The sequence below is a fragment of the Canis lupus genome, chromosome 33 (assembly GCF_003254725.2).
Source record: "Canis lupus dingo isolate Sandy chromosome 33, ASM325472v2, whole genome shotgun sequence".
In the NCBI taxonomy this organism is placed as follows: Eukaryota; Metazoa; Chordata; class Mammalia; order Carnivora; family Canidae; genus Canis; species Canis lupus.
In genome coordinates, this window is record NC_064275.1 from 2884602 (window position 1) to 2956690 (window position 72089).

The 72089-nt window shown below is 34.5% G+C and overlaps 2 pseudogenes; one reads left to right on the forward strand and one right to left on the reverse strand.

Moving 5' to 3' along the window:
• Positions 1 to 7679: 7679 nt before the first annotated feature.
• LOC125754227 (60S ribosomal protein L34-like) lies at positions 7680 to 11648 on the reverse strand (annotated as a pseudogene).
• A 14344-nt stretch (positions 11649 to 25992) lies between these two features.
• Positions 25993 to 50546, forward strand: LOC112641067 (eukaryotic initiation factor 4A-I-like; annotated as a pseudogene).
• Positions 50547 to 72089: the final 21543 nt, after the last annotated feature.

Below are 72089 nucleotides of genomic sequence, written 5' to 3' on the forward strand. Positions count from 1 at the left end.
AAGAGAAAAATCAGTCATTACAAACAGACACAGAAATGATAGATATGGTGGATTGCAAACATGATTTTGAAACACTTATAAGTATTATCAACCTAAAAGTTCCCAGGTGGCTCAGTCAGTTAAGTGACTGACTCTTGATTTCTGCTCTGTCATGATCTCAGGGCAGTGAGATTGAGCCCTGCATCAGGCTCCATGCCCAGCTTAGGATTCTCTCTCTTCCTTTCCCACTGCCTCTCCCCCTACTGCCTGTGCACACACACACTCTCTCTGTCTCTTAAAAAAAAAAAAAATGTGTTATTGACTTGCTCAAATATTCAAAGAAAAACACAAAGTATGTGGACAGAAATAGAAGATATAAAAAGGAAGTAAAGAAAATTCTTAAGTAGAGAACTATGCGATAGGGAATCTAAAAGTTACTGAATAAAAATAGCAACTAGATCCTGTTGAAAAAAAACTTTGGTGAACTTAATGACTTGGTGATCAAAAATAACTATGCAGAAACTCAAAACCTGGCAAAAGAAAAAAAAAGAACAATATTTCAGTGAATTATGAATCAATATAAAGCAGTCAAATACATATTCAATTTGTATTGACCTTGGGTAGGCTAAAAACACATTTAAGAAAATGTTTAAAAATTTCCCAATTTGACAAAACTTCTAAAAATCTTAAACTCTTAGCAGGAAAATCACATATAAAATGATATGGCATGTAATAATTTAGTCTTTGGAAAAAGTAGAGAAATAAGTCTCAAAGGCATCTGATAGAAATGCTACATAAATGAGAATAATAATAAAATGATTGGTCTTCTTATCAGAAACAATGGAAGCCCAAAAAGGGGAGAAAAATTAAGGTCTTAATGGAAAAAAAGTCAACTAAAAATTCTTTATCAAGCACAAATATTTTAAAAATACATTAAACAATGTCAAATTTGGAAAATAGTAGGGAATATTTAATAGCATTATACATTGTTGATGAGAGTATAAAATTGTATCATCGCTTAATTGTAAACTGTCTGAGGTTTACTACAACTTGCAAACTAACATTTTAATTTAATTTCCTGCCTGCTAGCAGAAAATGCAAGATTTCTGGGTCATATATAAATGACTTTATTACTAATGGCAAGCTAGGCAGCATAGGCTTCATGTTTACATGTTTCCTCTGCCTGCCATGTCCCATAAGAGTAATGCAGAGTGATCCCAATAGATGGGTCTAGTAGGTCACATCATAACTGAAGGATCACAAACTTTAGGAATTTAATTATTTTATAATGTGCACGAAATCTGTCTGACCTCCACCTTTTAGGAAGACATATTTTCACATTGGATCCTTAAGGAATCTGGACAGAGAGTGAACTCTATCTTCTAAATCTGTTCTCTCTCCCTTTATATACGTGTGTGTGTGTGTGTGTGTGTGTGTGTGTGTGTACACAGGCAAAATAGCCTGGAACAAAGACTGTCAGTGTCTTTGCTGGAAAGAAATATAGAAATTTGAGAAACCCATAAAGAATGATCTTGAATAACACTTTGGAAACTACTTGTCAGTTTCTTATAAATCTAAATGTAGGAGCACCTGGGTGGCTCAGTTGGTTAAGCATCTGCCTTTGGCTCAGGTCATGATCCTGGGGTCCTGGGATTGAGCCCCATATCAGGCTCCCTGCTCAACGGGGAGCCTGCTTCTCCCTCTGACTCTGCTGCTCCCCCTGCTTGTGCTCCCTCTCTCTCTCTCTGTCAAATAAATAAATAAAATCTTTAATCAATCTAAATTTATATTTACTCTGTGACCCAGAAATTCCCATTCTACGTATTTCTTCAAAAGAAATGAATGTATATGTATATATATTCATCAAGACTTGCACAAGAATGTTCACAGTTAAATGTATAAATAACATTTACCTCTCAGTAATAATTCACACAACTCAAAAAGTGGGTAAAAGAATTAAAGACACGTGAAAGGCTAATAAGCAGATAAAAAGATGCTCTAAATTATTACTTGTTAGGGGATTAAAAAATAAAACCACTGTGAGTTACTACCAAATATCCAATAGAATAATTTAAAAAAGAGAATTTTAAAAATACTGAAAAATACCAAGTGTTTGTAGAATGGTAAACAGCTATAATTCTTAATGCATTTCTAGCAGATATGAAATGGTACAACTCCTATTAGAAATAGTGTAGCAGTTTCTAATACATTAAATATACACTTACTATACCTATTTCCTTGTGCATGTTGCTGCATCATACTCAGGTTGAAGGCAGGAAAAAGGGAAAAACAAAACAAAACAATAAGACAATTTTTAACCATAAAATAATCCCTGGAAGGATTATTATACTTTATTATTCAGCATTGTGTCACATGGTTTGCCTTTATCAATAAGAAATTTTAAGAACCAGTATTTTACTACTAAAATGGGGAGAAAAATGAAGTTTGGCAATTTGTGATGAAGCATCAAAATAGTGAGATTGAGAGGAAAATATTTTTTTACATCCAAGAGCATAGAGAACATCATTCAAAACTTGTTTCTAGAACATTAAATAGAATCCCTAAGGGACATCTCTCTGGCTAGATGAGATTTCTATTTATGTATATGTTAGCAAATGTTTGCTATGCATTATTTCTTTTTCATCTTTTCACAGAATAAAAGACAAACTCCTACTCATGATTCTGTTGACAAGTTTTTAACACTGATTTTATTTAAAAATAACCATAAATATGTAGTTCTACAAATATATTTCAACTTAATCATGTTAAATGAACCAGTTTACATTCCTAGAGCTCATAGGGTTTTGAACTACACATGGTAAGAGACAAATGAATTATATATAACAAAAACACAAATTTTGTTCTAACCACCTACCATTCAGCACTTTTTATAGAGCATACAATGTTAAAATCATTTTTCAAAGTTGTTATAATGAGTTTACATGATAATTTATAGATACTTACATAGTGAGTGTGGCTATAAAGCAAAGCAGACTTTTCTTATGAAATTTAAAAAATAATTAACTTGACTATGTAGTTTCTGATCATTCTTTTAATTACAGCACCTGTTTTCATATCCATAAGCCCCCCTCCCTAAGAGGAAACAATCTTTTTTTTTTTTTTTTTAAGATGTTATTTATTTGAGAGAGAAAGAGAGATCATGGAAGAGACAAGCAGTGGAGAGGGAGAAGCAGGCTGCCCACTGAGCAGGCTGATGTGGGGCTCGACCCCAGGACCCTGGGGTCATGACCTGAGTTGAAGGCAGATGCTTAACCGACTGAGCCACCCAGGTGCCCCAGGAAACCTTAAAAGTATTTTTACACCATCCTGGAAGGAACCCTCCACCCTTTCTCATGTGATAGGTAGATGACAAAAACCAGATTGGGTGACAGGCAAATAGAGGGTTAATCAGACTAAAACAGCCCACCAGTAAGCTCCTAAGTCCCCTAAACTTAGAAACTGTAAGTGACAACCTTCTCAGGTCCCCTCCCTCTTAGGGAGCTTCGTACTAAACCTTAACAAACTTTATTATTGCTCAATTATTATTATTATTATTGCTGCCCACCCCTCCTCATCCCATTTGCCTCTTCATTCTTCCAAGTGGCATCTGAGGACCAAGCTCCTCAGACACTGAGGGAAAAGAAATCCTGCAAAAACCATCTGAAGGAAATAGTATATTTTATTATTTGTTTTATCCTGTGAGGTTGTTTTCCCAACTCAGCAGAGAAATGATTTGTTTCCCTTCCATTTTATAGCATAAATGTGGAATTACCTGTTCTTTTCAAAATACACCACATTTTTTTCCTTTTAAACATTCTTATAGTGTCAATTTTCTTTTCCTCTTTCTTTACCAATATCAATCCTAGCTAGCTGAATAAATTGATTTCTCCAGAAATTGCTCTCTCTAGAAATTGCTCTCTCTAGAGAACCTTTACCAAGCCAATAACTGGGAATGTGTGCCCATCTCCTAGGCCCTGTGGCCCCTGCATTGACCCCCTTCTCCTGTTTTATTGTCTTACTTACTCTGAACTTACTCAGCCATTAGACTGTGATGTCTCTGTAGGCACGCACCCTTCCCTTGTTTCCCAGCACTTAATGTAGCGCTGAAAATACCATACCCACGCAACACTTATTGAAGAAATGGCCATTTAATTCTCTGTCTGCATCTATGAATTTAATAAATTCAGTCACAATTTGTGGTACTTTAGCTACCACCTCATGCATATTATTGGTTGGTCACCCACCAGACCCATGATTTTGATTAAAACTTGGCAAAATCACGATGAGAATATGAGAAGGAATTTTATTACAGAACCAAATATTATTGAAACTATGGATTCTCTTATCATTCTAGAGATTGGAAAAAAAGCTGTCCACTTAGTTAGATTCTTTTAGATTGTCGAATTGAAAATGTAAGAAACCACACATGCATTCCAGCTGATTCTTTTGTCGGGTCATTGAGCACCAGAGTCAATTAAAAAGAATTCTTAAAACTTTTTATGGTGTAACTTAGTTTAAGTTTGTCTGAGGAGCACGGGGACAGGAACCATGGGTAGAAAGAGCTATCTTTCTTGCTGGATGAAGCTGGTGGTTATATGCTTAATGCTCAAGGGGGAGCGGACATGCCAAACGTACTAGATCATACAAGTTTTCTTCCGATTTCTAGGCATAAAACTACTTTCACAAGGCTTCCTTGGTGCCTGTCATTCGGCTTAATATTAACTATCAGTGAGATATACAGGCAGTCGTGAGACCCTTTAAAGATGTAGCAATGAGCTTGTAAAACATCACTTCTGGGTGTGTCCATTGGGTGTTTCCAGAAGAGATTAGCATTTTAATCATTAGCCTCAGTAAAGAAGATCCTCCTCAACAGGTGAGCAGACATTATCTAATCTGTTGAGGGCCCAAATATTACAAAAGGCCAGAGGAAGTGTGAATTAGCTGTCTTTGCATGAGGACGTCCATATGGCATCCCTGGTTCTGGGGCTTTTGGACTCAGTCTGGCATTATTTGGCTCTCCTAGTTCTCAGGCCTTTGGGATTGGACTGGAACTATAACAGTGGCTTTCCTGGGCCTTCAGCTTGCAGATGGCAGCTTGTGGGACTTAGGCTTCATAATTGTGTGAGTCAGTTCCTCACAATAAATCTGTATCCATCTACCATCTATCTTCATCATTCTATTTTCTATTGGTTCTGTTTTTCTGGGGAACCCTAGTATAAGTAGATTCCCTTAGCTTTTAGCATAACAATTTCCCAATGTTTCTTACCATGCTCATTTTTATTCTCTAGCTTGTCCTCCGTTCTAATTTTCTTCTTGCATTAGGGTCTTCACGTATACTTTCCCAACCTGTGTAATTGTTTCCAGGCCCAACGTCAATTTGCAATGTTTTGTTTAAAATTGTAAATATGTTATACTGCCCTTATTGTTCTTGAATTATATATATGTGTATGTTTCCTGATCTTCCTTGAATCATGTCATAAATATCACAATTGTGTCTTAGAGGTTAAGAATATTTTTATGGTGAGGAAAATATAGAGGGGTCTTCTCCTACCCTAGAAGAGAAGTGTGAGACACATGGTAGAAAACAAAAAAACTCATAAGTAGCTTGAATGAACTGTCTTATATTCCTCATCCTACATCAGTCTCATTCTTCATAGGATCAAAAGAGAAGATCACAAGATTAGTGTAGGAGATAAAAATAGCACCTACATTTCATTAAAAAAATTATCTTAATTTGTACTTTTTTTCTCTTCATCTTCTTTTTCCCATGTGCTCACTTTATTTTGTGCTTTATACTATGTTAAAATATGTTAAGTTATGCTCAGTACAGGAGACAATTATGCTCAATACAAGCATGGTTTTTTTCCAGCTTACTCTTAGAATTAAGCAAAAAAGATTACTGATATCTGGCTTCAAGTTAAGGTTAAAGAGAGATCACATTTATATATTCTCTCTTGACACACACACATATATACACCCACATAGATATCTGTATGTATGCAGGTGCACCTCAGAGAGATTGTGGGCTTGCTTCCACATCCCTGTAATAAAGTAAATATTGCAATAAAGTGAGTCAGATCATTTACTTTTGGTTTCTTAGTGCCTATAAAAGTTATGTTTGCACTATACTGTAGTGTATTAAGTGTGCAGTCAAATTTTATTTAAAAAACAATATATATACCTTAACTAACAATACTTTACTGCTAAAGAATGCTAACCATCATCTGAGATTCCCACAAGTCATAATCTTTTTTGTTGCTTTGATGTTGATGCTTGCTATTTAATCAGGGAAGTAGTTGCTGAGAGCTGGGGTGGCTGTGGCAATTTATTAACATGAGACCATGTTTGCTGCGTTGATTCCTTTCATGAATGATTTCTCTATACAACGTAATGCTGTTTGATAGTATATTACCCACAGCAGAACTTCTTTCAAAATTGGTGTCAATCCTCTCAAACCCTACTACTGCTTTATCAACTAAGTTTATGTGATAGTCTAAATCCTTTGCTGTCATTTCAATGATCTTCATATCATCTTTACCAAAGGTGGATTCTCAAGAAATCACTTCCTTTGCTCATCCATAAAAAGCAATTTCTCATCTGTTAAAGTTTTATTATTAGATTGTATCAATTCAGTCACATCTTTAGAATCTACTGCTGATTCTAGCTCTCTTGGCTAACTCCACCACAACTATAGTCAGAACACACATGTTTGTCAGTTAAGTCTGGTGTGAACACCATCTGTGGTGTCCCCCGCCCCCCTCCAAATTATTATGATGGTAACATCAAAGATGACTTACCATAGATCACCATAAAATATAATTAAAAATTGAGGTATTATAATTACCAAAAACATTACATAAGGACATGAAGTGAGCCAATGTTAGAAAAATGGTGCTGATAGACTTATTTGTCAAAGGGTTGCCACAAGCCTTCAAATGCATAAAGTGTAGTATCTGTGTTTTTTTTTTTTTAATTTATGATAGTCACACAGAGAGAGAGAGAGAGAGAGAGAGAGGCAGAGACACAGGCAGAGGGAGAAGCAGGCTCCATGCACTGGGAGCCTGACGTGGGATTCGATCCTGGGTCTCCAGGATCGCACCCTGGGCCAAAGGCAGGCGCCAAACCGCTGCGTCACCCAGGGATCCCATATCTGTGTGTTCTAAAGAAAAGGCTTACAGAAGCCATACTCTCAGTTTTGAAAGGGGGAAAACACATTATTCGTATTTGAAAAATCTAATAGAAACAGAAAGAAGAGTAGGAAAATCTATGCATAGATGAGGGCAACAGTAAGCAGCAAGGGAGATGAAGACAGAGGTACATAAATTGGGTGCTTAGAACATTTAACCTCATTAGCTGGGGAACCCCAGTGGAGAAGGCCAGGTTGGAGTCCCCGTAGAGAGACCTAGGCAGAGTGTCCTCCCCTCAGGTGAGATTTCCAACTGACCATCCCACAAGGGCCATTTAGATAGGGCAAATGATGGGGTCTGAAGTTAAACATGTGTTTGCCTACATGCAGTTGGAAGTGAGCGGCATTCCTATGTTACCATGTCTCTATAGCCTCAAGGAGCCCGGCTGGGTGTGTTTGCCTCCCCTCTCGGATTCCATTCCAGGGGGACCACCCAGCCTGGAACAGGAGGGGATGGATGTAGGCAAAATGTATAGCTGTAGGCGTCCAGAGCAGAAGTAGGGCCATTTCTGACCTAGAGGCCAGTGAATGTCAAGTAACCAGGCCCTGGGGTTACTCGTGCAGCTCTTGTCTCACACGCAACATTCTTTGGCCTGAGTACCTGCAGGTTGGGGTGGTCGGTTATGCGGGATAAATTGCAGAACCTCCATCCCTACAATACACCGTGAAATACAGCAAAGTGCAATAAAACAAGGTATGCCCATAATACTTATAAGAGCTTCTAAATATGCATGTGTGCGTGTATATGGGCACGTGTGTGTATTAGGTCATGAACCCAGCAGCCATACATGATTCCTGTGCTAGCATCCAGCTGTTTATCACTTTCATCTTACATACCTCTGTCAATTTACACTTTGCAAATGGAAATTGGTTAGGAGAGAACAAGAAAGATATCTCAAGACATTAAACTTGCTGATTATTTTAGAAAATAAGGACTCATAGATCGGAGGGAGGACTAAGAAGTTTAAAATAATGATTGGTAGAGACATGTCTTTAAGGTATAAAATGAGCAGAGTTGACATAACAGGATGAACTACATGATATGTTCTAAAACCCATTAGGGTGTAAGGTCAGAAAATAGTAATGAAGAAATTTGTCTATAGTGATACATGTTTTATTTATGTAAGAAGTGAAATTTTTATAGGGATGCTTACATGGGCATGATACGTAACATAGAATTATTTTGAATAATAATTAAAAACAAAAAATTGTTATAAGAATAGACCAACTAAAGTCTCTCAACTTTAAAAACATGAAGACATAATGTAATTGTGAATAGGAAAAATAAATATTTGAGATCTTTATCTTCAAAATTAAATTGGAAGTAGAAATCTAAAATGGAAATTAATTTTTATTTTTAAATTAACAATTGCATGTCATAACTGCAATGGTGCACTGATTTTATATGCTATTTTGAAAACATTATAAAAACATGTTTATAACCTTATTTTCATAAATTTCAAGTCAATATTATAATTTTTACAATTCAGGAGTGAATTATATCTCTTGTTTTAACTCTGCTAATTTATTTTCCAAATTTCCTTGGCAAATATTTGGGAGCACTAGAAATAATCCTTCACTTCATATGAGATTTTTGTAGCATCATTGAGCAGATGATTTTTGCTATAGGCACATTATGTCAATTTCTTAATTCCATCCTCCTGAACATCTGCCTTGGACAGAGATGTCTCTGTGGTGAGGAGCAGAGAATCTTCCTCTCCCTACTGGATATCAGATCCAGTGAGGATGGGAATTTTTGCCTGTTTTATTACAGTTTTAGTCTCAGAAACTAGAATATTTGGAAAATAATGGAAACTGGAGTAGTATTTGTTACCTAAACCAATTAGCTAATCAACCGATTAGTTAATTAGCTAATGAATTATCCGTGCCTATTTATTCTTATATAAATCAATCTCGGACAGCTTCCCATTTACAAAGGACTTGCAGATGGTTTCAAACCAGTAGCTGCTTAGAATTTTCATGACATTTCAAATATTCTGCAGTCTCATTTTGAAATTAATTTGTATTATATTATCTTACATGAACAAATTTTTAAAAAGTGTTTGATAGATGGCAAACAGAGCCATTGTCATGATGGAGCTTGTTGGCTTCTAAAGTTGAGTGACAGAGATGTGCCTTTGTGTAAAATGAGGAGGGATGTTTGAGAGAAGACTGTTGAGTGGCTGCTTCTTTGGTGAACATTTTTGTGATATGAGAACTTTTGCCTCCATATACAGACCTGTACCTGAATATTTTGATTTATGAATACTCCATTAATGTGTTAATGCCTCTGCACAAATCCTGCCTTTCCTGTGGCCCATGATTTATGTATCTACTGCGTATCCATTGTATTTACACATGTAGTTACATATACACCCGTGCTATATGTCTAACATCTATATATGCAATAAATGTGTGTATGTGTATGTACCTATGTACATAACATAGCACTCTGGGACAAAAAGAATCTGCCTCCACTTGGTGTATCCAGACAGAAAGCTTCTGAAAATACACAATACTGAAATTCTGTTGGCCTCATATTTGGATCATTGTGCAACAGCACTCTTCACAATGGGCCCAGAGCTAGTGGATTAAATACATAAGAGCCGTGCTATTCCACCTAGTAACTGAGATTTAAAAGAAGTATCATGGGAACATTGATTTTTACTTTTTTTGTGTCCTTATTTATTAGCTTTAAAGAATACATCTTTGAAAAAGAACTAATTTGCCACAAAATTCAGATGTCTTTTACAAATGTTTGTTTATTTTGTGTTTTTTTTTCTTTTTAAGATTCTCCAATGGTAGCCTTTCTTTTAAAAATATTACTATAATTTTAGGTATTCAGCCTATTTTTTAACACTGTCACCAACCATACTTCTGCTAAGCGCCTTACCTTGAAATCCAAACTTTCTTAAGTCACTCAAGTGTTGTAAAGCTCCATTAAAAAGAAATTATGTCCATAGGACACCATTCCTTGACATTTGATCTCTAAACAAGTGTCTTCCAATAGAATTTTCTGCAATGGAGGGATATTCTATGATCCGAGCATCCAGTATGATAGCTACTAGCCAGCTACATGTGGCTTTTGTACACTTGAAATGTGGCTAGTGAGGCTGAAAAAGCTAATGTTTTAAATTTCATTTAACTTTAATGACATACATTTAAATCTATGTAGCTGCCTGTAGCTACTATATTGGACAGCACAGTCTATTCCAAAACTTGAAAAAAAAAAAAAAAAAAGATTGTTGCAAGACCGAGAGCAGAAAGGATGGCTTGATTTAAATCAGATTTTATTCCTTCATTCAACTTATCACTCAACATCAATATTTATCGTTTGCTCCCTATTTTCTAGGCATTGGAGTAATTACTAATTGGAGAGCATTCAAGCATAAAGACATGTCTTATAAGAGAAAGGGTCTAAGGTAGAGAGTAATCCTCTTCATTCCCAAACATTCCCAAACCTCAGCATAAATAAAAATACTCATAGGAGAAAGGCAAGTAAGGAAATAAGCGTGTGTGTGTGGGATGGTGTTTAGAACATGGGTATATTTATATACGTGTGCATGTTGTTGATTAAATTCCTGGGACAAAGATTTCAAGAGGGAAGATATGGGTAAGGAAATTTATCAGGGAATGTCTTGAGATTGGAGAGAGAAAAAAACTAATTTGATGGAAATGTCGTTATGAAATACATCTGAGTTGATCCTCTGGAAAGCTCTGGAGCCCAGTTATCAGACCGTGGCTGGGATGGAACAGCATCCACTAGTTACTGGATTGGTATAATTCCCTAAGAGGGATTCCTCAGACAAGCCTTGTTGCCACAGTCTGAACAGCTGAGAAAAGGAGTGTGTTGGCCTGTGAAACAGAGAGAGGGCAGAGGGAGAAGACCAAGGGGAGGGGAAGAGGACGAGTGGAAGATCAATGGGAGAAAGAATTGCCGACTCACTTCTTTTTTTCTTGACACTCTTCATTATCTTAATCTTCTGGTACCGAAGAATTTGAGGTAGTAGACAATACAGTATTCTTTAGTTTTTTTGCATTATGAGTTCTTTAGTTGAGTCTTCATTTTAATGATTCTGAGGATCATAGTCCATTTATTTATTTACTTATATTTTTTATTACTCAATCCCCCCCCCTTTTTTTGTTTAGCTTTCTGATGCTGTGTTTGTGCCTTCAACACTTTCACCATGATTTTCTGCTCATCAATAAGGAAAGCACAGTTGATCCTGTCAGGAACACACTTAGCACCCATGAATCTACTTCAGACCCCACAGACATGTTGTTGTTTGAGACAACCTCATGCAAACTCCAGGTCTCACACCATGAACTCCTCGAAATACGCCCAGGCCCAGGCCACATGCAAATTTTGGTGCTTCTTGGTATAAAGGTAAGCAACTCTATTACCAGGGATTTGGAACAGCCTAGTTTTGTTAGAGGCTGTCTTACAGGTCAGCCTATGACAACACTTCAAATGCTGGACCATTCTGAATGTTTGTGGACACCAATACCCAGAAGAAGAAAAAGGCTCACAGTCCTCTTTTAAGGAATATTATATTTTTTCACAGAAAATGAGTATGTACCAAATGCTCCATCTATGATTTTAAAAGACCCATGAAAACCTTAAAGTCTACATCATCTGATACATTAGCTTATTTCAGCCTTGGGCAATTTTTAGGCTTAACTCCCTGGATAGGAATCTGATTTGTCTCTAAATCCTCAGTAGATCTAAACAAAAAAATAGTCAAGTGAATTAATTAGTATACAAAACCCTCATCTGTCTCGATGTAGAAATTGCCATGATCTCCAAACATAAGGGGATGTTGGTATATATTAGAATTGGATTTCCTTTTCTTTGTTTGTATCCCATTTCCTGCCCCTTCTGTCCACCTTTGGTAAAGCACAAACTAATCCTGGCCCTTGCTCTAATGGCCTCAGTTGTGGTTGAGATAAAGTTAAAATTCCATTGCAGGGGCGCCTTGGGGTTCAGTCGGTTAAAGGGCTGCCATTAGCTCAGGTCATGATCTCAGGGTCCTGGGATCCAGCTCCTCATTGGGCTTCCTGCTCAGTGGGGAGTCTGCTTCTCCCTCTCCCTCTGCTGCTCCCCCTGCTGGTGCACTCACACTCTTTCTCAAATAAATCTTTTTAAAAAAGAAACAAAAAATCAAAACAAAAATAAACCAAAAAAAACCTTCCTTTGCAATTTGTTATATCTCCTTGTCAACTTTCCTGAGGATTTCCCAACTTCAGTTACTACCATTACCCTTTTCCTTGCTCCTGACATGCAGCTTACTCTCCAACTACATTAACCTAACTATACATTTTCTGGCCTCTATAGTCCTGAACATTCATTCTCCTCAGCTTGTAGTGATCTTTCCAAATGCCTCACCTAGTAAATTCTTACCCCTTAGGAAAAAGTACTAACCAATCTCACTGTTGGTTGTTTTTCTAAACTCTTACAATTAAAGAGAAGCAATCATTCCTTTTATTTATTATTTCTTTACATTTTTCTATTTCTTGTTGATGACTTCTCTCCTCTGTGCTCTGCTGGCCAACACGTTTGCCAGGCTGTCTTGTCACTGGGTTCCTGCATGTGCGTCAGGTCTTACCCATGAGATGCACTCAGGAGAGCTCTGGGGACTGGAAGAGGGGCAGAGTTTTTCTTCTTGCAGCGGGAGTGGCTCCCATGTAAAGCTTGGCTGACTTGAGTTTGCTGTGGCCAGATTTCTGTCTTCCACCCTTTGGTTGCTTTGAGGTTCTGGGATAGCGAGAGGTCAGCAGCAGGCCCTAGACACTTCTTAACCTCTGAGTGGCAAGTGCAGTAGCTTGGTTTCCAAATCTACAGGCCACTCCCTGAGTTCCACCTTCTAACAATGCTATATAAGCAACTGGTTCCTGTGTTAGGCTCTTTTCTGCTTGAAATAACTATAATAGGTCTAGTGTCTCAACTTTACCCTAAATAAGGCTGTTTAGCCTGCTTGATGAATTTAGGGATCAAGAATTAATAAACACACTGAAAGGATAAATATTATACATATTTATTTAGGTATAATGTATTATTATGTGTCTATATATCTAATAGTAATATTATAATTACATGTAAATACATACAAAATAAACATAAATATAAACATATAGAGACATATGAAAGTATTCATCCTTTAGTGTCATTCTAAACTATCACCCTGAAATGCTATTATACATCACTTCTATATTAAAATAGATATGTATTTGTATGTAAAATTTATATATAATATATATTATACATATAAATTTCTATTTATATGTAAAATAGATATGTATCTATATATAGATATATAAAAATAAAAGATATTCATCTATAAATATTTATATATAAAAAAGATATAGATAGACCTTGATTTCTTTTCAACATGGCAAAACATAGAATTTAGCTATCCCTTCCATTTAACAAGCTGTTTGATTATAAAGTCAGCCTACAATAGTACATATAATAATTTTAAAACACTTAATAGTTAATTAACTATTTTGATGTAAATTGTACATAAAAAAGGATAGGTCTACAATCCCATGATAAATATATAACTGTAGATGTATAATATTATTAACATTAAACAGTGTTTATTTTCATGAAAAATATAAATTTACTTTCACAATAATAGCAGCAGTAGTTTGTTTTGTATTTGCCTGGTGTGTTTGAAAGAAAATTGAATAATCCAAATAAGTTTCACACAACTCTTGGAGCACAGCTAAAAGGTAGGCTAAGCGTCACTGGAACTGTACTCATTCTAGAAATAATATATGATTAATAATCATAATAAAGTGTCATTGGTAAAAACCAGATGTGAGGATTTTATGTTCTTCAACTTCATTTTTTCATTTTTAAAAAGCAATGTTTCTATCACTTGTTGGATAAATACATATATATAACATCAGATACCCTACAGTTTGCTTTAATGAACCTTTTACCAAAATATCAGTAATCATTATAAGATTCATGCATCTGTTCTGACCTATCATACAGCCAGCTGAATTATTCAGAAACAAACAGCAAGTCATTCCTCTTTGCCTAAATAGAGTACTCCTCATTTTTCAGAATCATATTCCAGCACACGGTAATGCAATCATCGTGCTGAGACTGTCAGTAATAACCCTTACTACTCAAGTGGCTTCTTTGAACAGCTGCTCTGACACAATTTAAAATCCCATATTCCTCTGAAGGATAACAAATAATGACTACGGCCACGGAAACATTTGAAATCTTAATGAGATACTGTAGGAAGACATTTACCTGGTATCAGCAGGGTGTCAACAGAGTGCCCATTTCCTTCTATTAGCTATTTATTGCCTGTGAACCTTTTAAGAACAGTAAAGACATCATGTGTTCTCTACATGTGACATTCAGAAACATCTGAAATTTGAGCATACAGATCGAGAAATATCCAGCACAGTTTCCTACTCCATCGGTCCATTCTTTATGCCTCAGTATTTCTGACATAAAGTGTATTAAAAAAGGATGTGAATCATGAAAATCTTAATTACAAATTGTGATTTTAAGAAATTCTTTTGGAACTACTTAATATTTCATATGGCTATTCAAGTCCCAGACTGTTAGATCAATTTATTTTTGCAAAAGAAAAAAAAGGAATACATAACTCATAGATTGAAGAACCTGATCAAAACAAACAGAAAAATAAAGAAAGAGAGAGAATCATTAAGGAATATGAATTGTTGTACAGGACTCTATACCAGAAGATAAATATGATAGAAAGCCATATTTTCAGCATTCCACTATAATTATAAATTATTGCAAATGCACACAAAGAAAGAGGAGAGAATTGTTTCGTTGTTAAACAAGTAACCTGGCATCCTCTTCTAACTTTATTGTTGGCAAGATTCATTTTCCATCAACTGGTTAAGAGAGAAAGTCTCAGAAAAGAGAGTGTCTGACTTCTGTCCCTTACCCCAAAGGCTTCTTCTGGAGCCTCGCCTGATTCGGTCAGGCTCGCACAAGATAGACAGACTTCTTTGGTTAACCTCCACTGAGCTGATCATAGAGCTTGTTTTCATCTGCAAAGTTCCTTCACTTTGGCCATGGAACCATATAGAAACCCAGAGTAATATTCCTAAAATGTGTCATATTTTATTAGTAGAAGGAAGTTTCGGATCTGTCTACACTGAAGGGAGGATATTTAAACAAGAGTACGGAGCATGGCAGTGGTGTTAGTATCCTGCCTATCATAACACTTAACAGTATTTTTTCAATACCACTGCAGATGTCTCCACAGTTGTCTCATTATTGTTTATTTGTTGGAAGTTCATCTTTTAGTAGTTTCTTCAAGGATCGTCAGAAAGGCTTTCTTTGAGCCAATAAATGTTTGGCAATATTGATTTGTTACTTTTGTCTTTAATAATGTGTGTGCTCATAGAATTATTGGTTTATGGGTTTTGTTTTGTTTTTTTTTTTTTTTTGAGGGATTTGCAGACATTGCTACAGTCCCTTTCAGAATTTATTATTGATGTTGAACACTCTTAGGTCTGCCTATTGTTTTGTATTTATAGATAAAATGGTGTTGTACTTTACTACCATCTGGTTCTTTGATAAGCTTTGAAATAAATTAGCTTTATTAACATCTTTCTAAACTGATCACTGTGTTTTTCCCTAAGATCCAATATATCCTTCAAATTGGTAATTTTAATACTTTTCCATTAGTTTTCTTGAATTTCATTCTTTCACCTCTTTAAAAATTTTTTTTTAATTTTGTGGATTTTTTGACTTCTCTCTTTCCTGTCCTGTCTTCCATCCTTTGTTCTCCCTCAAAGTAATTTTTCTTTTTCCTCTAAGTTCATTTTCCTCTTGAGATTCTTTTCAGAGGTCAACCAGTACCTAGTTTATTTCTATCTTTTGATGTTGTTCCTGAAATTTTGTATACTCTAATATTACAAAAGTAAAATGATATACTGATTTACCATATATTTTTAAAAAATGCAATGACAACATTTTGGTCATGTTTACATTTCTCTGTACAGTAATCCCTCCTGTACCCACCATAGTCTGGAAGCAGATAATACTCCTGATGTATTTGTCTGAAGGTCAGTACAGTAGTAAGCTAGTGCTAGGTCAGGATACCTATCTCACTCACTTTGTCTCATCATGCAGGCATTTTATCATCCCACCTCATACAAGTAGACCGGTGAGTACAGCACAAGATATTTTGCAAAAGATTATACTAACGTAACTTTTATTAGAGTGTATTGTTAATTTGTTCCATTAGTTATTATTAATTTCTTACTGTGCCTAATTTATAAATTAAACTTTATCATAAGTACGAATGTAAAGGGGGAAAACTGATTTCAGAGATCTACTGGGGGTCTTGGAACAAATCTGCAAATAAAGCACAGGGGTAGAGGTTACTCTGGTAAAAAAAAATTCTGATAACTGTAACCATCTAGGTTCTCTCTCTCTTTTTTCTTTTCTCCTTACACTTGGTAGATCCAGTGCTTGATATTTTACATTTTACTTCGATTTGAATGTTGTAATTACTTCCTGAACTTGATTTTTATCAAGAGACCAGCATCATGTTGGAGGATAGCAAAGCATTTCTTGCGTAACAAGAATATCTATTTGAGTACAGTGCCTTGATCTATACTTCTGCCAAACAACAATCATCCGCTGCTTATGGTCTCCTCACAGTACAGCGTGGCTCTCCTTCACTGGCCTATCTACTTGAAAAAACCCCTTTCTGCAAATAGCTTCGCTGTATAATTGCTCATACATAGCTAACTTCCAGCTTCTTCTTCGTACCAAATGAGGCTGGAAAGAGGAAACTTCTGCCACTAGCCATAATATATGTCCCCTGTTCCAATTTTGTCTTTGAACCTTAGGCTGCATCACTTAATTTTGGAAAATATGCCTCTATTATAGTGGTATAACATCTTCAACCATGGGCATCTTCTCCTGACCTTTTTCCAAACCATTACCTCCATTTGCCTCCATTATATATACTTACTTCACATGATGCAGCACAAGAATGCATAAATTTTCCATTGTTGTTGCAAATAGAGATTGAATTTCAATTATTTATCCTTCTTGATTTCAAAAGATTTCTGAAAAGACAATGAGAAAGGCACATGCTCCTTGACATTTTTAAGTTATAGTTCTACTCTTGAATTCCATGTAAGATTTTTAAAAATTTTTCAGTATTTCTATCTTATCTTATTATCTTATCTTATTCTTATCTTATTATTATCTTATCTTATTCTTTCTTTTATCTTGCTAAAGAAAATCTGATATGATAGTTTTGTTTTACGTTGTATTTAGTGATGATTGTTAGGTAGCTACCCTGGTCATTGCATACCTCGAAATAAAGTCTTAATGTTGCCTTCTTCGGAATTACATTTTAGCTAACATTCTAGATTGTTAGTTGTTTTTCTTCAGCATTTTTTCAGATATTCTTTACAACGGGTTAAAAACAGTCTGATATTTTAATTTAGCTGAAAATTAATTTTGTTTCTTCTGCAAATGATGTTATTTTACTCTTGTAACTTAAAAAAAGAAAAAAACTGATTATTTTATCTTCCAAAGTTTTTCGTATGCTGGATATAGGTACAGATATATTTTATTTACCCTTCTTAGCATAAATGTAATATAAAAATGGAACTAATTTTTTTCGATTATCAAAAATTCACATTGATTATATCTTCAAATATTACCATTCTATTGTTTCTTCCATTTTTTTTCTTCTGAAACCTAAATGTTTATTTCACAGTCTCTACATGTCTACTACTGATCATTCTTAACATTACATCAGTGCAAACATCTTAACATTCTGGTGCATTAGTGGCAAATTCCTCAGTAGCGTCTGACAAGTTGCAAAGCTTTTCTTCATTAATGTCTTAACCTATTTTGTACTATCTATTGTGTTTCTATCTCAAGGACAATATAAATATAAATGCCTTTCAGTATCTCCAAATTTTTAAATTATTTCCATAGCCATAAATTCTTATTTTATTCTTTTATTTACTAATCCTAAATTTCTTTTAATTTTTTCATATAACGCTTGAGCAACACAAACATGAATTTAATCTCTTCATTAGACTACTCTGTAAAAATTTAATCTAAATTTATGTACTAGTTAATTTGTTTTTGCTTATTATTTTTTCTGTAAAAATTTAATCTAAATTTATGTACTAGTTGTTAATTTGTTTTTGCTTGTTATTATTTTTTCTTTTTTGAAATTTGATATGTATCATTTGAAAAGTTTTCTTTTTTAATATATTCATATTTTTCTTTGTTTTTATTTATTTATTTTTTTGTTATCTCCTAGCCAACCGTTTGCTGGTGTCCTTTGGACTTGGGCTTACTGTGAAATTTTATAGCCTTTTAAAATTAATAAAATATCGGGCTTTTTATAGGGTGAGTGGTATTGGAGAGACAATAAACATGAAGTTTCCATCACCTTTTTTCAGATCTGAAGCTGTTCATATTCCTTTAATTTGCACCCTCAAGAGTATAGTTACCAGATAAAATAGAGGCTGCCTAGTTTAATTTGAATTTAAAGTAAATTGGGTAATATTTTTGTAGAAGTGTGCCCATTTTATTTGGTATTTCTATTTGCTAAATGTGGCAATCCTATTGAAAAGGTGGTCCTTCAGTAATATTGCTAGCATCATTTGCTGAAGATAGGGAGCTTGACAAATAATGCTTGTATTCAAGTAGGGAGCCTGACTCTTGTTCCCCTATCACATGGTTCACATATCCCTTTATCATGCCAAAGCCAAATCCTTGGGAATTTCTGTATATTTATGGGTCAAGAACCCATGGTTTCAACACTGTATGCATTCTGTCCAACTCTATTTTTTCTACTTAGCTATGCCTTTTCAATTATCTACATTTATAATGTTTTATTTGTATTTAGTAAAGAAAGTATATTGTAACCTGAATGTACTGTGTCATCTTGAGCAGAAATTCATCATTTTTTTAAGAATAAAAATACATTGAAAAGAAGTAAAGTATCACCATACTTTTCGGAGTATCCAGTTATCTACACACATATTTAAATAGAGGTAGCCATAATTCCACAATTAAATCTAAAGCCAGTGCAATATATTATTGAAATTCAAGTGTTAACATTTTCAATGGAATCACAAGGCCAGTAAATATTTGGGAGAACTTGACATTTGTATTCTGCATTGTGTATAACACTGAACTTTTATGAAGTATTTTATTATTAGGGATTAACTATAACATTACCTTTTAATGGAATCATAAATCTTTAATTACAGTTCAATATGTTGCTGACTTAAATTGCTTTTGGACTGAAAATTCTATTATAGTATACCGTATGAAGAAGCAATTACTTTTCCCTAAAATAAATATCCTAATTTATAAACACAGAAAAGATGCATTTTTCAGTACATATCTTTCGGTGAGGGGGAGAGGAGAGACTGTAAGACATCTTTCCTTGCAAAGAGATGTGACATTTTTACATCTTTACTAAACAAGAGAATATCAGAATGGGAGGACGTACTTTAAAGATTAGTTTAAAGCACAAATGGAATCAGGATTTACTTTTATTGCCCTCATGGTAATATTAACACAACAATAACAAAGACAATAATAGTAAGAGGAGCAAACTCTTGCTTGAACATGGTCTATTAAAATAACATCTAAAAATTGTGTTTAAAATTATATTTTTATATGCATGTGTTTAATCAGTTTATATGAAATCTCATATGCACATGTATTTTTTATGTGATTTAACATGTAAAATAAAAAAAAGATATGGCAGTTAAGGGCAAATATACCAGACGAATTTAATCAATATTTTTAATTTCACACAGACAAGAAAATATTGTGTAATAAGATAACATTGGGCTTTATATACCAGCTTTACATTAATTTTTTTAGTTTAATATTTTTAAAATAAAATTCTTTCAGTTTTATTGTTATCCTATATAAAATTGAAAATACTTAATAATAAGTATTATTAGACTAATAATAATAATTTTTAAAAATATGGATGCACCATATTTAATAGCATAATGCCTGGGTCATAGTAAATGTACAAATAATAGCTCTTGTACCATTTACATTCCAAATAATCAAATGCTATCCAAAATACACAAAGAATTCTTAAAACTCAGAAATAAGGAAACAGCCCAATTGAAAAATGGGCCAGAAACCTTAACACTTTACCAATAAAGATACACAGCCAGCAAATAGTCACATAAAAAGATGTTCCACATTGTATGTTATCAAGAAAACGCAAATTGAAACAGAAATTAGATACCACTATATAACCGTTAAAAAGCCCAAACTCTGGAACATTGACAACACCAAATGCTCAAAATGATGCAGAAAAACAGGAATTCTCATTCATTGCTGGTGGAAATGGAAAATAGTACAGCCACTTTGGGAGCTAGGTTGGCAGTTTCTTTGAAAGCTAAACATATTTTATGATATCTGATCAGTGATTGCACACCTTGGTATTTGCTCAAAGAAGTGGAAACTTATGTCCACACAAAAACCTGCTCAGGAATATGTTTATACCAACTTCATTAATAATTGCCCAAACTTGCAAGCAATCAAGATGTTCTATAGTAGGTGAATGGATAAATAAACTATGGTATATCCAGACAATGGGATATTATTTACTGGTCAAAATATATGAGCTATGAAGCCATGAAAAAAAAAAACACGAAAGAATCTTGACTGATTATTACTGAATAAAGGAAAAACAATCTGAAAAGACAACATACTGTATGAGTTCAACTATTTGTCACTTTAAGAAAGGGAAAACTATGGAAACAATAAATGATCCATGTTTGCCAGAGGTTGGTGGAACTGGGCTGCGGGAAGTGGGATGAAGAGGTAAACACAAGGGATTTTTCTCAGGCAATGAAAATACTCTCATGGTGGATACATGTCATTATACATTTGTCCAAACCCAAACCCATAGAATGTACAACACTAAGAACAAAGCCTAATATAAAAGATGGACTTTGCAAAAAAAAAAAAAAAAAAGGACTTTGCATGATAATTAAGTATCCGTGTAGGTTCATCAAAGTGTAATGAAGGTACCTTCCTGGTACATGATTTGATAAGGAGGGCAGAGAGTTGCGAATGTGTGTAGGAGTGATTATATAGGGAAAAAAATCTAGTTCTGTGAAAAATGCTACCAATATTTTGATAGAGCTTGTGTTGAATCTGTAAATTGTTACAGATAGTATGGATAATTTAAAAAGGTTTATTCTTCCAACCCATACACATGGTATATCTTCTCATTTATTTGTGATGTCTTCAATTTTCTTTTTTTTATCAACCTCTCAGCATTTTAAGAGTATGTTTTTATCTTCTTAGTTAAATTTGTTCCCAGGTATTATATTCTTTTTGGTAGAGTTGTCAATGAAATTATTTTTCTTAATTTCATTCTGTGCTAGTTTGGTTTTTAGCATAGAGAAATGCAACAAATTTGTATGTTAATTTTGCATCCTTCAACTTCACTGAATTCTTTTGTTAATCCTGATCATTTTTGGGGGGAGTCTGTAGGGTTTGCTACATATAGTAACATGTCATCTGCAAGTAGTGAGAGTTCACTTCTTCTTTACCAATTAATTTGAATGCCTTTATTTTTGTCCTTGTCTGACTGCAGTGGCTAGGACATCCAGCACTGTGTTAAATACAAGTGGCAATAGTGGGTAGCCTTGTCCTCTTACTGACCTTAAAGGGAAAGCTTTCAGCTTTTCACCATTTAGTATGATATTAGCTGTGGATTAACAAAGATAAAGGTATTACAATCCCAGACTTCAATAAATAAATGCTTTTTATTACGTTGAGGTATGTTTTCTCTAAACCCACTTTATTGGGTCTTTATCGTGAACATATGTTGAGTTTGTCAAATGTTTTTCTTCATCTAATGAAATGATCATCTGGTTTTTATTTTTCATTTTGTTAATGTGAGGTATTGCATTGATTGATCTGTGGATATTGAACTATCTTTGCATCCCTGAAGTAAATCCTACTAGATCATGGTGAATAATCTTTTTAATGTACTGCTAAATTTTCTAATATTATGCTAATATTTTGCTAAAATTTGTTAGACTTTTGCATCTATGTTCATTAGGGAGGATATTGGTCTAAATTTTTCTTCTTTTTATCTTTTTTTTATGGTGTCTTTGTCTTGCTTTGATATCAAGGTAATACTGGCCTCATAGAATGATTTGGAAGCATTTGTTTCTATTTGGGAGAATACTTTAGGAAGGATAGGTACTAATTCTTCTTTAAATGTTTGGTAGAATTCACCTATGAAGCCACCTGGTCATGGACATTTGCTTTGGGGAGTTCTTTCATTACTGATTCAGTATTGTTCCTTGTGATTGGTCTGTTCAAATTTTCTATTTCTTTCCAATTCAGTCTTGGAAGATTGTGTTTATAAGAATGTTTCCACTTTTCTAGTGGAAATTTTGTCCAATTTGTTGGCATATAATTTTGTCCAAATTTTGTCCAATTTGTTGGCATATAATTTTTCATAGTAGGCTCTTATAATTCTTTGTGGTTTTATAGTATCTGTTACTTTTAATTTGATTTTATTTGAGTCTTTTTATCCTTTGTGAGTCTGCCAAAATCATTATTTTAATAATTTTGTAAATCTTTTCAAAGAACCAGCTCTTGATCTCATTAATCTGTTCTATTTTTTATATCTGTTTCAGTTTTCACCATGATCTTTATTGTCTTCCTTCTACTAACTTTAAGATTTGCTTGATTTTTTTTCTAGTTCTTGTAAGTTTACTAGGTTTATTTGATGTTCTTCCAGTTTATTGAAGTAAACCTGTACCACTATATACCTTTATATTAGAACTATTTATGCTGCATCCCACAGGTTTTGGAGCATGATGTTTCCAGTTTTTATTTATCTCAATGTACTTTTTTTGATTTCCTCTTTAATTTATTCATCAGCCATTGATTGTTACTAGCATTTTGTTTAGCCTCTACATGTTTGTATTTCTCCAGTTTTCTCTTTGTAATTAATTTCTAGTTGTGTAGCATTGTGGTTGAAAAAAATGCTTGATATGATTCTAGTCTTCTTAATTTATTGAGATTTATTTTGTGGCTTAATGTATGATGTCTTGGAGACATGGCTTAATGGCTTGGAGAATGTGTTATGTATACCTGAAAAGAATGTGTATCCTGTTGTTTTTGAATGGAGTGTTCTATGTATAGCTATTAAGTCCATCTGTGTCACTCAAAGCCACAGTTTCCATTATTTTCTTTAGGTTCACCTATCCATTGATGTAAGCGGGGTGTTAAAATCCCCTACTATTATTGTATCAGTATTTCTCCCTTTGTTAATATTTGTTTTGTATGTTTAGATATTCTATGTTGGGAGCATAATTACTTATATTTGTTATATCTTCCTATTGGATTGATCCATTTATCATTATCTAATGCCTTTTTCTTTTCTTTTTTTTTTTTAATTTCTAAGCTGCTTTTTATTTTATTTTTATTTATTTATGATAGTCACACAGAGAGAGAGAGAGAGAGAGGCAGAGACATAGGCAGAGGGAGAAGCAGGCTCCATGCACCGGGAGCCCGACGTGGGATTCGATCCCGGGTCTCCAGGATCTCGCCATGGGCCAAAGGCAGGCGCTAAACTGCTGCGCCACCCAGGGATCCCCTAATGCCTTTTTCTTTTCTTTCTTTCTTTTTTTTTTTTTTTTTTACAAAAAAAGCAGTGTTTATTTTACAGTTTTTTAATGTAAATATTGCTACCTCAACTTATTTTTCTTTTTTAAAGATTTTTTTTAAATTTATTTACTCATGACAGACACAGAGAGATACAGAGAGAGAGAGGCAGAGACACAGGCAGAGGGAGAAGCAGGCCCCACGCTGGGAGCCCGACTCGATCCCGGGACCCCAGGACCATGCTCCAGGCCGAAGGCAGGTGCTAAACCACTGAGTCACCCAAGGATCCCCCTCAACTTATTTTTCACTTCCATTTGGATGGAATATCTTTTCCCATCTCTTCACTTTTAGTCAGCATATGTCTTGATGTCTAACAGGAATCTTCCTAGGCAGGATATAGATGTTTGTTTGTTTGTTTGTTTTTTCTTTTTTTTTTTATCCATTCAGTTATCCTTGTCTTTTGATTAGATGTAGTTCATTTTATTTAAAGTAATTATTAAGAAATGTGTAATTATTGCCACTTTTCAAAATTGTTTCTAGTTGTTTTTGTATTTCTTTTCTTTTTTTTCTTCTCTATTTTCTTACCCATATGTTTTGATGACAGTCTTGAGTGTTGTGCTTGGATTTTCTATTCCTTTTTTTTTTTTCCTGTACCTACTATAGATTTTTGATTTGTGCTAACCATAAGTAGGTAGGTAGGTAGATATATACATACCAGTCTGTATTAAGCTGATAGTATCTTAAGTTTGAACATATTCTAAAAGCACTACATTTTTAATCCTCCCTCCACATTTTGTGTATTTAAGTCATATTTTACATCTTTTTATTTTGTATCCTTTAACTATTATAGATATAATTGATTTTACTACTTTTTTCTTTTAAGCTTCATAATAATTCTATAAGTGATTAATCTACTCTCTTTACTATATATTTGCTTTTATCTGTGAAATAATTTCCTTTCATAATTTTCTTCTAGTTAACGGCTTTTTCTTTTCCTACTTACAGAAGTCCCTTTAACATTTCATATGGCTGGTTTAGCAGTGATTAATGTCTTTAACTTGTCTTGGAAATGATTTATCTTTTGTTCAATTCTGAATGATAACCTTGCCAGGTAGAGGGTATTTTTGGTTTAGTTTTGTTTATGTTTTTGGGTTTTGTTTTTTTTTCCTTTCAGCACTTAGAATGTATCATGCCACTTTCTACCTGGCCTGCAAAGTTTCTTCTGAACAGTCAGCTGAGAGCTTTAGGGAGTTTCCCTTATGTAAATAACACATTGGTTTTTTTCTCTTACTGCTTTTAAAATTCTTTTTTAACTTTTTTTTATTTTAAACTTTGACATTTTAACTATTGTGTATCTGGGTGTGGACCTCCTTGCATATATCTCATTTTGAGCTCACTGTGCTCCTGTTAAATGCCAGTTTCCTTCCCCAAATTAGGAAAGTTTTCAGCTATTCTATCTTCAAACAAGTTTTCTGCCTTTCTCTCTCTTTTTTTCTTCTGGGATGCCTTAAATGTGAATGTTAGTATGCTGATGTTGTCCTAGAAATCCCTTAGTTTATCTTCATTTTTAAAATTATTTTTTCATTTTTGCTATTCAGTTTGGTTGCTTTCCAGGTCTTCCAGATCACAAATCCATTTTTCTGCATCCTCTAATCTAGTGTTGAATCCATCCAGTGTGTTTTCATTTTAGTTATTGTATTTTTCAACTCCGATTAGTTATTTTTTATATATTTTTGTTTTCTTTGTTGAAGTTCATACCGAGTTTACCCACTCTTCTTTCAAATCCACATCCACTCTTGACCTTTTTTATGACACTTACTTTGAACTCTTTATCAAATATTTTGGTTATCGCTATTTTATTTAGTTTTCCTGAGATTTTTTTTTCTGTTCTTTTGTTTGAAACATATTTTTCTGTCTCCTTATTTTGTCTCTCTGTATTTGTTTCTATGTATTATATAGGTCAGCTATTTTCTCCTGATCTTGAAGATAGTGCCCTTATGTATAAAGCATCCTATGGGGCCTGGTAGTACCATTTTCCCTGGTTACCAGAATCAGGTGCTCTAGGAATGCCTTGTGTGTAGGCTTGAATACCTCCTGTTATAACTGGGCTGTGACTGTTGCACATGTATGCTGCTGTGTAGGTCTGGGCCCAGCCTCATGGGCTGCAATGGCTGGTTGTGACTATTGCATGCACACTGGTTGGCACCACTGGCACAGCTGGCTAAGAGGCCCAGAGGTAACTGTAGCAGGCATGCTGGTGTGTGGGGTTGGCCTCCAGCCTGACCAGGTATAATGATGAGTGGTGACAACTTTGGGAAAACTGGTGGGCAGGACTGGTGACCAGCATAGCTCCTAGAGGCCCACCTGTAGCTGGTGTCAGGCATGTTGATGGGTAGGATCATCTCCTGAAACAGCTAGCTGAAAGGCCTGGCTGCAGCTGTTGGCAGATGTGTAGGTTGGTAGAACTGTAACCCCCTTCCTAATGTGGAATGTGCTTTGTAGTGGCACTGGTTCTGGCCAGAGCTTTCCACTGGGTATAGTGGGGGTAGTAGTCACTGGCAGGGGGATGCTGGTTCTAACTGTTGCTGCCCACTGGGTGTGTTGCACTTTGCAAAGATATGTTTGCCTATATGGGCTGGTTTGCACAGTAGTACTAGGATGGGCAAGTAGCATGTAAATGGAAGTGTGAGAATGGGTTCCACCATCCCTGGGCCAATTAAGCAGCTGAAAGGAAGGCAAGAAAATGGTGTCCAACTTCCATTCCTGGAGAAAATTCTTACAGTTCCTTGCCCATCCAGCACATCTTAAAATTAGTCAACAAATGGCCTTCACCTACAACCCAGGCTCTGAAATGTCTGCCTCTGTGCTGGGTCTCAGATCAAGTGATATAGTGTGCTGGCCCATTAAGAGCAGAGTATGAGTTTCTTATAAACCTCAGTTTCATGAAGTTAAGCCCCATTGATTTTCAAAGCCAGACATTATGGGACTTGTAGGCTTATCTTCCTGGTGCAGATCCCCAAGGTGGAGTGTCCAGCCCTGATGTAGGTCTGGATACTCTTGCTCCTCAAGGAGAATCTCCGTGTTTGCGATATATCTCCTGCTGTGGGTCACTGCACAGGGGGTTGGTTTCCCAATCATGTCTGTGCCCCTCCTAGCCTTCTCACTGTTGCTTTTTGTTTATGTCTTTAGAGGTGGAAGTGCTGTTCTGCTAATCTTCAGGTCATTTTCAGAGTGAGTTACATTATATGCAGTTGTAACTTCAGTATGCCTGTGGGAGGAAGTAAGCTCAAGATCCCCCGACTCCACCATCTTCCTTGACTTCTAATGCTATCTTACTTTTAGTAAATTAGTGTCCTTTGATTTTTATCAATAACAACTAAACAGCAAATATCCACTATTTAAAAATACTGTTAAAAGTAACAATTATTCACTATTTAAAAACAGACATAGTAGGATTAGCAAAATAGTATAAACAGAGACAATTCTGTTAGTTCCACAATAAAAACAAACAGATGTGGTGCCAAAAACAGGTACTCATGGATATACTTGAAATAATAAGAGAAATAGAATGTATCCCACTCTCATCTGCACATAAATCCAATGGCTAGATCAGAGTAGTATTCTTTAATTCAATAAAAATTTCACCAACTTATATACACTTTACAAAGAAATGCAAAGATGAATGAGACATAATTTATTTCTCATCTGAAAGAATATATACTTCATTGGAGAAGAATGGCACATACTTAAAATATGAAAATAATCGGATGCCTGTGTGACTCAGCGGTTTAGCGCCGGCTTCAGCCCAGGGCATGATCCTGGAGACCCGGGATGGAGTCCCGCGTCAGGCTCCCTGCATGGAGCCTGCTTCTCCCTCTGCCTGTGTCTCTGCCTTTCTCTCTGTGTCTCTCATGAATAAATAAATAAAACCTTTAAAGAAAATGCAGATAATTGGTAAAGGGAGGAAAGTGTTTTCTAAATTGAAATATATATATTATGTGAAAAGTCCATTTTACTTTGACATTATAAGTTCTGCCTCCATTATTCCTGTAACTAATATGCAAAGTACTTAAAAATATTTTTAAATGTTCTATGGCTACCTACAAATATTAAGTTGTATATTTCCCTTTATAGGTGGAAAAAAAACATGTTTCCAAAGAAATTACTACTCCAAAATAACCTTAAAATCGTAAGTAAAAAAGTAAATTCTGCTGAAACTAATACTATAAGTTAATGAAGTTAAAAACTTGGAAGAAATCTGAAATTCTGAAATTCAATTTTGGCTAGAATTTTGAAAGTTCAAAATTGAAATACATGATCGGATGTGCACATGTGCATATATATGCAAACAAAACCTTGTTTGAGTGTATATTTACAGAAATTTAATTGTGGTTATTTCTCATATTTGTTGCTGCTAGCTTATAGTTTCTTGATTCTCTTTAATTTCTCAGAATTTTGATAGTGATTTTACACACACATTTATTATATATATATTTGGTATATATACAATATAACTATTATGCATGTAATATATATTACACGAAATACATGTCATATATGTAACATATACATATCATAAATGTATGCATGTAACATTTTACATACATAAATGTATATATAATATATATTATTTTAAAATTAGATGTATTAAATCATAGAAATAAAAGGTCTTTTTTAGAATACAAAAGAATATATATTTTAAGATACATTAAGTTTAAATTCTCTGTTTAGTGGGATAGTAATCAGTCATTGAAACTGTATAACTCTTTTAACACCAAGGTGGCCACTAATGCATATGGGTCAAGCTAAAAGCACAAAGTGAAGAGGAATTAAATGTGCATAGAATACAATTATAGAAAACCAGCTGTCCATTTTTTAAGAAATCATATGTGCAAAATAACAAGGGAAAAATCTCAAACCTGGCAAACATTAAGTATTTTAAAAGCTTTTATAAAATCCTATACTATATGCATCACTAGATTTTAAAATATGACTGTAAAGCTATTTTTTTAATGTTAAGAATCTTTGACACATTTATATGCTATGGAGATCTATGACAAGTTCGAAATTTTAGTCAATCAACCAGATGGTTTATCTTCACGATGCCAAATTGCCACCTGCTTAATAACAGTTGCATGATTAACTGTACTTTTAAAATTTTTATCCACGTGTTTGGCAAAGGATAGGAACAATCATTATATGTTATTTTTAAGCATTTAATGGTACCACATGTTCAACAACATACAAAATCTTTATATTTCATGAAAATAACACTGTTAAGGACATGGCACAAAAACACAAAATGTACTGGATGGTATAAGTGTTCATATCATTGCGAGTCTCGAAATAATAATTTCTAGAAAATATATTTTGTAGACTCAATCTTTGAACTGTCTGTTACTCTGTTTCTTTGATTACAAAAGGCCTGAAGGAGAGCATTTATATTCAATTTTCTAAGTACCAAAGCTGATTTGCAATGCTACCTCAGAAATTTGATTGGTAAAATAACTTAGGGATATGATATTTTGTGTCTTTGTATAACTCATATAATAGACTTACCTTACACAAATATTAGAAAATTTAATGAGTACTTTGTGTATCAACATATTTTAATAGCACTATTGCTATCATACAACTAGCTATTTAACATTAGCTGTGTTAATGTAGATCATAAGCACAACTTGCATGCTTTATGAAATAACAAATTACTTTCTGATAATAAGTTAATAACATTTTGAGAGTAAGTTGTGTATAGGCCATTTAAATAGACAACACATAAAAATGGAATTCGGAAAGTAGCAAAGTTAGTTTAAAAGAATCTCAGTATTTTCATTATGAATGGATATTTTAAAAATATAGGTTTTCTGCACTTCTCTTTTACTGAACATCATACTATTCAAATTGCTCTGCACATAATTACTTAGTTGTTTTACTGCTTGGCATTTATTATGCATGCATTTGTGAGTGCTGCATGAATGATACTACCTGTCAATTTTTTCTAAATATTTCAATTATCCAGAATGTTTTATCATTAAAACAAGTGTAGCCAAGGTTTTCCTTTTTTCCCCCATTAGTCTCATGAGTAAATTTGGCTTTAATGTGTGGCTGTGCATATACAGGTTTATTATATATTCTGGGCAAATCACCTCCATACGTTTTTTTTAATTTGATTTTATAAGAAATTAATGTCTAATCTCTATCACAGTTCATAATTTTATTTTTTGCAGGTAGGGTCCTTTGACAATTTATAGAATATCTATAGTTTTATATTTTTTCAAATAAGCAATTCTTTCTACATATTAGTCCTTTATTTTTGTATAATTTTTGGTTCAGTGCATTTTTTAAACTAATTGTTAAACTTTTCTGACTACTTTTTCTGCCCCAGAGTTGGATTTAAAATGACACAAACTTTCTTCTAAACTACAAGTAGAATAATCTTTATTATCTTCTAGGAGAAAAAAAAAAAACGATTGATAGAATTTTAATTTGCTATGATATTTAAAATTAGATAGTATATTTTGGCTTACTATATAAGAAAAACAAGAGGTGTTACATGCAAGTATTACTATCATCCTTAGCAAAAAGCAAGTCTGTATTAACATTCAAGATTTATAGAATTAAAATAGTTTGGTATTTTCCTTAAAGATTTTATTTATTTATTCATGAGAGACAGAGAGAGAGAGAGAGGCAGAGACACAGATAGAGGGAGAAGCAGGCTCCCTGTGAGGAGTCCCATGCAGGACTCGATCCTAGGACCCTGGGATACGCCCTGAGCTGAAGGCAGACACTCAACTGCTGAGCCACCCAGGCATCCCAAAATAGTTTATTTTAAATGGTAAAATTAAATCTGTACTTTGTGACATAATCTAATTAAACAAGTTTTTAATTTCTGATAGTTTTACATTTGTTTAATTGAGGGAAAAAATCTCATCCTTGAGACAAATTACCTGGGAGGAAGTAGGTCACTGGGAGCATAACCTGAATTTGATAAAAAGGACTTGGAAGAAGTGAACAGGAACATGCATTTTGCTTATTCAGCTATTTTGGAGACTCCACACTAACCCACAAGGTTTCCTAGGAAGAACAGAACAATTTGCAGTGTAGGCCCAACTGCAGCAAGGTCTTTGGCCTAGTAGATACAGTAATCAATACCTCGATGGTTTGTTTGAGTTACCTTTTTGTTCTTTATCTGAAAAATAATGCAAAACTTTTGCTGAGGAAGAATCCCCAGGTTCTGAGAATCTTTAAACTTTGTGTCTAGCTTGGAAGTTTAGAATGTTGAACACTGACAACATTTTTTTAATTATCATCTGCATACCCAGCATTCCTTGTCCTTCATGTCATTGAACTATGCGAGGAGAATAGAATGATCTCTCTAAAGATTTAATGAACTCTTAGAAGCCAGCCCAAAAAGTAACAGACATTTTACATATTTCATGGGAAATTCGGTCTTCTAATGCATATTTGTGTCTCATGCTAGTTTAGTTGTGCATTTATCTTGCAAAGTAGCCATTCATGAGGCTTTTTATCACTTTTCAATTTGCATTACTTTCCTGGTACCACTTACTTCAAGTTTGACTTAATTTTCAAATACTTTCCCTGTAATGCCACCTCAGGATATGCCCTTTATTCCCTGAGTGTGTATTGGCACATGTTGTCTATACTCCCAAGAAATTAACTTGCTGATTATCAATGTCAAAAGCAATAACAAGCATTATACAGACTGCTAAGGGTGAAGTCATATACTGTCTATGTGTGAGACTAATGAGAAAAGAGCTACCAAATCCAATGTTCATGGCAGATAATATAGTTCTTTCAAAAAATGTGTGCAAAATTACGTGAGATTTTTTTTAATTTTATTGAAGTAAAATGTAGTTTATTATAGAAAGAAAATTGATTAATTCAATGTCTATATAATGCACATATTTATGCATATGGATAAAAATATATAAGGCTATCTAACTAAATGTATGCATATTATATATAGATACAGATATATATATTGATATTTATCACAAGACACATTTTAGAACTAGAATCTTAATTATTAAATACATTGTCTTATTCCTTACTTAAAAAAACCCTCATATCCTCATATACAAAGAAATCAAGAAAAGTACTGAGTGAAATTAAAGGTAATTTTCTAAATCCTTAAGGATGAATAAAGTAGCTACTAAAATGTTCCACTAATTTTAATAAAATTAATAAAGAAATATTTTTTCTTTTCTTCCCCCCACACCTAGTTTCTACATCCTCTTTCACCACATTTCCTACATTTTCTCTTCATCCTCCCTTCCCCACTTCATTCTTCACTGCTACCTTTTCCTTCCCTACTTTTTCCCTCATTGGCTATTATCATTATTGTCATGAACAGCATCTTCATAATTATATGCCTCCAAGACATCACATAGTTCAACATCACATTAGGTCATTCAGGGATTATTTCACAATATTGATAATTATTTTTTGTGGTTATGGATTTTGATGCCATTACAGAAAACCTCATAAGCATCTGGTGTATATTTCTAATCATAATCCCAGTAGTGGAGAAGAAAATTTATAGTCAGTATTACTTTAAAGAGATAGCTCTACTGTTTATAATTTCTTCTAAATAGAGGTATTTCAACATTTTCCCTTTTTTCCGTTGTTCAGTTGATTACCCTCTTAATAGAAAATAATTATTTAAAAACCTTATGAAACATTTACTAATAAAAATATGAATGTGATAGACAAAAATTTCAACAGATATACATTTTATATAATACAGATGTGTCATGCTTTTTTAAAAAATATATTTTATTTATTTATTCATGAGAAACACAAAGAAAGGCAGAGACACAGGCAGAGTGAGAAGCAGGCTCCCTGCAGGGAGCCTGATGTGGGATTTGATCCCAGGAACCTGGGATCACGACCTGAGCCAAAGGCAGATGCTCAACCACTAAGCCACCCAGGTAACCCTGTTTCATGCTTTTTAACCCCAAAAGTCTCTACAATATTCTATGTTGATAGTCTGCCCCATAATAAGTTGAAGTAAAAACACTCAAATACACTGTTTTTGTACAAAATGAAATCAAACAACCAAGTAAAAATCAACTCGTTGTTGCTTTCTTGCTATTCTCTTCTCAATGAAGATCAGTGCCTACACATGGATTAGAAAAACTTGGATTCTACAACCTAAGAATCATGTAAAATGCATTTTTTAAAGATTTTATTTATTTATTCATGAGAGACACACAGAGAGAGAGGCAGAGACACAGGCAAAGGGAGAAGCAGGCTCCATGCAGGGAGCCCGACATGGGACTCGACCGGGTCTCCAGGGTCAGGCCTTGGGCTGAAGGTGCCGCTAAACCGCTGAGCCCCCCAGGGCTGCCTGCATTTGTTTCTAAACACTACGGACATCTTTTCACTTAACAGATTTCTACTAAAGGATTTTCATTTTTTTTTCTTTTAAACTACTTTTTACCATAATTCAACAAGAAATTATCAAATATTTAATAAATGCCTGCCATACACAATGCAGCATGTTCCCTGTCTTTCAAAGAAGCCAGTAGCTGAAGTGTATCTCAATATGTATTTTTCTATTGAAATACATTAGAAAGAGAAAGCAATATTTAAAACAAACACAGAAACATTAACTTTAGCTCCCTAAAATACAGCAGCTGAGTAATAAAGTCCTTCACTGTCACGTTCGAACTTGCAAACAGAGTTGGTTTCAGATATTCCCTGGTGGTGATGCATTTGCTTCTCCTTCCCTATCTCCCCATATATTGTGTAGAAGAAGTTTTTCTTCTGCAATAGAAGAAAATACAGGATGACATAAGGGAAAAAGACTTATAAGAGATCATGAGAATCTTGACAGTCCAGGGGCACTTCTACCAACACAATTCATTTTTATTTTAAACGTTATCTGAGTCTAATTGGATTTTCTTCTTACAACTTGTGAGACTCATGAATTGTACCAAAGAATGTCTTCTTTTTCTCAGGTTGGGTTATATCAATGGAAATCCAAGGCTAAACATTTTCATATAAGTAATGTATTAAGAGGTTTCTAGTGAAAATCAGAAGGAGAGCTAGGAAATTGTTCATCCGAGGCAAGGTTAAAGATAAAGTCCTCTGTAGGAAAATTTTAGTTTCCTTGTGCAGAGATCTCTTGAAACAGTGTAAGAAACAATTCAGAGTGGCTTTGACAAGATAGAGAGGAGCTGACGCATTTGTCAGTCACTGGGTTACAAAAGGCTGAGGGGATGCTGGCTGACCCATCTGTTAAAGCAGGTAAAATGTGATTAGGCAGCTTATGGGCAGGACCTTTGATAAGAAGATGCAGTTGCTATTAGGAGTGGAAGCATATCAGTAGCCATTGTACATGAAGGTGATATGGAAACAGAAAAGATAGACATGGACAAGAGTGAGCTTCCATTCTTGCAAAGCAAGAGGCATAATTTCAGCTTCTGAATGATATGACCAACCAACTAAAATATATCTTGGGCTCCTTTGTGGTCTCTGCTTCCTCTGTCCTTCCTTCCTCACTGCTGGGAACCACTGATCACCTTTTGGTCCTTAGAATATTGCTTTTTCTATAATTTTGTGTAAATTATATGGTAATGTTTTCTTGTTTGTGGTTGATTTTTTTTTGATGTAGCATGATTTCTGAAATTCATCCGAGTTTTTCAATGTAAATATGTTTGTTTTTGCCGCTGAGTAGTATTCTGTGAAATTAGGGTATCACAATATGTTTATTAACAAGCTGATGATGGGTGTATCATTGAGCATTTCAATCAGAAATCTCTGATGGTTCTTTTTCTTCTATTTCTTTGCCAACACCAGGTATTGTCAAGCATTCTGATTTTAGCAAATCTAGTACTTTGGTAGTGTTATCTCATTATGGCTTGAATTTGAAATTCTGAGTGACTAATGTTGAACACATTTTCATGTGCCTATTGGCTATTTGTCAATCTCCCTTTGTCTTTTGTGAATGGTCTATTCAAAATTGTTTGCATATCTTTTATTTGGAGGAAATGTTTTTATTTTTTTGTACATAGAGGTATTCAGTTGTTTAGGTATCATTTATTGGAGGGGGTAGAAAACCGTTTATTATGTTAATGGACATCAAAAGAAAGCTGGAGTGGCAATCCTTATTCAGACAAATTACTGTCTTTTAAACCAAAGATGGTAATAAGAGATGAGGAAGGACACTAGATCATAATTAAAGGGTCTATCCAACAAGACTTAACAATCATAAATATTTATGCCCTTAACAGGGGTGAACCCAATTAATAAAAAAAAATCAAAGAAACACATCAATAATAATACAAAAATAGTAGGGAACTTTAACACCTCACTCACTGCAATGGACAGGTCATCTAAGAATAGGGAAATAAGGGCCTTGAATGACACACTGCACGAGATGGACCTCACAGATATATTCAGAGCATTCCATCCTAAAGAAACAGAATACACATTCTTCTCGAGTGCACATGGAACATTCTCCAGGATAGATCATAGATACTGGGTCACAAAACAGGTCTCAACTGGTACCAAAAGACTGGGATCATTCCCTGCACATTTTCAGAGCACAATGCTTTGAAACTTGGCTCATTCACAAGAGGAAATTTGGAAAGAACTCAAATGCATGGAGGTTAAAGAGCATCCTACTCAAGAATGAATGCGTCAACCATTAGAAATTAGAGAAGAATTAAAAAATTCATGGAAACAAATGAAAATGAAAATAAAACTTCTCAAAATCCTTGGGATGCAGAAAAGGCAGTCCTCAGAAGGATGTATATAGTAATACAAGCCTTCCTCAAGAAACAAGAAAGATCTCAAATATACAACACAATCTTACACTTAAAGGAGCTGGCAACAGAACAGCCAAAAAAAAAAAGCTAAACCCACCAGGAGAAGAGAAGTAATAAAGATTAGAGCAGAAATCAGTAAAATAGGAACCAAAAGAACAGAAGAACAGATCAGTGAAACTAAGAGCTGCTTCGTTGAAAGAATTAATAAGATTAACATATGTCTGGCCAGATTTATCAAAAAGAAAAGAGGACCCCAAAAAATAAAATCATGAATGAAAGAGGAGAGATCACAACTAACACTGAAGAACTCAATTATAAGAACATATGATGAGCAACTATATGCCAAAAAAATTAGACAATCTGTAAGAAATAGATGCATCCCTAGAGATGTATAAACTACCAAAACTGAATCAGGAAGAAATAGAAAACCTGAACAGACCCATAACCAGCAAGGAAATTGAAGCAGTCATCAAAAACCTCCCAACTAATAAGAGTCCAGGGCCAGATGGCTTCCCAGAGGAATTCTACCAAATGTTCAAAGAAGAATAAATATCTATTCTTCTGAAGCTCTTTCAAAAATTAGAGATGGAAGGAAAACTTTCAAACTTGTTTTATGAGGCCAGTATGACCTTGATCCCAAAACCAGACAAAGACCCCACCAAAAAGGAGAATTACAGACCAATATCCCTGATGAACATAGAGGCAAAAATTCTCACCAAAATACTAGCCAATCAGATCCAACAGTACCTTAAGAGGATTATTCACCACAACCAAGTGGGATTTATTACCAGGCTGCAAGGGTGGTTCAATATCCAGAAATCAATCAACATGATAGATCATATTAATAAAAGAAAGAAGAAGAACCATATGATCCTCTCAATAGATGCAGATAAAGCAACTGACAAAGTACAGCTTCCATTCCTGATTAAAACTCTTCAGAGTGTAGGGATAGAAGAAACAACTTCAATATCATAAAAGCCATAAATGAAAAGCCCACAGCAAATTTCATTCCCAATGGGGAAAAACTTAGAGCCTTTCTCCTACGATCAGGAACATGACTGGAACGTCCACTCTCAGCACTTTTATTCAACATAGCACTAGAAGTCCTAGCCTCAGCCATAAGACAACAAAAAGAAATAAAAGGCATTCAAATCAGCAAAGGAGTCCAACTCTCACTCTTCACAGATGACATAATATTCTATATGGAAAACCCCAAAGATTCTACCCCAAAATTGCTAGAACTCATACAGGAATTCAGCAAAGTGTCAGGATATAAAATCAATGCACAGAAATCAGTTGCATTTCCTTACATTAACAATAAGAAGGAAGAGTAATCAAGGAATTGATCCCATTTACAATTGCACCCCAAACCATAAGATACCTAGGAATAAACCTAATCAGAGAGGCAAAGGATCTGTACTCAGAAAGCTATACAACACTCATAACAGAATTTGAAGAAGATGCAACAAAGTAGAGGAATGTTCCCTGCTCCCGGATTGGAAGAACAAATATAGTTAAAATCTCTATGCTACCCAGGGCAATCGACACATTTGATGCAATCCCTATCAAAATACCATCAACTTATTTCACAGAATTGGAAAAAGTAATCCTAAAATTTTTATCGGATCAGAAAACACTCTGAATAGCCAAAGAAATGTTGAAAAAGAAAACCAAACTTGGGGGCATACCAATGGCAGATTTCAAGCTATCCTACAAAGCTGTGACCATCAAGACAGTGTGGTCCTGGCACAGAAACAGACACACAGATCAATGGAACAGAATAGAGAACCCAGAAATGGGCCCTCAACTCTATGGTCAACTCATCTTTGACAAAACAGGAAAGAAGATCCACTGGAAAAGGGACAGTCTCTTCAATAAATGGTACTGGGTAAACTGGATGGCCCCGTGCAGAAGAGTGAAACTATCTATCTGTCCTATCTGTGGAAACTTTTCTTGGTGTTGCCAGTTTCTCCTGTCTGATAATATAAGCAGTAATATATTCCTGGTAACTTTCTATTCATACTTGCTGGGTTTTGTTCTCCTCTCCTTTTTTGTTTGTCATTGCCTGTTTTTATATTTAAAATGCAAGTATTATGGGACACCTGGGTGGCTCAGTGGTTGAACATCTGCCTTTGACTCAGGTTGTGATCCTGGAGTCCTGGGATTGAGTCCCACAATGGGATCCCTGCATGGAGCCTGCTTTTCCTTCTGCCTCTATCTATGCCTCTCTCTGTGTCTCTCATGAATAAATAAAGTCTTAAAAAAAAAAAAAAACTTAAAATGTAATCTAAATAGTATATTTCTAAAAAAATAAAATAATAAAATAAAATAAAATAAAATAAAATAAAATAAAATAAAATAAAATAAAATAAAATAAAATAAAATTATTATAAATAACATATAGGTTAGTCTTGCTTTTGGATCCAAATAAAACACTTCTATATTTTATTGAAGTATACAATCCATTTAAATTTAAAATAATTATCAGTATATTTAACTTTACCAACTTTATGTTTGTCTTTTTTTTTTCTATTTCTGCTTCCTTTAGAATTAAATTTATTTTAAATATTCTACTTAATCTTGTACTAGTTGTATCACTTTATTTAGGTATTGGCTCTAAGAATTACAGTTTTCAAACAAAACTTATCACAGTCTACATAAAATTAATATTATATTCCTTCAGATAGAATATGAAAACCTTTCAAGAGCATCCATCCATTTGCCTATTTCTTCTTTTGAAGATCTGCATGTATTTTATCTCTACATATATTAAAGCCCACAATATATCACTATCATTTTTAAGAGATCCATTAATAGTGTTCATATTTTTTCTACAACCATATTTCTATATTGTATATTCCTTCTGGATTAAAAACTCCCTTTCAAGTATTTTCTCGGGTCACCTAAGTGGCTCAGTCAGTGGAGCATCTGACTCTTGATTTCTGCTCAGGTCATGATCTCAGCGCTGAGCTCAGAGGAGGGGTCCGGTTGAGGAGTCTGTCTCTCTCTCTCTCTCTCTCTCTCCCCCTCCTTCCACTCCTTCCCTGCTTCCATACTAATTCTCTAAAATAAATATTTTTTAAATGAAATATTTCCTCTTCAAAGTTTCCTAGTTACAAATTTTGTCAGCTTTCCTTCTTTCTCTAAAAGATGTGGATGTTCTTTTCACTTCTGAAGCATATTTATTACTGCATAAGGAAACATTTTGATGATCCTCTCTTCCTTTGGTCTTTAAAACATAGTCTTCTGGCTTGCATTGTTTCTTCTGAGAAGTTACTGATATTCCTTATTTTTGTTCCTGGCGTGTAATGTCTCATTCTTATTTGGATTGTGTTTAATATATTCTATTATCAATTCTTAGTAATATGATTGTGATCTCCCTATGTGTTTTTGTTTTGTTTCTGTTAATCCTGATTAGAGTTTGTTGAGCAGCTCAAATCATAGGGTCATAGATTTCACAAAATTTGAAAAAAATATCGTCCATTATTTCTTTAAATATCTTTTACTTCTGCACTAATATTTCTACCTATTCATGTGGGAATGTTAATACATATATGATCGAGTTCTTGTTATTGGCTAAATTCACTGATGCCTTGATTTTTTAAAGTCTTTTTTCCTATTTTTTTAGATAGTTTTTATTTCAAGTGGTATCAAGTTCAGTTTGTAATTCTGAAATAGTTCATCTAAAGGTCATATTTTCAAGAGAACTTATTGTTTAGCCCTATATAAATATGTTTCTAGCCCAGTAATTTATATTTGGTTCTCTTTCTTATACACTTGATTGATTGGATTGAAGTCCTCCATTTTTTTCTTTAATTCCCCTTGCCTGTGAATCCTTAAGCATAGTTGTAAAATGTATTTTTAAATCCATGTCAGCAAAACCCGGTCATGCTTATTCTGAGTTTGTGTATTTTGATTGGTGTTCTCTTCTTTTTAAATTAATTAATTTGCCATTTTGTACTGAACATTGCATGTGTTAGATTATTAATGTTTGGCTTTTGTTCTCTTAAAAGAAGTTTTATTCTGGCAGGTAGTTGATTAATTTGTAGATGAGCTTGGTTGTTTTGAGCTTATTTTTAGATTTTGCTGAGATGAGTCTGGGGTTACTTTTTCTAGGGATATGTGTCTCTTCTTAATGTATTGCTTTTCTGGGAGTTGACTGAAAGCCTGGGGTGTAAAATGAGATCTCTCCACTCTAGCTCATGGGAATTTGAACATCTAGCATCTACTTTGAACCCAAGTAATTCTTTTTTTTTTTTTTTTTGAACCCAAGTAATTCTTTAGCTCACATCTCTACAATAGCTCTTCTTTGGTAGTTTTATTTCTTTTTCTTTCTTTCTTTTTTTTTTCCTTTTTTCCTTTTCTCTTTCTTTTTTTTTCCCCTTTGGTTGTGGAGTGGTTAGTCTTGCAGAATCTCCTCCTATAACATCTCAGCTTAATATTTAGCTACAGCCAAGACAACTCCTGTGCATATTCCTAGAGCCCTATCATTGTATAATTTCTTCCTCAGTTTTTGCCCCATTAAGACAGTAGCCTCAATAACATAATACTGATCGCTTTGGTTTCAACTCAGTGTGATTTTCTGCTCCATTTGGACTTGTCACACTCCAGAAAGTATCTTCGGACATAAAACTGAGCTTATGGAGCCATCTTACAGTTTTTCCTTATTTTAGTGATAACAGTGTTGCTCTGCCTATCGTGCATTATTCGAAAATAGTTATTATAGTTATTAAAAGAGGCTAGTTGCTAATGGTTTTGACATCTTAATCATATATAAATATCCCTATTTTTTCCTTTTTCTGTAAGTTTTTATTTTTTAGTTGAAGTATGGCTGACTCACATTACATTAGCATTGGGAATATAATATAGTGACTTGACAAAGCTGAATATGTTATGCTCACCGCAAGGGTAGCTCCTATCTGCCACCATACAATGCTATGAAAGTACTATTGACTGTATTCCCTGTGCTGAACCATTTATCCCATGATTTATTCATTTCCTAATTGAAAGCAGTTCTCTCCTACTCCCCATCATCCATTCTGCACATCCCTCCCACTCTCTCCTCAGGCAGCCATCAAGTTTTCTTTGTATTTATGGGCCTGTTTCTGCTTTTTGTTTGTTTTATTGTTTTAAGATCCCACATATAAGTGAAATTGTATGGTATTTATCTTTCTCAGTTATTTCACATAGCATGACACCCTCTAGGTCCATGTATGTTGTTACAAATGATAAGATCTCCTTCTTTATTATGGCTTTATATATAATATATATATTATATATATTTATATTTACAAATATAAATGTATACACACATACATACCTTCTTTATCCATTCAATTATCAATTGGATGTCCCTAAATTTTTAAAGTGAGTTTTTCAACCAATTGTTTTAACTTTGATTTTCATAGTTTTTGAGCAATATTTTTTGATATATAGACATCCTTGGAAAATCCCCTTCATAATTAATGACAATTTTCAACAGGGAAAGAAATAGTATATTTTTATTAGCAGAGAAAAAAGAATGGTATCTTTTTATGGGATTGTCCTAATAATACAATTAGGGTTTATGGTATAATGTCATGACTAAGAAAAGAAATAAAACTTTCAGAATAATGTCTATGTTACTTCTCATTAATGTAGTGTCCTAAAGATCACAGCATTAAGTATATTTGTGAAAATTAGTGCTGTGTCCTTGATTTGATTAGTTATATCTTGAGGTGAAATAATCATGAAGAGTTCAACTTCAAGATAGGTTACTAAGTATACTACGGATAGGTAAGAAACAGTGAGTAGTGACCTACCGAATTTCTTTTACTTGCAAACTCTTTCATTAATTAGTTCAAGAATCAACCAACCAATGAACAGAAAAAAGCAACCCAAGGAGAGAGTGTGATGGTTAATTTTATGTGTCAAATTGGCCAAAGAACCTGGATATTTGGTTGAATACCACTCAGATGTTGTCATGATGGTATTTTCTGCTCAGATTAACATTTAATTCCTTTTACCTTCAAGTAAAGCAAATTACTCTCCAGTAGCATGGGCGGGCCTCATCCAGTCACTTGACATTCTTAACACAAAAAAGACTGACGTCACCTGAGAAAGAGGGATTACTTCTGCCTCTTGAGTGTCTTAAGACTCAAACTGCATTATCAGCTCTTATCTCCGTCTCTGGCCTTCTGGCTTCTACAATTGTAGGAGCCCATTCCCTTAAAATCTCTTCTCCCCTCACCCCTCTTCTCTCTTCCTAGATCTGTGCATACATCCCATTGGTTCTGTGTCTCTGGAGAACGCCGACTAATACCAAGGCTGTCTTCATTTTCCTTAGCTTTGTGCATATGTTCAGGTCTCGTCTCCTTTGGTACTAATTCTTATGTGTTGTTATAATTATCTCCAATTATTTTATTTACATATAGTTTCTATCACAAAGTATAAAAATCCCTATACCACTCCTATATCTATGTTTACTCCATTTTTCAACTACACAGGTAGAATGCCAATATATTTAAAAAATAATCCTTTTGCTTTATATTATGCTCCTGACACTTGTGAATAAATATAAAGCATCTGATACATTAATAAACCTCAAAAAGTACATCTGAGTATGTTCATTGGGAGAGAAAAACGAAGTAATACCAATAGTAGTTGCTTCTAATGACTCTCAAAGGAACCAAAAACTAAGTGAAACGTTTGTTCTATAACTGTTCATGACTGTGCTTACAAGATGTATGAGAGTTCCATTTATTTTAGTATCATGTCATAATATTTTAGATTGTTTTCAATTAAATTTAAAGAGAAAACAATGTCATATCTGTTTTTTTTTAATTTATTTTTTGTTGGTGTTCAATTTACTAACATACAGAATAACACCCAGTGCCCGTCACCCATTCACTCCCACCCCCCGCCCTCCTCCCCTTCTACCACCCCTAGTTCGTTTCCCAGAGTTAGCAGTCTTTACGTTCTGTCTCCCTTTCTGATATTCCCCACACATTTCTTCTCCCTTCCCTTATATTCCCTTTCACTATTATTTATATTCCCCAAATGAATGAGAACATATAATGTTTGTCCTTCTCCGACTGACTTACTTCACTCAGCATAATACCCTCCAGTTCCATCCACGTTGAAGCAAATGGTGGGTATTTGTCATTTCTAATAGCTGAGTAATATTCCATTGTATACATAAACCACATCTTCTTTATCCATTCATCTTTCGTTGGACACCGAGGCTCCTTCCACAGTTTGGCTATCGTGGCCATTGCTGCTAGAAACATCGGGGTGCAGGTGTCCCGGCGTTTCATTGCATTTGTATCTTTGGGGTAAATCCCCAACAGTGCAATTGCTGGGTCGTAGGGCAGGTATATTTTTAACTGTTTGAGGAACCTCCACACAGTTTTCCAGAGTGGCTGCACCAGTTCACATTCCCACCAACAGTGTAAGAGGGTTCCCTTTTCTCCGCATCCTCTCCAACATTTGTTGTTTCCTGCCTTGTTAATTTTCCCCATTCTCACTGGTGTGAGGTGGTATCTCATTGTAGTTTTGATTTGTATTTCCCTGATGGCAAGTGATGCAGAACATTTTCTCATATGCATGTTGGCCATGTCTATGTCTTCCTCTGTGAGATTTCTGTTCATGTCTTTTGCCCATTTCATGATTGGATTGTTTGTTTCTTTGGTGTTGAGTTTAATAAGTTCTTTATAGATCTTGGAAACTAGCCCTTTATCTGATATGTCATTTGCAAATATCTTCTCCCATTCTGTAGGTTGTCTTTGAGTTTTGTTGACTGTATCCTTTGCTGTGCAAAAGCTTCTTATCTTGATGAAGTCCCAATAGTTCATTTTTGCTTTTGTTTCTTTTGCCTTCGTGGATGTATCTTGCAAGAAGTTACTATGGCCGAGTTCAAAAAGGGTGTTGCCTGTGTTCTTCTCTAGGATTTTGATGGAATCTTGTCTCACATTTAGATCTTTCATCCATTTTGAGTTTATCTTTGTGTATGGTGAAAGAGAGTGGTCTAGTTTCATTCTTCTGCATGTGGATGTCCAATTTTCCCAGCACCATTTATTGAAGAGACTGTCTTTCTTCCAATGGATAGTCTTTCCTCCTTTATCGAATATTAGTTGCCCATAAAGTTCAGGGTCCACTTCTGGATTCTCTATTCTGTTCCACTGATCTATGTGTCTGTTTTTGTGCCAGTACCACACTGTCTTGATGACCACAGCTTTGTAGTACAACCTGAAATCTGGCATTGTGATGCCCCCAGATATGGTTTTCTTTTTTAAAATTCCCCTGGCTATTCGGGGTCTTTTCTGATTCCACATAAATCTTAAAATAATTTGTTCTAACTCTCTGAAGAAAGTCCATGGAGGGAACATTCCTAGACATCTTAAAAGCCATCTATGAAAAGCCCACAGCAAATATCATTCTCAATGGGGAAGCACTAGGAGCCTTTCCCCTAAGATCAGGAACAAGACAGGGATGTCCACTCTCACCACTGCTGTTCAACATAGTACTGGAAGTCCTAGCCTCAGCAATCAGACAACAAAAAGACATTAAAGGCATTCAAATTGGCAAAGAAGAAGTCAAACTCTCCCTCTTCGCCGATGACATGATACTCTACATAGAAAACCCAAAAGTCTCCACCCCAAGATTGCTAGAACTCATACAGCAATTCGGTAGCGTGGCAGGATACAAAATCAATGCCCAGAAGTCAGTGGCATTTCTATACACTAACAATGAGACTGAAGAAAGAGAAATTAAGGAGTCAATCCCATTTACAATTGCACCCAAAAGCATAAGATACCTAGGAATAAACCTAACCAAAGATGTAAAGGATCTATACCCTCAAAACTATAGAACACTTCTGAAAGAAATTGAGGAAGACACAAAGAGATGGAAAAATATTCCATGCTCATGGATTGGCAGAATTAATATTGTGAAAATGTCAATGTTACCCAGGGCAATATACACGTTTAATGTCATATCTGTTTTAAGCACACTGTTGCTTTGTACCCAAAGTCAATATAGGTAGATTTACTTTTACTGCCAGTTTATTTTTAATGAGAATCTTTCAGTGACAACCACAGGAGGATATTCTGATTGTCTTCAAATTAGAGAAATGAACTCTACTTTATAATTTGCTTTTGCCTCTCTACTTCATGGAATAACCTTTATTTCTTAAACCTACAGTTTCCTATAAATGATATAAATAGTATAAATGATGGCCTTCATTCTTCTTTAGATTTCTAAGAGGCAAAGGCTAACTGAAAGATGGTATTCAAATATTTTATTTTCATGGGAATTATCTAAGAGACAGAGTGTCTCTTTCTTTATTGGCAAATTCACAATCAAATTGAGGCAAATCAAACCAATTTATAAAATATAGGTATAAAACATAGAAGGATAAAATATAGACATCAATCCACGGAACACACATACAGTGAATACACACCCTACTTATATTGTGAATGGTTTCAGGCATCTGGAGACTTAGCTGTCCTCTTCTTTTTCTTTGTCTTTTATTTTTTTTTTTTGTCTCTAGGCTCTTCTACTTTTATGTTTTTCATTGACTCTTCTAAGCTTCTCTTGAGCTCTCTAGGCTTGACAAAGTCATCCTCTGGCATGTTTTTGCCAGCTGTCATGGCTCATAGTGCAATTTAAGCCTCTGTTGCACACTATTGTAAATCCAGGTAATGAAAGCCACAAACTTCTCACAAGCATTATAAAGCTGACATCTGTCAAGATAAATATTGTGCAGTCAGCAAGGAGGGGATGGCTTAGATGGCTTAAACAGTTAACCTTGATATTTCATTTGAGAAGGCTTTAGATGCTCCTTCAAAGTATGGAGTTCTGCATAAGTTGTTAAGTAAAATCTGCAGATCACTTTTATGTTCTTAATAAGTGATAGTTTAAGTTTTTACAAATGTGTTTGCATTTTGGAGAAAAAGGATGAATTACTTCCTAAGCCCGTTATTTGAAAATACAGTGTGATTTTCTGGGTTTTATTTCCTTATTTACTATTTTATTATAAATATCTATTTAAATAAAATATAATGTGTTAAAGTACACACATGAGGTATATCACAATTATTTTTCCTATCACAGAACTTTCAATATCACTAATACTCCATGTTCCTTTAATATTCTCTTATTTTTACATTGAACACTATCTGCAAATTTGCATCTTATTATGTTACGGTAAAATTCTTGTCATAAACATTTTCATAGTTATGTAATCTAAATTCTAACATGAAATTACTGTACAGCTTTCTGGCTACTAGTAACAGAGTTCATGGAGTGCTTTAATAAGAACTAATGTAACAGCTATGCAAATAAGCTCTAACATTGACCATTTCTTATAGTTCAGACTATTTTCTACACATTGTATATAATCTCATTTAATTCTAACAATCATCTGTGAGTTATATTATTATGTGTTATATAAATATAAATTAAAATAATATACAAATCATTATATAAATTCAAGTCCTGTGTCAAGCTCTGTGCTCAGTGGGGAATCTGCCTGGGGATTCTCTATTCCCATCTCTCTGTCCTTCCCCCTGTGCCCGCTCCCTCACTGGCTGTCTCTAAAGTAAATATAAAGTAAATCTTAGGAAAAAAGTAGGAAAAATAAATGCAAAATTAAATACAAACATTAGAAAAATCTAACTCTACGTTAAATTGATAACAGTTCAAGTAACTTTAACACAGTTCTCTATATGGATTTAAATATATGTATATATGTATATAAACAAAATGAACTATAAATGCACTTTTGGTACATTTTCAGTAAAAATGCATAATAGGTTTATTGTTAGTAATAATGTTGACAATGTAATTTTAAGCTACATTAAAGTACATTCTTTTAAACTGCATTAAATGTATTATAAATGAATTTAAAATTATTCCATAACGTATGTTTATAAAAAAGTATGTAAATATATTAAATTTATTTCAAACCAGTTTTTATAGCATAAAAGTATTAAGATAAAGTTTTTATAGCTTTTAGTACTTTTAGAGTACTAAATAAAATAAACAAAAACCTTATTGCTTAATTCGAGTTAGAAATAAGACTGTAAGTTGTAGTTTAAATTGTATATATTCCATAGGTTTTTGCTACTGAAATAATCTAGAAACAGTGACCTCCCAAGAGTAATGTGTACACATAGCACCCAGATTTTGATTCTAAAAACCATTCTCCAATATAATGAAGAGGTGAGACTTGAAGAAATAGCTGTTTCCAAGTCTGAGAACAGGAAAAATAGAGAAAATGAAAAATGCACACAAGGAACTGATCAAATATGAATGTGTTCATATCAAAAGGATACAGGAATGGGGTTGGCAATTTGTGTGAGAAATCATATATATATATATATATAAGTGTTCTGCTTTTTTTCAATGCTATACATCTTAAAAACTTGATTAGTTCTTCCAGCACGAATAATATGATATCCACTTTAATTTTGGCATATATACTTAGTTAATCTTTCCACTCTGTTTATTTTTTAAGTTTTTGTATCATTTAAAAAAAAATCCTGTGCAAAAAATACAGTCATAGAGAGGAGACAGTAAGATTCCAGTAGGAAGGTAGTGTCTTTTAATCAGTAAGCTTAAAACCCTCATATACATACTGGATTTTAATGAATTTAAATATATTTCATATTTTTGTTTTATGTTGTCCTGTCATTATTTTATTTGCTTGTTTTACACATGCTATAACCTACATTTTGGTGATTTTTGTTTTCTTTGTTTCATTTTGTAAAATATTTATTTATTTTTAAATATTTAAAACTACATATTCTACTCTAAAATTTCCTTATTATTTTATGTACATATTTAACTGATAACATTAAACTTAAATTTTCTAATAAAAACTGAAGTTTAATATGATCAGTTTTAGTCTCTGGAGATTAGAACCTATTTAATTTCATCTTTTTTTTTTTAACCTTTTTTCCCATAAGTACACATACATATATACACAGACCATAACACAAAACCTTGCTATTGTTTTCATCTAGATTGTAGTTTAATTTTTTAACCAAAACATTTATTTATTTAATTTTAAAAAGATGTTATTTATTTATTCATGAGAGACGCAGAAAGAGAGAAGCAGAGACACAGGCAGAGGGAGAAGCAGGCTCCATGCAGGGAGCCCAACATGGGACTCGATCCCAGGACTTAGGGATCATGCCCTGAGGTGAAGGCAGATGCTCAATCACTGAGTCACCCAGGCATCCCCCAAAACCCTTAAAAAAATTTTTATTTATTTATTTATTTATTTATGAGAGACAGAGAGAGAGAGGCAGAGACACAGGCAGAGGGAGAAGCAGGCTCCATGCAGGGAGCCTGAAGTGGGACTCGATCCTGGGTCTCCAGGATCAGGCCCTGGCCTGAAGTCAGCGCTAAACTGCTGAGCCACCCGGGCTGCCCCTCCCTCCTTTTTTTTTTTTTTAAACAATTACTACTTATTTCAATATATTGCAGACATATTTGTAGTAGCATATTCTTGAATAGTATTACTCAAATGCCTGTAAGCTATTTAAATAATTTATAGAAATATAACATATCAAGAATAAAATATTTTTTAAAGATTTATTTATTTATTTTAGAGAGAGGGGCAGAGGGAGAGAGAGAATCTCAAATGGAACTCCTGCTGAGCACAGAGTCTGACCTGAGGCCAAGTCCAAGACCCTGAACCAAAATCAAAAGTCCCATAATGCTTACCTGACTGAGCCAGCTAGGCACCCAAGAATGAATATTTTGTTGTTCCTAATAGTAATGTAATTTGTCCACATCAGTACATATTTAAAATAATAAAAATTTATTATAAATTGAAAAAAAATTATATGAAAGTATATAATTTAGGAAACTATTTTATATTCAACCTCTATCAATAGTTATGTCTAGAGAGATGCCTCAATAGATAAATAGGTGTGTGTGTGGGGGGGGTGTAAACATACTTTTCATTTCTGAAAATACGCATCATTATTTTATAAACACATTTGCCTTTATTGAGGGAACTGGTACAATGTGTTACATATACATTTGTAATGTTGAAATTTTGCCATGCTTATGTAATACATAAAGAAAACATATTCAAAATGTCTGCTACAAAGTGACAATTTTAATAGTTCTTACAAGTCAATAATTACATGCTACATGGGCATCTGGGCAAAAGTTATTTTAAAAATTAGTTCACCGATAAAGAAAAATATATGTTCCTAAATTAAGAAGAGTTGAATCTTCACAGTCAGTGAAATATGATTTGTGTATAATTTTGTCATCTATAATTTTAGTAAAACATTTAAAAAGAATCCGATGGAGACTATGAGAAAAATGTTCCTGAGATGAAAATTATGAGAAAAATGTTACTGAGATGAAAATTAGTGTTTAAGGAGAATATATGGATCAACCTTCAGTTGGCATGAGAACATGGAATTGATTATTTGTACAAAGTTTTAACAAATTTATGTGAGCAATGTAAGTAAGAATGTTTAACAATACTCTGCCCTCTATTATAAGGCATGTATGTTTTCTGTTTTTATTTTCCTTCAATTCAATATTAAGAACTATGTTGATTTGAGTTTCTAAGGATCATGTGTTTGAGTCAGGGTTTCTGATCCAGAGACAATGGCCCTGATGGGATGGAGCCCGAAGGCATCATCAAGAATAACTGGAATGAGATTGTTGACAACTTTGATGACATGAACCTCTCTGAGTCCCTTCTCCATGGCATCTATGCCTGTGGTTTTGAGAAGCCTTCTACCACCCAGCGATGAGCCATTCTTCCTTGATCAAGGGTTGTTAAGTGATCATTCAAGCTCCATCTGGGACTGGGAATACAGCCACTTTTGCCATATCAATTCTGCAACAGATTGATTTGGATCTAAAGGCTACAAAGGCCTCAGGCCTGGCACCCACTAGAGTGTTGGCTCAGCAGATACAGAAAGTATCATGGCGTTAGGAGACTCCTGGGGTGCCTCCTGCCATGCCTGCACTGAGGGGACCAATGCATGTGCTCAGGTACAGAATCTGCAGGTGGAAGCTCCCTATACCATCATGGGTACCCCAGATTGTGTGTTTGACATGCTAAACTGGGGATTCCTGTCTCCAAAATATATCAAGATGTTTGTACTGGAGAAGCTGATGAAACATTAAGCCACAGATTCAGGACTAGATCTATGACATATCCCCAAAGCTCAATAGCAACACCCAGGTGGTTATTACTGTCACCTAAAATATCTTCTGAAGTGCCTGAGGTGACCAAAAAGTTCATGAGGGACCCCATTCAGATTCTAGTCAAAAAAAAAAAAAAAAAGAGGAGTTGACTCTAAGGAGGGTATTGGCCCGTCCTGTATCAATATGGAACGAGAGAAGTGGAAGCTGGACCCATCGTGTGACTTGTATGAAACCTTGATCATGGCTCCAGCAGTTAGATTCATCAACACCAGAAAGAAGGTTGATTGGCTCATCTTTTCAGTAAAAGATGGACACCCAAGACTTCACCATGTCCATCAGGCATGGAGATACAGACCAGAAGGGATGAGATGTTACCATGAGGTAGTTCCACTCTGGCTCTAGCAGGATATTGATTTCCACAGATGGGCTAGCCAAAGGCTATGACGTACAGCAGGTTTCTTTCATCATCATCTATGAGCTTCCCACCAAAGGGAAAACTATATCCACAGATTTGGTTGTGGTGAAGAGACATGGCTGTAACAGTTTGGCTACTAACATGGTGACAGAAGAAGACAGGAGGACTCCACGAGATATTGAGGCCTTCTACGGCACCTTCCTTGAGGAGAAACCTCTCAATGTTGCCGACCTCATTGAACTCTACCAAGAGTTCAGTCCATGGGGGGCAGAAGAGGAGCAGGAGATGGGAAGGAAGGGAGACAAGAGATGGACGTCTTGTCATTTCTTTTTCTTTGAATGAATGCCACTCTTTGAGGCAGAAGAAAATTACATTTATTTTATTACATAGACTATACTTATCAATATAAGGAGCTAACTTTTTAACATTTTATTAATTAAAAGAAAACATCATGTTTGGTGTCATAAAACTGTATTGGTTGATGCTGATCTTTTGTATATGTTATACATAATCTCAGAATAACCTCATGGGTTTTGTTCCCTTTTTTCCCCCCACTGTCATGGTGTGCATTTACAAAATCTATTTTTTTTTTAAGATTTATTTATTTATTGGAGAGAGAAGGAGAGAGAGCATGAGCAGGAGGGGAACTGAAAGAGGGAGAATCCCAAGTAGATTTTGTGCTGGGTGTGGAGCCCCATGTGGGGTGCATCGCATGACACCAGGATCATGATCTGAGCCAAAACCAACAGTCAGATGCTTCACCAACTGTGCTACCCAGGAGCCTCTGCAAAATCTATTTTAAAAAGAAACCCATAGCAGTTTTCATTTGCCCAGAATAAGATTATAATTTCCAGTCACTTTCTATTTTCTATTGAAGTATGATGACCTATAATATCCTATTTTATAGCAATACTATATCATACATAGTAAGTCAGTATTTTTAGACACGATGAAATGATCTCCATAAGTCTAGTTACCATCTGCCGCCATACAGTTATGCCCTCGTTGACTATATTCCCTATGCTGTATATTATATCCCCTTGATTTCTTTATTTTAAAACTGAAGTTTGTACCTCTTAACCCTCTTTACCTATTTTGCCCATCCCCCAGCTTCTGGTAACCAATAGTTTCCTGTATCTATGAATCTGTTTCTGTCTTGTTTTATTTTTAGATTCCACAAACAACTGAAATCATACAGTATTTGTCTTTTGTCTGTTTGACTTATTTCACTGAGCAGAAATACCCTCTAGGTCTAGACATGTTGTCTCCAATAGCAAAACTCTTCTTTTTTACGCCTGCCTAATATCCTATTCTCTACACACACACAGACCCCCCAAATCTTCCTCATCCGTTGGTCTATAGATGCACAATTAGGTTGTTTCTATACCTAAGCTATTGTAAATAATGCTGCTATGAACATAAGGGTGCAATACCTTTTGGGATTGGTGTTTTTATGTCCTTTGTAGAAATGTCCAGATGAATTGCTGAATTATATGGTAGTTTTATTTTTAATTTTTTTTGAAGTACTGTTTTCCATAGTAGCTGAATCAATTTACGTTGCTACAAAGGATATATGAGGGTTTTCTCTTCTCCACATTCTTTCCAGCACTTGTTACTTTTTGTCTTTTTGATAAAGGTCAATCTGAGAGGGGAGAGGTAATATCTCAGTGAGATAATGATACGCTTTTCCTTATTAGTGCCGTTGAGCATTTTTCCATGTGTCTATTGGCTATCTGTATGGTTTCTTTGAAAAAATATCTATTCCAGTCCTCTCCCCATTTTTTAAAAATTTTTATTTATTTATGATAGTCACAGAGAGAGAGAGAGAGGCAGAGACATAGGCAGAGGGAGAAGCAGGCTTCATGCACCGGGAGCCCGACGTGGGATTCGATTCCGGGTCTCCAGGATCGCGCCCTGGGCCGAAGGCAGGTGCTAAACCACTGCGCTACCCAGGGATCCCCTCTCCCCATTTTTTAATCAGGTTGTTTTGTTTTTATGATATTAAATTGTGCAAATTCTTTATATATTTTGGATATCAATCCTTTATTGGATGTATGATTTGCAAATATCCTTCCATTCATTAGTTTGACATTTCATTTTGTTGATTGTTTCCTTCTCTGTGCAAAAGCTTTTTAGTTTGATGTGATACCATTGTTTTTTTTTTTTAATTTTAACTTTTGTTGACCTTGCCTGAGTAGGTCTAAAAAGTAGTGCTCACACAGATCTTAAAAAGTTTACTATGTTATCTTCTAGAAGTTTTGTGGTTTCAGATCTTACATTCAAGTCTTTAACCCATTTTCAGTTTACTTTTTAATGATATAAGGTAGTGGTCTAGTTTCATTGTTTTGCACATAGCTGTCCAATCTTCCCAGTACCATTTATAGAAGAGACTGTCTCTACCCCACTAAATATTCTTGCATCCTTTGTCATAGATTAACTGGCCATGTGTGTGTTGGTTTATTTCCAGGCTCTTTAAGCTATCCCATTGGTCTAGGTGTCTGTTTTTTGTGCCAGTGCCACATACTCTGATTACTGTAGCTTTGCAGTACAGTTTGAAGTGAGAGAGCTTTGTTTTTTCTCAAAACTTTTTTGGCTATTTGGGATCATTTCTGGTTCCATATACATTTTAGGATTATTTTTCTTTGTTCTGTGAAAAATTCCATTGGTATTTTGATGGGAATTGCATTGAATCTGTAGCTTGCTCTTGGTAGTGTAGACATTATAACAATATTATATCTTCCAATACATTGTATGTTTACATTTATTTATGTAATCGATACCTCTCATCAAGATCATCTAGTTTTCAGTATACAGGCATACCTTATCTTATTGCACTTTTCTTTATTGCATTTCACGGATATCGCATTTAGTAACTTGAAGGTTTGTGGCGATCCTGCATTGAGCAGATCCATTGCCATTTTTCCAGCAATATTTGCTCCCTTTCTGTCTCTGTGTCATATTTAGGTAATTCTTACAATTTATCAAATGTTTTTATTATTATTACATTTGTTATGGTGATCTATGATCAGCATTACTATGCCCTGAAAGGTCAAATGATGGTTAGCATTTTTTGATCAATAAAGCATTTTTTAATTAAGGTATACATTTTTTTAGACATAATGCTATTGCATACTTAATAGATTACAGCAAAATGTAAACATAATTTTTTCATGCAGTGGGAAGCCAAACAATTTATTTGATTCACTTTATTGTAATATTCATTTTATCACAGTGGTCTGGAACCAAACCCTCAGTATCTCTGAGGTATACCTACCTCTACAGGTCTTTCACCTCTTTGGTTAAATTTATTCCTAGTATTTAATTCCTTCTGATGCAATTGTAAATGGAATTGTTTTTACTATTTTTCTTGCTGATACCTCATTATTAGCATATAGAAATGCAACCAATTTATTCATGTTAATTTTGTATTCTGCAACTTCAATTAGTTTTTTGATAGAATCTTTAGGATTTTTTATATATTATATATAGCATATATATAGTATGCATGTATATATTTATTGTATTGTATACATTATATATAATGTATATATGTAAATATGGTATATTATGTGTGTATGTATATATATACATATACATATATGTAATGTATATGTATATACATTATATATATGGTACAATGTCATCTCCCAATAGTGACAGATTTATTTCTTCCTTTCTAATTTATTCTGGTTTAGATTTATTTCTAATGCCTTTTTTTTTTTTTTTTCTGGTCTGTTTGTTGTGACTATCCTATGTTCAATGCAAGTGGCAAGACTGGGCATCCTTGTCTTCTCCATGATCTTAGAGGAAAAACTTTTAGCTTTTCGCCATTAAATATGATGATCTCTAAGTGTTTTTCAGCTATGGCCCTTATTATATTGAGGTATATTCCTTCTCTACCCACTTTGTTGATGCTTTTTTATTGTAAATGCATGTTGAATCTTGTCCAGTGCTTTCTCTGTACCTAAAATGAGATGATCATATGATTTTTTATCATCCAATATGGTGTTGAGAGGTCTCCAGAGTATGCTGTGCCAGAGCCACATCGCCAGGGTGGCTCTAGCTGGTGTGGACTAGTAGGCCAGGGCTTGCCAAGGCAGCCCTGAAAGCCTGGTTGGAGTACCTGGACCCTGATCCTGTCTACACTATTAAGTGGAAAGGAAATATAAAAATGATTCTTTCTAGAGTCTCTGACCCTGGAGAAATTTCCAGCTATTTCCTACCTGTTTGCCAGACTCTCCAGATTTAGCAAAATGATTTCCTTTATTTATGATCCAGTTGCCCTTTAAACCACTATTTCTTTGCTGTATCACAGTGTGGGCGAGTCTGTGCACAGGCCCCTCAGTGATATCCTTCCCTACTGCAGCTCATAACACTGGGGATGAGGTTGCCATCACTACCATGTCTTCATCTTTCGTATCATTTTCTATGTATACCCTCTGTTGTTGGGTATGCAAAAGCTGTTCAGTCAGCCGCAGTTTTTCTTCAGGAGAAATCCCTCTATAGCTGAGTTTAGATTTTCTGTGTCTACGGAGGGAGTGAGTTCAGGGTATTGTTATACTACCATCTTGGATGACCTCCTACCCACAGTCACTTTGAATTGACATTTTCAGTGGGTATTAAGCAACTAAAATTTATTCTGAACTTAATCACAAAGTTGGGAACTTCATCTATGCTTTGACAGTAATTAGGCTAAATATAAATATATCTCTGTCCTCCTCTGTAAGTTTAGATTAAGCAGTAATACATCTCTGTAAATATATATGTTCTTTATTGACTATAAGACTTTTACACATGTTGTAAATTGTTATGCTGCCAGTCATTATATATTTTTCCAGTCATTATATATTATGGAAAAATAAAACATTGCATTATCACTAATGGATATGGAAGGTATTTTACATAACATTTTCAATGCATATTTTTCAACAGTTTAAAAATTTATTTATTTAGTTATTTAACATTCTATTAAGAAGTCAGGCAAATTTCAGTTACAAACATTAAACAAATATTAGAGATTAATAATTACTTTAAAATAAACTTAACCAGCACACTGTTATCACTTTACTTCTTTGCTACAGTCATTTAGCTCAATTTAAAAATGGCAGAAATGACCCCTTAGATTTCTTTGTTTAATCAAAATTCTTTATTTTATTTTTTTTTAATTTTTTTTAATTTTTATTTATTTATGATAGTCACACAGAGAGAGAGAGACAGAGACAGAGACATAGGCAGAGGGAGAAGCAGGCTCCATGCACCGGGAGCCCGACGTGGGATTCGATCCCGGGTCTCCAGGATCGCGCCCTGGGCCAAAGGCAGGCGCCAAACCGCTGCACCACCCAGGGATCCCTAATCAAAATTCTTTAGATGTTTGGTTATTAGAAGGAAATAATTTTTTTATCCTACTGTTCTAAAGAAAAGATTCATGTGCAGCCATATTTTCAGCTTTAAAAGGGAAAAAAAGAACTTTACTGATACAAAAATCAAATTGAAACAAAAAGAAGAGAAGGAAAATCTATGCATAGATGAGGTCAACAGTAAGCAGCGAGGGAGATGAAGACAGAGGTACATAAATTGGGTGCTTAGAACATCCAACCTCATTAGCTGGGGAACCCTGGTGGAGAAGGCCAGGCTGGAGTCCCAGTAGAGAGACCTGGGCAGCGTGTCCTCCCCTCAGGTGAGATTTCCAACTGACCATCCCACAAGGGCCATTTAGATAGGGCAAATGATGGGGTCTGAAGTTAAACATGTGTTTGCCTACATGCAGTTGGAAGTGAGCTGCATTCCTAAGTTACCATGTCTCTATAGCCTCAAGGAGCCCGGCTGGGTGTGTTTGCCTCCCCTCTCAGATTCCATTCCAGGGGGACCAGCCCAGCCTGGAACAGGAGGGGATGTAGGCAAAATGTATAGCTGTAGGCATCCAGAGCAGAAGTAGGGCCATTTCTGACCTGGAGGCCAGTGAATGTCAAGTAACCAGGCCCTGGGGTTACTCGTGCAGCTCTTGTCTCACATGCAACATTCTTTGGCCTGAGTACCTGCACGTCGGGGTGGTTGGTTATGCAGGTCGGTTATGCCCGTAATATTTATAAGAGCTTCTAAATATGCATGTGTGCATGTATATGGGCACGTGTGTGTATTAGGTCATGAACCCAGCAGCCATACATGATTCCTGTGCTAGCATCCAGCTGTTTATCACTCATTCATCTTACATACCTCTGTCAATTTACACCTTAAACCAACCAAGCAACACAGGTATTTCACAATGCAAAGAGCCAATGAAATTTGTCTTTTCCACTTTATTTTCCCTAATAGTTATCATAGCATAGTATCCTGAACCCAAAGGCAGAACTCGGAAAGAAGTAGTCAAAGTGACCCTTCTCTAAAATGTATTTAATCAGGCGCACCAAAGCCCTAGGTTTATCTCGTATTTTAGCAACAGGACAGTGTGCAGCTCCAGACCTATTCAGATACACCTTGTGCTGCCTATCTTGTTCTGATTTTTGCCACACAACATAACCTGGAAGCACAGGAGGGGGTCAATGTGAGCAAGGACCACACTTCATATGCTGGCCGCAGAAGCTGGTGGACAGATGCTCCGGGTTCAGTCCTTGACATGGAAGATTTCTGTATTTAAGGGACCCCACAACAACAACTCTAGTATATCCTTATGTTGGCTTCTTCTCTTGTCTCACTCTCCTTCATCCATGTGTTCTTCTGGGAATCACTTCCTGGATGAGCTATCTGCACACAATTCTTTTCCTGAGGCTCTGCTTTTGGAAAAACCTGTCACAATGTTCATCATTTATTTATTGAGAGTTGATTGTATTTTTAAAACCTTGTCCTTCCTTTGGAAAATGTATTTATATTTAATAAAAGAAAATGAAAGATACATTAGCTACATGTATCTATCCATATCATTTATATATATTTACACACATATTTATCATTATCTTTTCTACTGGGGCAATAATAAATTATTAGGAAATTAACTTATAAGAGCTTATGAAAATTTCCATTGTTAATCCATAGCAACAGGTGACTATGGAAGTTTTTCTAATGAATTATTTTGCTTTTGGCCTTTTTTTTTTTTTTTTGTAGTAAGAGAGAAAAGTCCTAAAAAAAGATATCTACCTATTTTAATCATCTTACATTTCTAGATCAATTCTATCTGTATACCAGGTTTCATAGCAATAATAAATGTAATAATAAGAGGAAAACATCATGCTAAAGATAGGAGTTAAGGTGAGAGATTAGAGAACAAAATCAATATATCAAATGTTGAAAGTTGATATCCCGGTAGACACTAAACCCCTATAAAGATGAACAGTGTGTGGTGACAAATCTAATTAACACATATGGAAACACATTCCATTCATTTCAGTGCAGTTGTCATATCCAAGGTGAGGATATTGTCAAAAGGGAATTATTTTCAAGTTTGTATTTCTCTATTAGATTTGCAAAGCGCAACATGAATTTTCACAAAAAATAGATCAATTTCCCTTTCGATTCACTCTTCCTGGAGTGTCTTAGCAGGAATGGTGTCTATTTTCATAGCAAGACCAATTTCTGTTTTATGAATCACTTGTCTACATTGTAAACCCTGCTAAACTGTGAAAGAATTACTTGTGGACAGAAAATACTGAGCTGTAAATTATTTTGCTTTCCTTTTACCTAAACTCACTGTTCTGAATCCTTATTTTTCACATCTTATTGGATTATTCCTGTCTCTATTTTGACAAATTACGCAATCTATGACTTTATTACAATAGCACTAAATTGGCAGCTCTGCACACATACAAACATGTGGACACACATACAGATACACTATATACTCAAATATTTGTAAATCACTGGGTTTGCTTTATCTTAGGAGCATTAGGTAGGTAACACAAAGCGATGAAAAACGTCTATATGCTTGAAACAAATCTGAAATATTTTTGGAAGCAGGCAAATTAAGTGGGGGCATCTACCAAATTCTTAATACTTAAAGCTTTTGCACCAGAATGGCACTTGGTTGTCTTTAGAGTCTAAATCTAAAATTATATGACAGTGATATACTCTCTACAAAGTTCTGTAATCCATCAACCATCCTAAAACCGCATATTGCATTAACAATTACTATTCAATATTTAAATGTTCGTTTCAGTGTAATGCTTTCAAGCAAGCATATAAGTGAGAGGAATAACAGCTTTGCATTCGTGCTGCATGTGAATGAGTTTGCTAAATGGACTTTCTGAGGCAGGTGTTCCTGAACAAGGAATATCTTTCAGAGACTTTCAGCTGCTCTCAGCATTGGGAATATATTACAATGTAAGCAATAGCTCTTTTCATTTTCATTCTCTCTAAATATGGGAACAACTTCCTTATTCTTCAGCTTCCATTGCTTCGGTAGATGAAACAGAAAAAGACAATTGCCTTCAAGCCATTTCACTTCTGTGTCTGTTCTCTGCATCCTAACTAGCACCTGTAACTATCAGTTTGATTTTTACTTTCTAAGTTTTTTTTTTTTTTCTGATTTAGCCTATCTAATAGGTGTGGCATTATGGTTTTAATTTGCATCTCCTAGTGACTCAATTTGAGCATCCTGTCATGTGTTTATTTGCCAACTGTGTAAATTTTCAAATGAAGTATTTTCAAAACTTTGGCGCATTTTTCTGTTTAGCTTTTCGGGTTTTTTTATGGCTTAGTTCTGAAATCTCTTTATATATTCTGAATATAAGTGATTTTTTTAAGTAAATAATTTCAAATATATTCTCTTGGTGTGTGCTTGAGTTCCATTCTCTTATTAATGTTATCAAAGAGCAAAAAGTTTAAGTTCATATGAAATTCAATTTTTAAATTTTTCTTATATAGATTGTGCTTTTTCTTTTGTACCTAAAACCTGTTGCTACGGCACCTGGGTGGCTCAGTCAATGAAACTTCCACCTTCAGCTCAGGTTATGATCCTAGGATTCTGGAATTCAACCTTGCATCAGGCTTCCTGGTAAGCAGGGAGTCTGCTTCTCCCTCTCCCTCTGACCTCCTCCCTGCTTGTGCATGTACACACTCTCTTTCTCATAAATAAAATCTAAAAAAAAACTAAAGCCTGTTGCCTAACCTAAGTTTATAATTTTATTCCTCTAAGCTTTCAATAAAAGTTTTGTGGTTTTACATTTCATGTTACACATGTGATCTTGCTTTGCATATGGTTATGCAAAAATATGTCATTGTTTCAGCACCATTTGATTTTAAAACTACTCTTTCTCTTTTCCAGTTGAACTACATTTGAAGCTCATCAAAATAAATTGTCACACGAATTTAAAGAAAAACACACAGACACACAACAAAAGACTACTCTCTCTAGCCAAAAGACCATGAAAGGGGAGACAAATAAGACCAAACATTTTTAAACAATTACCACTTTACTCCAGCCAAACACCATAAAAAAACAGTAGTCCTTACACACCAGGAAAGGGGAAGCCTAGACATTCATCCTCATGAGACTGCAATGAGGGCCAAGTAGGAAACCAAGACTTACCACCACCCAAAGAAAACAGGATTTTTTCTCCCCTATGCAGCAGTGTCATTGGAGACCACACAGATAGCCTAGATATATACCCCAGAGGTGCAGTGGAAAACCTTTCCTACCTTTCTATGCTGGGGTGATATCAGAGGAGGCCTGGTGGATAGTTAGAACTTCCAAATTTACCTGATAACAAATGACAACAAGCGACTTTAAATACAGCATCAGTAGAGTCCATGTAAGGAGTGGTAACTTCCACCCTAACCAAGTAATTATGAAGGCCCCCTGCTTCAGGTATAGTCTAAGGATACGTGACAAGAATGAAGCGGTCCACCTTCCTTTGCCAGAGTAAAGTCAGAAAAAAGATAGTTAATGAAGATTTAAAGACTCTCATAACATGACCTGAAAATGTCCAACTTTCTATAAAAAATCACTCATCATACCAAGATCCAGGAGAGTCTCAAACTAGATAAAAAAATTAGAAAGACAATGAACTGTTGCCAACACACAGATGCCAGAGATGCCAAAAATACCCAGCAAATATGTATTTATTTATTTTTCAAGATTTTATTTATTTATTCATGAGAGACACAGAGAGAGAGGCAGAGCAGAAGGCAGAGGGAGAAGCAGGCTCCATGCAGGGAGCCCAATGTGGGACTCGATCCCGGGTCTCCAGGATCATGCCCTGGGCTGAAGGCAGCGCTGAACCACTGAGCCACCTGGGCTGCCCCCCAGCAAATGTTTAAAATCAGTCATGTTGAAAATGCTTCAGCCCACAATCATGAAGATGCTTGAAGCAAAGTGAAAAAAAATAGAATCTTAGCAAAGAAAGAGAATGTCTCAGTATAGAAATAGAAATAAAAGATAATCAAATGGGAACTTTAAAATCGACATATACAATATCCAAAATAAAAAGCTTTGTGGACAAGCTGAAGGAAGAACAATAAAAAAAAAAAAATCAATGAAAGAAAAAGGCAACAAAATTACACAATATGAACAAGGGAGATAAATGGAGAGATGACAAAAGATTTAATATTTGCATTCTCAGAGTTCCAGAAGTAGAGGAGAAAGAGGTGGAGACTGCAAAAGTACTTGGATATAATGGCAAAGAACTTCAACATTTTGTTAAGAGACATAAAAGTACAGATTCAAGAAGCTGAAAGAACTACAAACAGGTTGAACACAACCTATGGCAGAATACGTTGTAACTAACTACTTAACCAAGGACAAAAAAAAAAAAAAAAAAAAAAAATCATGACAACAGCCAGAGAAAAATGGCACCAAACCTATAGAAGAAACATTATTTTATTGACAGATTTCTCACCAGAAACTATGGAGGCCAGACACAGCAACACGACACCTTTCAAATGCTAAAAGAAAAGAACTGCCAATCCAGAATCTTATACCTGTGAAAATATCCTTTGGGAAATGAAGGAGATCCATAAATTCTCAGATGAAGAAAATAAAATGTATCATCAGTGGATTTGCTCTAACAGCAATCTTTTAGGGTAAACAATGGCTTAAGAAAATTATTAGGTAGAAAGAAACAATAGAGAAGTACTATTGGGGCATAAGCTAAGAGAACAAAAACATGGTAGGCAAAAATTAGGGAAGACATATCAAGTTTTCCTCTTGAACATTATAAATTATAGTTGATGTTTAAAACAAAAGCATAATACGGACAAGTGTGGTTCTAAATATTTTACCATTATAAACTGGAAAGAGTAAAGAAATATAAAAAGAGGGAAGGCATGTGTGTGTGTGTGTGTGTGTTTGTGTGTGTGTGAATTACAGTTGACAAGCTTATCACCATCCACTGTATTCTCTGTGCTCTTTCATCCGCATGACTTATTCCATAACTGGAGGCCTGTATCTCCACTCTCCTTCACCCACTTTGCTCATCCTCTCACCCCCTCCTCTCTGGCAACCATCAGTTTTTTTCTCTGTACTTATGGTCCTGATTCTGCTTTAGTTGTTTTGTTTTGTTTTGTTTTTAGATTTCACATATATGTGAAATCATATGGTATTTGTCTTTTTCTTATTTCACTTCACGTAATAGCCCAGTAGTTCCATCCGTGGTGTTGCAAACGGCAAGATGCTACCTTTTCTACACATGAATAATATCCGTCTGTGTATATATACTACATCTTTATCCATTCATCTGTTGATGGACACTTGGGCTGCTTCCATATCTTGGCTATTGTAAATAATGCTGCAACAAAACAGGGGTGCACATGTATTTTTGAATTAATGTTTTTATTTTAGGGGGATAAATACCTACTAGTGGAATTACCGGATATATGTCATTTCTATTTTTATTATTTTAAAGAAACCTTCATAATGTTTTCCACAGTGGCTACATCAATTTGCACTCCTAGCAACAGCGGGCACAAGGGTTTCTGTTTCTCCCCATCCTCTCTGACGCTGTTCTTTCTTTCTGTTTTACTCTAGCCATTCTGACAGGTATGAAGTGACATCTCACTCTAGTTTTGATTTGCATTTCCCTGATGCTTAGAGATGTTGGGCATCTTTTCATGAGTCTGTCAGCCATCTGTATGTCTTCTTTGGAAAATGTCTATTTAGATTCTCTGCCCTTTTTTTTAACTGAATTATTTATTTTTTACATTAAGTTGTATAAGTTTATATATTTTGGATATATACCATTAAGCTGTATAAGTTCTTTATATATTTTAGGTATATACTCCATATCAGATATATCATTTGCAAATAGTAGGCTGCTTTTTTGTTTTGTTGATTTTTTTTCTGTGCAAAACCTTTTTATTTTGGTGTAGTTCCAATTGTTTATATTTGCTTTTGTTTCCCTGACCGAAGGAAACATACTAGAAAAATTGTTACTGAAGCCAATATCATAGACAATATTGCCTGTGTTTTCTTCCACATCTTTTATGGTTTCAAGTCTCACTTTCAGGTTCTTTAATCTATTTTGATTTTATTTTTGTATATGGTGTTAAAAGATGGTCCAGCTTTATTCTTTGATGGGTAGCTGCCAGTTTTGCCAGCTATGTTTATTGAAGAGACTTTTTCCCTTTGTATTTTCTTGCCTCCCTTGTCATAGATTAACTGACTGTATATGTTTGAGTTTATTTCTTGTCTCTCGATTCTGTTTTATTGCTCTGTCAATTTTTTTTTTTTTTTTTTTTTTTTTTTGCTCTGTCAATTTTTATGAAGGTATTATATTGTTTTAATTACTATAGCTTTGTAATGTATCTTAAAATCTGGGATTGTGATAACTCCAACTTTGTTCTTTCTTATTGGCTCTTTGGGGTCTTTTGTGATTCCATAAAAATTTTAGGATTTTTTGTTTTTATTCTAATAAAAATTATGTTGGTATTTTGATAAGGATTGCATTGAATGTGTAGAGTGTTTGAGGTAGTATACAATAATAAATTCTATTTTAAAATATCAATTTAAAAATATTAATTTAAAAATATTTTTAAAATATTAATTATTCCAATGCATGAACATAGGATATATTTCCATTTGTATCATCTTTAATTTTTTTCATTAATATCTTCTAGTTTTCAGAGTATAGGTCTCTCAGGTACTTCATTAAGCTTATTCCTAGATATTTTATTCTTTTTGGTACCATTGTAAATGCAATTGTTTTCTTAGTTTCCCTTTCTTCTACTTTGTTATCAGTATATAGAAATGCAACCAATATTGTGTATTAATTTTGCATCCTAAGGGGGGATAAGGCTTATATTCCACTTGAACCACTTTATCTAAATATCATGAACTTTAGAAGATACATATAAACCATGAGATATGTAATTTTAGATTATTACATGAGGGATTTAAACTAATTTGTAATTTAAACTAATTTGTAAATACTAAATAAAAAAAAAGAAGAAAGAAAGAAACATAAAATAATTTATCCTGTAACTTTGTGATGATTATGTGTCAGTCTGGACCATGGTACCTATATATTTGGACAAACATTGTGGCTGTTTCAGTAAAAGTATTTTTTTTAATTGATTAACATTTAAATCAGTGGACTTAGAGTAAAACAGATTATCTCCCATTATGTGGGTGTACCTTCTCCAATCAATTTCAAGTCTTAATAGAACAAAGATTGACTTCCTCCTACACAGAAGAAATTCTGCTAGCAGACTGTTTTTGTACTGGAATTGTAATTCTTTCCTAATCTCCAGCCTGTTGGCCTACCATAACAGATTTTATAACTTGCCAAACCTCCATAATAGCTGAAATAATTTATTGAAATAAATCTCTATCTATCCACATATACATGCATTTATATGTTTATATACATATATATATATACACACACACTTATGTACATTTATATTTATATTTATGTCTATCTATCCATACACACACACACACACACACACACATCCTGTTATTTCTATTTCTCTGGGAAATCTAGTATACTCTTTAAATTTTATGCTAAGTTCCATTAACTGTTGACAGAGAAGTGCTGAAGTATTCAACTTAAAACTAGGATTTTATACTACTTTCAGTTATATCAGGATTTTTTTCCCCACTTATGTCAGTTTTGCTTTGGATATGTTGCAGCTTTATTGCTTGTTGCATACACATTTAGAAATGCTGTCTTCTTGGTAGATTGACCCTTTTATCCTTATAAGATGATATGTGAATGCTTCTTAATCATGCTACCTACTTAATAATTTATCTTAGAGTAATAAAGTGAATATCACAATATTTTTTTGGTTTCCCAGTGCTTATGAAAGTTATACTTACATGATGCTGTAGTCCAGTAAGTAATAACATTATGTCTAAAAAAAAAACAATGTACATACCTTGATTAAAAATGCTTTATTGGTAAGAAATGCTAACCATTATCTGAGCTTAAAAAGGAACAATCTTTCTGCTGGTAGAGTGTCTTGCCTCAATGTTGATGGCTGCTGACTTATCAGGATGGTGATTACTGAAGGCTGTGGTGGGTGTAGCATTTCTTTGAATACGACAACAGTGATTTTTGCTGCATCGATTTATTTTTTTCTTTTTATTAATAATTTCTCTGTGGTTTGTGATGATAGCATTTTATCCACAGTGACATTGATAGTATTTTATCCACAGTAGAATCTCTTCCAAAATTGGAGTCAGTCCTCTCCAACACTGCTGCTATTTTATCAACTAAGTTTATGTAGTATTCTACATGTTTGTTGTTATGTCAAGAATCTACACAGTATATTCCATCTCAAGAAACCACTTTCTTTGCTTATTAATAAAAAGCAACTCCTCCTCTATTCAAGTTTTGTCCTGAGAGTGTAGCAACTCAGGCTCCACTTCTCATTCTTATTCTCTTGCTGTTTCCACCACATCTGGAGCCACCTCCTCCAGATGTGGAAGCCCCTGGAAGTCATCCAAGAGGTTTGGAATCAACTTCTTCCAAACTCCTCTTGATCACATTTGACCTCTTGCCATGAATCACAAATATTTTTCATGATATTTAGAATGATGAATCCTTTCCATATGTTTTTGAATTTATTTTGCCCACATCCATCAGAGGAATCACTATCTATGGCAGCTATAATCTTACAAAATGTATTTCTTAAATAATAAAACTTGAAAGTCAGATTTACTCCTTGATCCATGGGCCACAGAATGGATATTTGTATTAGTAGGCCTTAAAACGATATTTACTTCATTGTACATCTCCATCAGAGCTCTTGGGAAACCAGGTACATTGTCAATGAGTTGGAATATATTTTCTGAGCAGCAAGTCTCAACAGTGAGCATAAAATATTCAGTAAACCGTGTTGTATACAGATGCTCTGTCATCTAGACTTTGTTGGTCCATTTACAGAGCACAAGCAGGGTAGGTTTAACAGAATACTTAAGGACCCTGGGACTTTTGGAATGGTAAATGATCATTAGTTTCAAATTAGTCACTAGGTGCATTAGCCCCTAATGGGAGAGTTAGTTTGTCCTTTGAAACTTTGATGCCAGGCATTGAGTTCTCCTCTCTAGCTATGAGAAGATATCTAAAGGTATCTAAAAGGTACCTTCTTCTAATAGAAAGATGTTTTGTGTACATTGAAAATCTTCATTAATTATCTTAGCTTGATCCTCCACATAACTTCCTGCAGCTTCTACATCAGCACATGTACTTTTGTGTTAGTTTCTTTCCTTAAACTCTATGAAATAACCTCTACTAGATTCAAACTCCGTCTGAAGCTTCCTCACCTCTTTCAGCCTTCTGAGAATTGAAGAGAGTTAGGATTTTGTTCTGGACTGGATTTTGGCTTAAGGAAATGCTATATAGGGTTTGATCTTCTATTCAAACCAGTAAAACTTTCTCAATCTCAGCATAAGACTGTTTCATTTTCTTACCATTCATGTGTTAACTGAAAAGCAATTTTAATTTTCCTCAAGAATTTTTCCTTTGCATTCACTACTTGGCTAAGTGCTTAGCATAAGAAGACTATCTCAGCAAGTCTTCTAATTAATCTTAGTGAGAAATTTAAATATACATTTCTCACTAAGATTAATTATTTCTAGCTCTCGACTTAAAGTCAGAGACACGTGATTCTTCCTTTTGCTTACACACTAGAGGCCTTTGTAGGGTTATTAGTTGGCCTAATTTTAATATTGTTGTGTCTTAGGGAATAGGAAGGGCTGAGGAGAGAAAGAGGAGAGAGGTCTGTGATTTCCTCTCATCTTCTTCATAACACATCTATTCCTAGTTTCCATAGTAAGAAGATAGAGAGTTTGTTTTTGTTTTATTTTGGTTTTTTGGAGGAGCTTCTGTCTCTATCAGCTATGCAGTTATACAGTTCTGGGATTCAGGCTGTCTGGCATGAGGCATGGGATGAAGAAAATAAATAAGAGAAATGAAACAAAACAAAAAACCTAAAACAGGAAATTTACCACTGTATGGGTTGTTATTTGAATTTTTATTTTTCTTCAAAGTTTGCCTGCAATTATTTACTTTTCAGGGTCTGTAGATAGTTGCTTATATATTCTTGTCAGGATTTTTCTGTTGCTGTAGTCATTAGGAAATATTGGGTGGAATGTGCTTACTCTATCTTAGGCAGATCTGGATGTCTGTCATATAACTTTAAGATTAACAAATTCTATTATTTCAATACAAAATAGTGGTAGCTATAACTATATTTCCTCATGTCACATCTGCATGGAGCTATCCATAGTTAAAATGAAATCTATATTTAAAATGAAAAGGAAAGAATAACAGTAGGAAGTATTTCCTTTCCATAATTATATTTCTTAAAAGCTCTTCTTTTAGTACTATTAATATTTTAGTCAATAATAATATTAGCATGTTGGATTCAAATTCCATTTATTAACTTGTGTGGTAGTTACCATGAAACAAACATTATTAATCTCCTTTCTTTTTTGTGTCTATTGATGCTTGGCAGCCAGCTTTTACTTTTATTTCCTATTCTTTACTAAGCACTGTATTGAGAATAATTAATTTTCTTGAGTCATGGAATAATATTTTCTCTGAGACTTTGAAACCTTGTTTACTTTGTTAAAATAGTAGAGCAAAAATGCAGTGTTTTAGCCTATGAATAAGCAATCAGTCACAAAATGCCCTTCTAATTAAATTCAGTATTTCTACTGACTCCCAAGTTCTTGCAAATCAAGTTAAATCAGTAGAAGAATAGAACACCTAATGAATCCATATATAGATATTACCATTTGGCTGCTTGTTTGTCATTAATGTTACCTACTTCTCAACCATTTTAGTATTATCAGAACTACTAAATCTCACTTAAAGCTATTGATACTGAAAGTAAATGGATTCTGAGATAAATTTTTGCTATAAATATTTATGTACGTTTGAGACTCAGGGACAAGTTGTTTAATATGTTGAATTTGTATATGGACCTTACTAATCAAAAAAGAAAGAAATATTTTATTACCAACCTTATTATTCATAAACTTCAACCTATTTGTTCAATTTTAGAATCTACATAATTTCAAGATTGCCAACCCACAATCCTGTTAGAAGCACATATGTACATAATAACTAAATTACAGGGTTTGTGATCAACTCTTTTTGTCTTTGGCCTGACAATATGAAATCAAGAGAGTCTTTTTCAAAGTTACTGAGGTAAGTTGTCTGCTGCACCTCCATCATATGGTTATGTGATTCATTTGTGATAATGTTAAATTAATTTGTCATAGCATGCATTATGACAACTTTTTTTTCCCTTACACATATCCTGGTTGGTTTTTTAAATTGGCATACATTAAAATTCACGCTATTTATATTGTAGAGTTCTGTGGGTTTTAAAAAAAGACATGGAGCCATATATCCACTACCACAATCATTATAACATCCATCCCATTACCCTGAAATGTCCATGTTGTCTTTAGGTAGCCCTCCCTTTAACTGACACCACTCTCAACCAAAAGCTGAGATATATTTCACCTCTGTAGTTTTATCTTTCCATATGAAATATAAGTGAAGCCATGCAATATATAAGCTTTTGGATCTGGCTTTACTTTGACTTATTAAAATGCAGTTTAAATGCACCTTATGTTTTGTAAAACAGTAGCATGTTTCATTCTTTTGCTGAGAAGTAGTCCACCGTGTGTATGTACCATGGTTTATCAGTTTACCAGTTGATGGATACCTGAGTCATTTCCAGTTTGGGGTAATCATCAATAGGTCCTGCTCTAAACATTTACATAAAGGTTTTCATGTGAATATGTTTTCATGTATCTTGGGTAACTTTGTGTTAGGGGGATTACTAGATTACATGGTATTTGCATGGTTAACTCTTAGAAATTGCTTCTTAGGAGTTGAATTATGTCCCCTAAAAATTAAATAAATAAATTGAAGCCCTAACTCCTGGTACCTCAGAGTGTAATTTTATTTAGAAATAAGGTCATTTTAGAGTTGATCAAGTTAAAATGGGGTTAGTACATTGGACCCTTGCCTAATGATTGTATTGTTATAAAAAGTAGAAATTTGGACAGAGATACACTGGGAAAATGCCATGTGTGGAAGGAGGTAAAGATTGGAGTGATATATCTACAACCTAAGTTATGCCACAAATTTTGTGCAATCACCAGGCATTTGAAGAGAGGCATGAACTGATCCTCCCTGTCTGAGCTCTCAAAAGGGACCAACCCTTCCAACAACTTGATTTCAGACTTCTAACCTCCAGAACTGTAAGAATAAATTTCTGTCGTTTTGAACAACTAAGTGGATAGTATTTTACAATAGCAGATTAGAAAATTCATACACTACCAAACTATTTTCCCAAAAAAGCATACCAATTTGTAATCACACTAGAAATATATTACAATTTCAGTTTCTCTCCATCCTTCATAGTACTTGCTATTGCTTATTTTTTATTCTAGTAGGTATAGAGAGTTATTACATAGTGATTTTAATTTTAAATTACCAAATAACTGATCATCTCTTCATATGATTATTTGCCATCTACATACTTTTTGAAGTATATAGAAGTTTGAAGTATCCAAATTTTTTGGACAATTTTATAAGCTTTTTTAAAAACTATTTTAGGGATCCCTGGGTGGCGCAGCGGTTTAGCGCCTGCCTTTGGCCCAGGGCGCGATCCTGGAGACCCGGGATCGAATCCCACATCGGGCTCCCGGTGCATGGAGCCTGCTTCTCCCTCTGCCTGTGTCTCTGCCTCTCTCTCTCTCTCTCTGTGACTATCATAAATAAATAAAAATTTAAAAAAAAAATAAAAAATAAAAACTATTTTAGATTTCCTGAGAAATCAAAGATGGTAAAAGATATTTTACACATTCTATGCCTAGTTTCCTCTATTATTCATGTCTTACATTAATGTGTTACTTTTATTATAATTAATGATACAATATTAATACATGATTACCTAGATTCCACTTCCTATTCAGATTTCCTTAGTTTTTATCTATTGTTCTTTTTCTAGTCTAGGATCCCATCCAGGATACTGCATTATATTTAGTCATTATATCTCCATAAGCTCCTCTTGTTTGCAAAAGTTTCTCAGACTTTCCTTATTTCCGATGAGCTTGATGGTTTATGAAAAATGTATCTCAGGTGTCTTATAGAATGTCCCCAAATTGGGAATTGTATGATGGTTTTCTCATATTGGAATTGAGGTTGTAGATTTTTGTGAGGAGCATCACAGAGGTGAAAGCGTCATTTTATCACAACGAGGGTATGCACTATTAACATAGCTTATCATTGTTGAGGTGGACTTTGGTCTCCTGATTGAGATGGTATCGGTTAAATATTTCCACTGTAAACTACCCTTCCCCTCTCTCCTAAGCTGTATGAATAGTCTTAGCTTTGGCCAGGCATAGCTGCTTCAGTTGGTTCCTGTGTCAGTTTGATAAATCTCTATCGTTGCATTTGTGTGTGTTTTTAGTACTTTCTTACAATCTGGAACTACACATTTTTCCATAATCATCTTGCATATTTCTGCCCCATTGCTAGAAGAAGCAATTTTTTCTAGGAGTCCCAGTTCTTTTTACTGGAGGTTCTTGTTACTCTTACCATAAGAAACCAGGGGCTGATCCTTAGGGTTCCTTGTTGCTATCGTAGTGTCATTTCATCTAGTTGCTTTCAGTTGAGAAAGAAACAAACTACATGGGCATATACTAACCTGTGTATTTGTATCTACCCATCTTCCTCTGTGTAATCATCTGTATCTAAAGCTAAATATGATTCCATTTTTGTTTCTAATTCTAATCCATTACTACATGGATCATTCAAGACTTCTCCCACTGGCTTGTAAATTACCACTCCACCAGTAAGAAAACTAGCTCCCACTATTCCTTTTAGGTTCACGTAATCATTCAGTTCCAGTATATATGTATCACAGCTTCAGAAATTTTAACCTGTACCCATAGGAAACAAATTGATCAACCAGAGTACAGTGTTTATGTGCGATTCCCTTTGTCTTCTGCTTTACAGACTCTGTTTATTTTCAAAGTTTCTTAGGTTAAGATATTTTCCAGCCCCTTCAGAGGCCACTTCATACATTTGTAATGCAAGTAGCATATTTTTTCCTGGGATCCTCTGATCTCCTGAATGCCTTTTTGTTGTTGTTGCTGTATTTGTACACATCATGGTTCATCCTTTGTGGTACAAGACTGTAAGAGCCATAATCTAATGTATCTATCATTACAATACTATATAGTATAGTTTTGTGATGGGAAACAAACAAATAAACAAAACCAAAAAAACCGCCTGTGCTTTGCATAGTCATTCCTCCTCCCAGTCCGCTGGTACTCACTAATGTTCTCATTGACCCCATGGTTTTGCTTTTCTGGACTGTATATATAATTGAAATTATAAAATAACTAGTTTCACACTGATTTCTTTCACTTAGCAATATATGTTTAAGATTCATCCATATTGAGGCACCTGGGTAGCCTTTGGCTCAGGTCATGATCTCAGGGTCCTGGGATTGAGCCCCACGTTGGGCTCCCTGCTCAGCAGAGTCTGCTTCTTCCTCTCCCCTGGCTTGTGCACAATCTCTCTCTCTTCTCTCATCCCTTCTCTCTTTCTCTCTCTCTTAAATAAATAAATACATACATACATACATACAATCTTTAAAAGAAAAAGATTCATCCATATCTTTTCATGGCTCAATCATTTCTTTCTATCATTATATGACAATGCATTGTATACATACCATATTTTTTGTTTTCATTCATTCAGGGATATCATAGTTGCTTCCAGTTTGGGCAATTATGAATCAAGCTGCTCCTAAATATCAATGTGCATATTTTGAGGTATAAACATTTTTAAATCAGTTGGGTAAATACCTAGGATTATGATACCTCCTAGGATTGTACATTAAGACTATTTTTAGTTTTGTAAGAAACCCAATCATCAAAAGTGACTGCTTTAAATTTGAATTTACCAGCAGTGAATAAAACTCTTGTAGATATGTGTCATCACCAGTAGTTGGTATTACTAACTTTTTAGGGTTTTAGGCATTCTAATGTATGTGCTCTTCAATGTTATTGTGGTTTCCATTTTTTAAATGTGTTACTAGTGTTACGTTTTGAGAATTCTCTCTATATATACTAGATATGTTTTTCAGAAATATGATTTACAATTTTTTTCTTCAAGTCTCCACCACTTTTTAAAAGTCCTTACATTTGTATCTACTAGAAAAAATTTTGTTTCCCATTTATCATGTAGATTTCTTTTCCCACTAATGGTTATTTTTTGGTGTTCTATGTAAAACCAAACATTTTTGCCTAATTCAAAATTAGGCAGATTTTAAACTATGTTTTCTTCCAGAAGCAGTGTTATTTTAGATTTTATAACAAATTTGTTATCTATTTTAAGTCCTTTTTATGACATGTGATGTAAAGATCAAGATTCATTCTTTGTAGAAAACAATGAATACCTGTTCCAGTATTATTTGTTG